Below are 72,089 nucleotides of genomic sequence, written 5' to 3' on the forward strand. Positions count from 1 at the left end.
GGTGAGACAGGTTAGTGACCGCGGCCACTGTCTCCATACACGACTTCAACGTGTAGTGGTTGGCCTCAATATCAGTTTGAGCAGCCATCACTTGCTCAACTGTTAGTGTAGGAAGACTAGGATGAGTAAGAGCAGGGGCACTTGGCCCAGAGGAGCTCGATGGATCATTAAGATCCGGAAAAAGAGAGAGAGGGCGAGACGAAGCCATGTATGGAAAGAGAGAGGAAAGAAGGGAGACGCAGAGAAATGGCAGAAAATAGAAGATGAAGAGAAGAAGGGGAGGAAAGATTGATGGAGGAGAGACAGAAGAAGAGAGTCATTAAGAAGAAGAGAAAAGAGTGATGAAGAAGAAGAAGACAGAATGGAAGAAGACAAAGAGGGAGAGAGAGCCGAGACGAGCTTGCAAATCGAGGAGGCTTACTTTTGTCGGCCAACTGACGCAAAAGTAAGCCCGCGTGTCAAACGCGGTTTTCGAAGGAAGAGAAAGAGGTGGGAGAGTTGTATGCATATATGTATATGAATTGTATATCTATGTATTATATATATTTGTTTACATATTTGGTCACAAGAGTGGCTTGGGTTTAGTGGTTCGGTTGTTGAGAATTAAAAGGCTAAGCCTGAGGTTAGAGGTTCGAGCCCCATAACAACGAGTGTTTCTTTTGTTTTGTTTTGGTTTTTTTTATATATGTGTCTCGTATACCTATATATATAATTGTTTGAATATTTTGTCACAGGAGTGGCGTGGCTTAGTGGTTGAAAAAAAAAAAAACAAGAGGCTAAGTCTGAGGGCAGGGGTTCGAAACCTCGTATCCCCACATCCATGCATTTTGAGTGTTTCCTTTCCTTTTTTTGCGTGTTCGGGAGGAAGATATTCTTAAGACTGCATTTTGAACGCGTTACGGCCGCTATGAACTAGTAGTGATGCCATTCGACCTAACCTATGCATCAGGCGTGTTCATGAGCTTAATGAACAACATATTCACGCCTTACTTAGATCAATTTGTGATAGTTTTCATAGATAATATTATGGTGTATTCCGAGTCTAAAGGAGACCATGAACAACATTTGAGAATAGTACTTCAAACTTTAAAATAAGGCTAGTAAATGTGAATTCTGGATGGTGGAAGTAAAGTTTTTGGGTCACGTGGTATCTGACAAGGGAATATTAGTAGACCCAACTAAAGTAGAAGCATTGTCAGAATGGAAGCAACCTAAGAACACATTTGACTCAAAAGAGGGTAAAGTTTGAATGGAACGAATTTTGTGAAAATTCATTCCAAGAACTTAAGAAAAGATTGACGAGTGCCCCTATTCTCATAGTGCCAGGACGTGACGTTGGGTACAACGTGTATTGTGATGCTTCCAAGGAAGGTCTGGGGTGCGTATTGATGCAGAATGGCAAGGTGGTGGCATATAGATCAAGGCAATTAAAGAACCATGCGAAGAATCATCTCATCCATGACTTGGAGTCAGCAGCTATAGTTCACGCACTCAAAATTTGGAGACATCGTGGGACGGAAGAGTCAATATGGGAACGAGAAGATATGATACGTGCCAATTACCCTCAGTTTTTCGAGTCTAAAGGTATGAGTTAATTTCGAGGACGAAATTTTTTTTTAGGAGGGTAGACTGTGAAAACCCACATTTTATTATTTTTAAAAGAAGATAAAAAAAAAAATTTAATTAATTAATTTTATCCAGAGTCTATCTGAAATATGTATTACTGTAAAAGTTAGTTTTAAATTAATCCAATTCAATCACTAACAAAGAAAAAAAAAATTAATAATAATAATAATAAATAAATAAATAAATAATAATTTTGTGGGTGTTCAATAATTGTTGTGTATAAATTATTTTAATTAGGATTCAATATAATAATTATTCTTACTAAATACCTTAGTTAAAAATCTTAGTGTGTCAACTTTCAGAAACCCAAAAAAAAAAAAATAATAATAAAATAAAATAAAATAAACCTTTGCAGAATTTTGGTGGAGGCTTTCCACATGTTGATTTGCATGTTTGTTTAGGGAAGAAGAGCTAATGATGCTCTTGGAATTGAGAGAAAGAAAACTTAGAATGAAGAGAAAGAGAGAGAGAGAGAGAGAGAGAGAGAGAGAGAGAGAGATTTGTGCAACAAGGATTGTATATATATATGCATGCAAGCCTTCATTGTCTATAGGGTGCATGCAAGCATTCGGTGAGAAAAAAAAAAAAAAAGAAAAGAAAAAGAAGAGAGAAATCCCTGAAACAACCAAGCTTGGTGATAGGAGAGGAAGAAGAGTAGGAGATTAAGGAAGCCAAAATTCTCAACCATTTTGTTACCCTATTACTAAGTAAGAAAACCCTCTCAACCCTCTCATTTCTTTTTATTAGTGAAATTTTCAGATTACTTCCTTGTGATTAAAATGACTACTCATAAATAGAAATTTTTATATATATGTGTAGGAATCTTGTGATTAAAATAGTCTGTTTTGAATATGCTAGCATGTTGCCTGAATTTTTAGACAATTTTATACTCAGAATTTCGAGATGATTTCTTCTACAAAGTTGTTGACAATGATGTATACTTTATCCAGAAATTTTTGGAAACAATTTTTGAGCTTTCTACGAATTTATACAAATTTTTAACTAAATCTGAAACTGTGTTGAGAATAATCTGTCTTGAATCTGCCAGCATGTTACCCGAATTTTTAGACAATTTTATACTCAGAATTTCGAGATGATTTCTTCTACAAAGTTGTTGATAATGATGTTTAGTTTATCCAGAAATTTTTGGAGACAATTTTCGAGCTTTCTACGAATTTATACAAATTTCTAACTAAATCTGAAACTGTGAGACAGATTTTACCATGTATTTGAAAATTTATTTAAAATTCTATACTAAGCCAAATCTGGTAATTTCTAACTAAAATATGAAATTTGAGAAGTCTAGTTTCATAATAAATTTTTAGATTATGGGTTTGATCTATAAATTTAAGCATGGAATTAATGTAAGGAAATGTGACAAATCTGTGTCATAAACACCCTTGGAATTTGTTTAGAATTATTTATAAGTTATATTTTGGAAAATGTTTTCTGAAAAATAACCATAACATGTTTATTGAGTATCCTGTAGATTGATATGAATTTTAGAGTTGTATAAGTAATATATTTATAATTTTATTTGCAAGATATATACTCTGAAAATTTTTCTGGACAGAATGAAATCACCATTTTAATATTATGCTAGTCTAATTTTGTAAATCAAAAATTTGTGCATGTGTGTATTTAGGGTTTAATTCTTGTATCTAAGTTATTATTTCATACCATGGTTTAAATAAATTGTTTATTTAAATTCTGTACTTTTATTTAGTATTGTATGACACATGCAATATTTTATGATTGAGAATTTTAATGAGTTGGTATAACATTACTTGTGATTAAAAATTTGAAATTATTTGTGATTAATATCAAAATTAACTGAAATGATTAACGGCATATACAAAGTTAACAATTGACGGTTAATACCAGTTGTTCGGGGTGAGTCTTGGTTTAAAGACTGTACGGAATTAAGAGTTGACGGTTAACACCGGTTGTTCAGGGTGAGCCCTGGTTTTGAGAATTCTCACGTAAATTGTGTTGCGAAACTCTAAGATGGCACGGGACTTATTTGAACCCTTTTCGGTATTCGGTTTTGGAATAAGGGTGGATGTGCAGGTGGCACACAGGGAGGTTGCTTACCCCTGGCAGACCGTTTCCTTGGGGCAGACCACGGATGCCACTACTTGGGTATATAACTCCGGACGTGGGCATCCCTGGTAGTTACGATTGGTAACACTTAAATATTTGACCAAGGGAGGGTTTCAAATTAACCGTTGCCATGCTTAGTGGTTGGTAAGTTAAATCTCTTTGGTGAGATTTCGAGTGTCACCTAATTTATTAAAATTACTGAAATTATTCTAATGGTTGTAATTTCTGTGTATAATTATATTGTTGTCTCATGTTTAGAATATTATTATTTTTCTCTTAAAAAGAATGGTAGGTTGGTTACGTTTTCTTACTGTGTTGCAAAACTCATGGCATATATTTTGTTGCCCTGGCGTTTCATGCCAGATTATGTCGAAGAAGGGATTGAGGCTGAAATTGGAGCTGCTGCCAATATCGAACCTTGGCTGACTTAGAGTCAAGATTTTATCAAAATAAAATCTTGTTATCCCTTGTATTAGGATTTAACTATGTTGTGACGTTGTGTGTGAACTTGTAGTTTTATTTTGTCGTTGGACTTTGGCTTTGTAAGAACTTAAAAGTTCCTAATTAGTAGTTAAAACTTTATCTAGCAAGTTATTGTTATTTAAATCTTATGATTTACCAAAAAAAAAATTGGGGCGTTACAGTGTTTTCTACGCTCAAGCGGATCGCGCTCGAGCGGGCTTGTTCGCGCTCGAGCGGGTAGTTCTTTTTCTAAAAAGTTCTGGGAGGTGAAAATCTACGCTCGAGCAAACTGGTTCTTTGCGCTCGAGTGGATGTATTTTGCTAATGTTTCTTGGTGCTCAAGCGGCCTTCTTGCGCTCAAGCGTGACCAGATTTTTGTGCTTGAAGCTCGAGCGTTCTATTCTCCGTTCAAGCGGGTCATACGTATATGAGTCATCCGCTGGGTACCTTTAAATCACTTTTATATTTCCTTTCTCTCTCTTACTTTCCCAAAATCGATTTTAAGAGCCTCTCTCTCTAGGATCTCCCTTCTCTCTGGGGTTTGATCTAGTTAGAGTGTCTCCCTATCCTTCGGCATTTGTAAAAAGTGTGTTGATCGTTGAGGGCTATATTTTGATCCAAGAATTTCGAGATTTGGAGCATCTTCGTTTCCTTCGTCTTCTTCATTGAGTTTTATCTTTGAGGTAGGGATTCCTACTCATCTTTATGGGCTTTGACCTAGATTGTAAGTTTTTGTATAAATGGTTTTGGATATTGGAAGTTAGGGTTTCAAATGTGTGATTTTGAAAAGAGGGGTTTTGTTTCCTTTGGACCATAATTGTGTATTTGGGTTTCAAAATGAGTATGTTGATGTTTTTGGTAATATTTGGACCCTTGGGGGTCAAGATTGAGAAAAGTGGGAGAAAGTCATAAATTGTGTAAAAATTAATTGGTATAATTAATTTGGGAAAGTTATGGATTTGTGAAATTGAGTTGAATATAATGCTAGTGGTTTATTATGAGACGGAATAGTGGAGTCAGATTAATAAATCATTCACTTTTGAAAATGCGGATAATTTATTTGTTGGTGCTTTTATTATCCGTTTGGAAATAATTGCCTTGGGCTACCGATGGAGGGTAGTTTTGATTGTTGTAGACAATGCATGATGATTAGGCAAACTAAAACTAATCGATTAGGTGTGTCATCGAATATGGCGGTTGAAAGAATACATTAATTTTATGTATTGATTGAAATTTTATATGATAATTGTTTATATACATTACTTTGTGTGGAAGGAGATGGGGGATGTACTCAACGGTTTATTGGAAGATGGAGGATGGACCTCTAAACCGGAAGTTGTTTGACATTGATATAGCACTACAATGTGTATCATTTGTGAAGTCTAGAAGTGTTTTGCTTGACATTGATACAACACTAAAACGTGTATCATTTGTATTGATTGATTGAACTTGTATATGATAACTGCTTATATACATTGCTTTGTGTGGGAGGAGATGGAGGATGTACTCCACGGTTTATTGGAAGATGGGGGATGGACCTCTAAACTAGAAATTGTTTGACATTGATACATCATTACAATGTGTATCAGGTGTGAATTATAGAAGTGTTTCTATGTTTATTTGATATAGCACTAAAATATATATCATTTAGAAAGTATGGAAATGTTTTGTTTGATTTGATATAGCACTAAAATGAATATCATTTGAGAAGCAAGGGAATGTCTTGTCTGACTGTGATACAACACCAAAATGTGTATCTATTATGAAGTATGAAATGTTAAAATGAGTTATTATCTCTCCTGAAATAGGAATACAGTAGCCAAGAGATGTGATCTCATTCAAAATGATAGAACATGGATATATTAGTCATGGGATTGAATAGTGTTATAAGCTGTTGTGTACGAGTTAAACATTTATCTATTGCTGACATTTTAGTTATCGTTCATACTTTGTTTAGCATATCTCTACTGGGCATTGGCTCATCCTATATGAGATATCATTTTCAGGTTCAAGTGTTATGCCGTCTCCGAGACCTTAGCTTGGAAGGTTGAGAGGGTTGAAGATTCTTGTTTGTTAATTTTGTTGTATTACATGTATATCAAGCCAAGGGCTTAATTTGTAGTCTGAGTTAGTACTCTTCTTTTGTAACCCAAGTGTTGACTTGAAAAGTTGTAAGTCCATAGGGCATTTACTTTTATTATTAACGTGTAATACATTTTGTAAGAATGTTCAGATGATTGTAATATAATATCTCTTTTCTGTACTTTGAATGTATGATATTATGGGTTTATTTTGAGGGCATTACACTGTATCAATAATATGAATTGTTCAATATATAAGGCTCGTTAATTATTTTATCCTTGTAAAAAATTATATTGATCAGATATCGATAGCTACTTAAGTATGATTTTTGAAATAAATTGTTTATATACATGTGATTTGATCAAGTGTTAAAATAAATTATTTTATATAAATTTGATCTAATTACTTAAGTATGATTTTTAAAATAAATTGATTTTATAAATGTGATCCGATTAAGTGTTAAAATAAATTGTTTATATAAATGATCTAATCACTTAAGTATAATTTTTAAAATAAATTGTTTATATAAATGTGATTTAATTTGATGTAAATCTAATTTTATAGGAATAAAGTACTAAACGAGTTCTACACATTAACAGTTCAAATTATCAATGCAGATTCCGTGATGGACCCACGAAGACTTAACAATACCTTTCAATTTAATTTGAAGTCTTTCATTTTTGTTTTTCTCGCCTCAGGATCCAAACGGAGTGTATTTATAATTTGAGAAATACTTGAACTATTAAATAGAGGAGTCCGATTCCACCCAAATGACTTGATCGAACGACTATCCAAACAACCTAGGGGGTGTGGTGGAGTGATAAGGACTCTTCCTCCCTTAACCAAGTGTCGGGGGTTCGATTTTCGCCTTGGATATAGAGCAGCCTTAAATCTTTAGGTCAACTGTTCCACCCTTCGAGGTACCTATAATCAACGAAGGGATTAATCTTCGCGGTCGACGGACGATATCCTGAAAGACCAAAAAAAAAAAAAAAAAAAAAAAAAAAAAAAAAAACACGACGCCTACTATCCGAACAATCTCTTAAATAATCGATATTATACTTATCAATCATAATTATTATTCTTGTCAATCGTGACGTTATTTGACATCCCCCAGACAAGCGGACAATGACCTTTTGAATGATTGATGAATCAACCAACAAGCACAAATTCCAACAATTTTAACGAACGGTGATCAACCAAACTGCACATATTCAAACAATTCGAACGAAAGGTGATTAGACATTGCGGTTATAATTTATCGTAAATGTAAAGAGTTATGTTCAACCACAAATTTCACTCACAGTGAAATCTCCGAAAATATCAAATACTGGGCCCAGACTCCGACACTTTCACCCTCTGATCATCACCCAACGACTTTCCCCAATCAAGACATTATAGGTGTGTGTGCAAAATATACAGATATACAGAGAGAGATATAGAATGAGTTTACGTTAATTTTTAAATAAAAATTAAAAAAAATTATTAATAATTTTTTTAAAAATAAATTTACGTTAGTTTGTAAATAATTTTTTTTTTCAAATAAAATTAATTGAAAAATTTTTTTATTAGTAAAATTTTTAAATTTTTCTTTAAAAATCAATGTAAACTCATTTTTTTAATTTGCGTTTTTTCCTCAAATTTACAAATTGAGATAACCATTTATAAATCAAAAAAATTATCAAATAAGTTTTTATGATAGTTTTTAAATTTTTTATAAATATAAATTGAAAACTGAAAACGAAATGGTTACTAAACATATCTCAGATGGTAAAAATGTCATAACATTAACAAATAATTAAATAAGTTACTAACGTAAGAAATGACTTATCAAAAGATTTTCAGGCTATGTATGGTTTGATTTTTAGAATTTTTTTTTAAATTAAAAATTAATTTGGTTAAGAAATAAAAAATAAAAAATAATTATTATTTAAGGGTAAAAAATAATTATCATTTTAACTTTTGGGCAGGTTATATACATACGTATGATTGTTTCAATTTAATTTGTAAAAAATTATTTCTAACCACTCGAAAGAAAATGATTTATATATACAAAAATTATATAGTTGATTATTATTTGCTATTATAAATTATTATTATATATATTTAATATTGGTCCCAAATTTATAAAATAAAATTTATATATATTAAAAAGATGTGAGTGTGTGATCGTGGTGGGTGTGTGTGTGTCGGATAGAGAGAAGATGAAGAATTTGTGTTTTATTGAAAATATGTTTTCAAAATGCGTTTTTTTATTTTAATTAAAAGCTATATTTTCTTAATTAAAAACGTGGTTTGTAATCATACTTTTATAATTTTATAAATTTTTTATGAAAAAACCACAAAAATGATAAAATCGTGATTTGTAATTACGTTTTACTCTTTTTTAAGAATTTCGTCCGAACTAAACTTATTTCGAAAAGGCTCCGTTATAATTTATCGTAAATGTAAAGAGTTATTTTCAACCATAAATTTCACTCACAGTGAAATCTCCGGAAACATCAAAAACAGGGCCCAGACTCCGACACTTTCACCCTCTGATCATAACCCAACGACTTTCCCCAATCAAAACATTATAGGTGTGTGTGCAAAATATATAGATATACAGAGAGAGAGAGAGAGAGAGAGAGAGATACAGATGTATGAGACGACGAGGTAGAAATATCGGTTTGTCTTTTGGTTCGATTTGATGACAGCGATAGTTCCGTGAATTTAAAGCCACGACCCACCATTAATTTCTCTTCAAAATCAACAAAATTTGTGAGGTTGGTATTTTTTTCCCCTCAATCTGGTGTACTTGTTTGTTGTTTTCATCTTCACACATCAGCTAGAATTGTCGTTTTATCCAGATTTTTGTAGGTCTAATCTGGGTTTCTTCTAGTGTAGTGTTAGATATTTTCTGACTTTTCTTCTGCTTGGATAAGTATGTGGTGTAGGATGAGGATGAATTTTCAAATCATGAATTTTTATGTATATACAGTTGTTTCCAGGGTTTGGGTTTTTGTGTTGGGTCAAGGGTTTCTAGCAATTTCAGATAGTGACATTTGAATCTTATAATCTGTTTTTTTTTTTTTTTTTGGCCCCTTTTGGTTAACAATGAAATTTCGTTGGTGGGATATGATTTTTTTCAACAATATTTGGAAACCCCTCATTTTCTTTACCATTCCCTTCATTTTCTCGCTTTGGATTGGTTTGCTTTTTGTGAAATTTGTCTGTTCTTACATGGAAAATTCAATATATAGCACTAGCAGTTTAGTTTAGCTCTCAAGTGCTTATTTTTATTTATCTGTTGTTTTTTAGGCTTGGATTTTCTGTCTAGTTGTCAAAACCCTCCTTTTCTTTACCATTCCTATCATTTTCTTGCTTTGGATTGATTTGCTTTCTGTGGAATTTGTTTGTTTTTTACATGGAAAATTCAAATCATAGCACTAGCTGTTTAGTTTAAGTCTCAAGTGCTTAATTTATTTATTGTTTTTTTGTTATAAATTGTTGGTTTTTCAGTCTAGTTGTCAAGTGAGTAAAGAAGGTTTGTTGTCTAAAAAGCAGAGATGGTTGAGAAACAGCAGAAAAAATTTCTTACTGTAGCACCCTTTGAGTGTGCTTGGCGCAATGATTTGAGGTTTAGGGAAGCCGGAAGAGGTTGTGTGGCTTTTGAGGCTTTTGCTCACAACGACGTCACTGTCGTGTTTAGAGAGCATGTAGGTAGTCAACATTACCATTACAAGAGGGATAATAGTCCCCACTATACTGTGATTCTTGGTAGTCACAGGAATCGCCGGTTGAAAATTGAGGTTGATGGGAAGACAGTGGTTGATGCGGCTGGGATTGGGCTGTGTTGTTCTTCGGCGTTCCAGAGCTATTGGATCAGTATCTATGATGGGTTGATTAGCATTGGCAAAGGAAGGTACCCTTTTCAGAATCTTGTTTTTGAGTGGCTTGATTCGAATCCTAATTGTAGCGTTCAGTACGTTGGGCTCAGTAGTTGGGACAAACATGTTGGGTATAGAAATGTGAATGTTTTGCCACTAACACAAAACCATATATCATTGTGGAAGCATGTGAATGGTGGTGAATATGAAGGAGATGAGGATGGTGTCGAAGAGATGGAAAATGAAAGTAGACATCATGAAAATTGGGGGCTCCAGAACTTTCTTGAGAGTTGGGAGCTATCCGATATATTCTTCATTGTGGGCGAGGAGGAAAAGACTGTCCCGGCTCATAAGGTAATCTTGGCGGCATCTGGTAATTTTGGTTCGAGTTTGTGCAATCAAGATGTCATCCAGCTTCAGGATGTAAGCTATCCAGTTCTCCGTGCATTTCTGCAATATATCTACACAGGCCATACCAAGGTAATTATTGTGTTTTATGCTCTAATTTTTATGCATTTTGAATTATCTTGATCATTTTTTTTCGTTCTCCAGCTTGATTTAGCATGTTATTAATTGGTTATTGCAACTTAACAGAAACTTCCTGTCTATAATTTTGTGGCCAGTCTTGTTATATTTGTATTACTACATTTTAGAATGAAAATCACTTATGAGTTCAAATATTCTATCCAATTGCATGATTGGAATGAGGATAGCATAATTTGTTTCTTTTTCTGGTCTGAGGTATTTTTATATTCTCCCAACTATGGAAATGAATAGAGCCTTATGGAATCGTCCTACTCCCACCTTTTATCCTCTTCCTCTCCTTTTACCTTTCCAACTCCAAAATTGACTGATACTGGCCAGCCTGAGGTGTGATAATTATTCGTTTGCAATATTTAAAATAGAGACTTATAACAAACCCATTGTTTTATTGATTCTTGAGTTAAGAACAATCCCATTGGTATTGATTTTTGACTTTGGAGATTTTCGAGGTCTTAAATAATTTTATCCTAAATTGCATGCTATTTATCAATTTAACACTGAAACTTGTCTGCTCTTTAAGATATTTGGGAGATTTTGGTTAAAAAGTCACTAACCAGTAACCACTGGTGATTTCATAATCATTGTAACTTCCTAGGCTGAAATAAAGTTTCAACTTCGAGGTGTTTCTGTGATTATAGAACTTTAATTTCTTACAATGCTTATGTCTATATGATGCAGATTTTAGAGTCACAACTCAACTCCCTGAGGGCTCTGAGCTTAAAATATGAAGTGATGCCATTGGTGAAGCAGTGTGAAGAAATTACTGAACGTTTTAAACTGAACAAAAAATTGTTTGACTCAGGCAAGAATGTGGAGATATCATATCCAAGTTCTAAGATCCATTGTGGTACAACCTTTCCCTCAGGACTTCCCCTCAATATGCAGAGGCTTGAACAATTTCTCATAACTGGCGAGTACAGTGATGTGGACATCTATATTGGCGGTCATGGTCTTGTTGCCCAGCCGCATAAAATTATCCTTGGCTTATGGAGTGTCCCCTTTTTAAAGGTGAGCCAACTTCCTAGCTCTTCCTTACATTATGACTCCTCATGCCAATTATATAACATGTATGTGTGTGGAATAGTGAGAATAAAATTCTGATGGCGGATCAGTATAATCTGCTCAACACTCAGCTTTTTTCAGAATTTCACTCTTTTTCCTGGGTTAAAATAAATAATCCAGCTCTACAAGGAAAATAAGTATTGTGTTGGATAACGGACTATTAGTTGGAGTTTGTTTTGGGCAAATAAGTCAACACTTCTGTTTAGTGTATAATGAACTTACATTCAGATCATAATGAGAATCTGCTGCTTTTCATGTATAGAACTAGTGCCACCATAATTCTTATTCATCAAGAAGATTGGGATAAAATATTTTTTGATCGTTCAGGTGAAAACCACAAGCAAAAATTAAGATTGAATCTACATCAGCTCCTATACAATTTTATGTATGAGTGATCCTTTCACTTTACAATGAACATGAGTGTGACTGATGTGGTTGTGGAGTTATGAAAAGTCAACCTTATATGAATATAAAGTGAATGTACTCATACTCATCTCAATACATGTTCATTACACATCGTGAAAGGCTGGAGTAGGGGGACCTCAGTAAATTGAAGTTTTAATTTTTGAATTTATATCTGATAAAGAAAAAATCTAGTTTCCACACTTTCTAAATGTTTTTGTATTTTTTGGGATTCTCTGTATGCAAACCATATATTTGTGTGATGTCCAAAAGCTACGTTGTTGCCATGCAACATATTTTGGCGGATTGCATTAACTTTACATATCCATTGAGTAAGTATGAAAGGACGATGATGGTTGTGTTCTCTTAACAATTTTGATGATTTAATGACATGGCTATTGAACGACATGGTTGCATTGGCAGATGTTCACCAACGGAATGAGTGAGAGCATTTCATCGAAGGCTCTTTTACAGGATGTGCCACTGGAAGCATTTAAGGCTATGCTTGAATTCATGTACTATGGAGAACTCAACAAGGAAGACACCATGGATATTGATACCTTGCTACTCCAGCTTCTTCTATTGGCAGATCAATTTGGTGTTACTCTCCTTCATCAGGAATGCTGCAAAAAACTTTTGGAATGCCTGTCAGAGGTATTTTGTAATCCTTTCTTCAGCACAAAATATAATTGCTCAATTTAGTCATCACTATATCTTTGTGTTTATCATTATGCTAAAGTGCTTTTTTTTTTTGATCGAATAAAGTGCTAGTTGTATGACTAGAAATAAAAGAAAGGAGAAGTGTTGCGGTTTCGGACTTCTGAAAACAAAAGAAGAGAACCCTTTTATGATAATGAATTATGATATATTGATACCTCTCATCTACATATTATATGCAGGGATGGAGTTCTATTGGAAGAGGGTCATACAACAAGAATTTTTCTATTATGCACAAGTTTATTGGACGAGGAAGCAGACACTTTTGGCAAAGTAATTGGTTTGTTGTTTCTATAGCTAACCATTGAACTTTGTTGCAGGACGCAGTGTGCCCAATTCTCCAAGTGATTTCGTCTGTTCCTCCATGTAAACTTATTGAAGAAACATGCGCGAAGAAATTTTCAATGCACTTCGATTATTGTACAACTGCAAGCATTGACTTCGTTTTGTTAGATGAGGCAACATTTAGCAAGATTCTTAAGGTGGGTTCTTTCTTTCAAAGTTGTTTATGACAATGAGATAACAAGAATGAGTGTTTTGCATTTGCTTCAATACATCATATATTGTGAAGTCCAGTGTGGAAGGTCCAAGAATTTCCAATATGGAGATTACTAGTAACAGAAACATGAATAAAGGATTATTCTGTATTAATTACACAGAAAAATATTTTCAACAAAGAAAAAGAAAAAGAAAAAAGAGAGAAAAACGAGAAGATCATTTTTAATTTTCACTTTTAGTAACAAAAAAGAAAAGAAAAAGAAATTCTAGGATGAAGATATATGGTCTTGTGTGGTGGCAAGCTATGATGTACTGAAATATTGTACTATTCAAAACCAATCTTTCAATGGATTTTAGATGGATGGGATGTCTATCAAACAAGTTTAAAGTCTTCTAATGCATAGTCTTTGATACTAAAGTACCTGGCCATATTTTTGACCATATTTTTGAAAGACTACTTTCCAGTGTGTCCATATTAGAACATTTCTTATAATAGTTATGGGCTTTGCAGCATCCAGATTTGACAGTAACGTCTGAAGAAAGAGTTCTTAATGCAATCTTACTATGGTGCATGCAAGCAAAGGAATTTTATGTGTGGGACGTAGTGGATGAGATGATATTAAATTCTGCGCCAGAACTTCTTTTTGGGGAGAGATTTCAGTCTATTAATTACTTGTTACCCTTTGTGCGCTTCCCATTACTTCCATATGCCTTGCTTAAGAAGGTATGTGGCTCAGAATAAAGAGATAATATCTCATAGTAGAGATCTATTCGCCAGATTAAAAATTGGGCTTATTTCTTGTATCCTCATTCTCACTTTCTTATGCTATTGCAGTTGGAAAGGAGTGGCCTTAGTAGAATGATTCCTACTTTTGATTTTTTGGTGAGTAAAATTGTAATTATAAGTTATATGAATTTTCAGCCAAAAATTTCTAGATATGTTGATTATGTAGGGTTATTCTGTTCATTGACTTCTCTTATTGGACTGTAACAGGTGAAAGAGGCCATTTGTTATTTAGAATTTGGATTGGCTAATCCACAAGGTGACCGAAAGTAAGTATTATGTTTTAAATGTCAATCTCTTCTGTACAATCTTGACTTCTGGACTTGTTGAATTGAGAATAAGAAATATAATAACACTCACACTTGATTTACGACATTGGGAGAAGATGCATGTTTTTTTTTTGGTTGCTTAGAACATACAGGATGAGAAGAATTTTGGATCAAGGCACTATTCTAAGTGATGAATCAAATTACAGATTTAGTTTACCATCTATCTTAGTCAACACTAGAAGTTTCTATTTTTCAGTTGAGCCTCATTGCAATAGACGTATCACGATTGACCGTTCTTGTGTAGTATTACGTCCCCAAATCCATCTCTCTTCATATAAAGACACTTTCCACTCAAGCTAACCTGCCTTGTTTTTCTCTCCCTTCCTTTCTCCATGTTTCATTGTAAATAGAATGGAAAAAGGGTGGCAGACAAGGCATTACCATTATCACTCTAAATGCCACGATAATTGTTGTATTACTTTTACCTTCTGGTCCATGTGTATCTATCTAGACCACCTATTTTGAAATTTTATGGCTTTTTGACATCTTCATAATGATTCTATTAGCCTTTTTGTGGCTGAACATGTCATCAAGTTAGGCAGGCAAATATAAAACGAGCCATGTAGGGATGCCTCTTCATTATTGTGGACACAAAATTCTATTGGTATTTCATGAAAGAAAATCTACATTGGCTTTAGGTTGACAATGAGAAGCTAGACAGAATTTGTCTGGCCTGGATTTGACATTGAATGGATTTTGGGTGAAATCCCATAGCTGAAATGGACAGTAAAGTCTATCCTGTTCTTACCAAATTAAATTATATTCTTGTGTTGGTAAATATTTTACTTCCTTGCATCCTATGTATTCAATTATACGATCATGTCTTTGTGAAAGGGCTGGTTAGAGGTTTGCTGGAGAGTGACAAAACATGTGAGACAAAAGAGTCCCAATGGATGACTAGGGAAGAGATAGATCCATCTATCTGAGAAAGAGGAGGCAGTGGAGTACAGGAGCTCAGAGTACATGGTTTAGGACCAACCTCTCTTGAAGAGTGTGATGTAGAAGAAACTAGTGATGTAAAGGAGTACTTCCTTCTATTTATGGAAGGTTAGTCACGTGGCCATAACTAATTGTCCTGTTTTCTTGAGATTTTGTTAAGATTTGTCAGAAAGCAATCAAGTTGTTAGGATTTGTCTTGTTTACTGAGATTTCATAGATAGGTTTAGTGGCATGATATCTCTATGATTAGGATTGGCTATGCCTACGGGGGCATAGTGCCAGGGCGAAACTTCTTCATCTAGCTTCCAAGCCACAAGACGCACAGAGTCCCAGGGTGCTTGCAGAAAACTTTGTGATGTAGGACGACCAGAAAATAAAATATTGTAAATGAAAATAACAAACTACACCGAAAGAAAAGAAAATTGAACCTAGATCTGAATAGTCAATATCTCAATTCAATAGTCAAATCTGAATAACCCCACTACATAATGCCCTGTTTATAGGCACATCTAAGAAAGTCCCAACTAAAAGTTTCCAAAATAAAATAAGACAATAATTAAATCGTTAATAAAATCCTAAATAATATTCTAATATGGTAATAATTCCTAAAATCTAATCTTTCCAAAGACCATTAAATCCTTCTTCATCCAATGCCTTTTTTGTCCTTATCACTTCAACGTGCCTAAATGTTGCCTTAGCTTAGGCATTTGAGTGGCGTGGTATAGCATCAGAAGTACTTGGAGTAATAGATTGCACGGGTATTATTTCTGGTAATAAATCATGCAGTATGACTTCCACTACTAAGAGATGGCTTTGACTCTTGACTCGGGTGTCTGGTTGGAAATGGGAAGTCTCAGGGCTTAGGCATGTAAGAGATGCTTGTAAGTCCTTCAGTTGAGATCAACTGATTTTCAGAAACTAATCTTTCGGAGAGTTATGAAATCTTTGTTTTAAGTGATCAATAATTCATCTTCTATTTGGTTACCGTTCAAAGAAACTGATTTTTGCCAACTACATCAATATGTAGAGATGGTTTTCAAATAATGTGATGTCATGCACAATTGCAACACGAAGCTTCTTTAAAAGTTGAGTCCAAGTTTTGGAGTTCAAGTTATGTACGTTTGCTTGCGTGCAGTAGGAAAGCATGTTAAAATTAGTTTCTTTACTTGAAATCCTTACAAATGAATGATTTATGGCTGACGTAATTTCACTTTATATTGCAAGATTCCAACACAGGCGATCTAGTTTTAGGGAGCTGCAATACATACGTGATGGTGACAGCAACGGAGTTCTGTACTTCATTGGCACATCATTTGGGGAACATCAATGGGTAAATCCTGTTCTCGCAAAGGTAACTTCTCGAAATACTGTTATTTTCTTCATTTGCCAATGGTTTTGCTAAATTATTGATATCTTATCCTGTAAATTGCATGCTTCAGAGAATTTGTGTTAGTACTAGCAGTCCCATTTCAAGACATACCGACCCTAAGGTTTTGGTCTCAAGGACTTACCAGGTATGACCCTATGGTAAATCAAATTCTTGTTAAAGTTCCTATAATTTCTGAGCTCTTTAGGACGGTCATTGAACTGATTTATTGTGCATCAGGGAACATCCTTTGCCGGGCCTAGGATTGAAGATGGAAAGAATTGCACGTGGTGGATTATTGATATTGGCCAAGACCACCAGGTATTGCATTTGTATTTTGTTTGTGGCCTCTTTTTTTTTTTCTTTTTTTTCTTTCTTTATTTGGTGAAAAACTACCTTCCGTCTAGGTCTGGCATTATAATTAATTCCTCATTTTTTTTCTCATGGAAACGAACATTGAACTGACAATTGACACTAGTGAGGATTGTCTATAAAATGTGCTCAGCCTTTTTTCCCCGTTGCCTTCAACTATAGAAATATATTATATGAATAATTGCATGGCTTTTTCCCTCCTATTAGTTTTCTGATGCTAGATAGTTTGATGGATGCAGCTTATGTGCAACTATTATACCTTGAGGCAGGACGGGTCAAGGGCCTACATAAGAAGTTGGAATTTTCAGGTAAATATGATGCTCTGCTGTTGTTTTCTGTTCCTCCATCCCCCTCCCAATCATGGTTTGAATGAAGAAAAAAATGAAGAGTTTATCATGAAATTTTATTGACAATAATTCTAGGGTTCTCTGGATGGGAAGACTTGGACTAACTTGAGAGTGCACGAGAACGACCAGACAATGTGCAAACCGGGTCAGTTTGCTTCGTGGCCAATAATAGGTCCCAATGCTCTGCTTCCCTTCAGATTCTTTAGGGTTATATTGACCGCTCCCACAACCGATGATACTAATCCATGGAACTTTTGCATTTGCTTCTTGGAGCTCTATGGTTACTTCCACTAAGTTGATTGTGTAACGAATGATCAGACTTGTTGTTTGGTCCATTGCAGCGTCATTATGTACAGTCTCTGCTTGTGAGAAATAAAAGTGATGGATGGGCTCAAAACCTTTTGTTTGTAAATTTTATAAAACCTTGTGGTTGATTGCAATTTGCATGTGTCAAGTTTCCTGTACTGCAGTACACAACTTAAAGAAATCTTTTTAACACACATCTAAATTTTGATACTTTGAAAGTCCCCTCTCACACGGTGAGGCAGGGGCTGTGGATTCATCATTTATGGATTTTACAGCCATCCTTTATATGAAGCTTACAGTTTTTTTTTTTTTGCATTTATGTTGTATTGTGGGATGTTAGAGCGTTTTCAACCCTTCACTTTTCTTTTTTCTTTTTTTATATCTAATTTGATTCAAAATTTGAATAAAAGCTTGATTTAATATGAACGATTCCAATCATTTCATCAATTTTTCATTAAAATCTTTTCAAAAAATTTCTTGTTACCTCAAATTTTCTTATTTATCAAATTTGATAAATAAAAAAAAAAAAAAAATCATCTTCAATGTTTTATCTTTTTAAATTTTCATCAAATACAAATTTGATGAATTCTAAATTTGATGAAAAAATATTTTTTCTTGATTTGATAAACAATTAATGCAAGGATATTGGAGATGCTGTTAGATTGCATATCTATGTGCTTGGCTCTGAAGCCTATCCCACAACTCTCTGTCATGGCTTTTATCATGCCGCTAAGAGGCTCATTCTTCACATGATGGCACAACTTAGAACACTTTTAGGACTATGTTTGAATTAAGGATTTGAGAAGTGATATCGTTCCTATTTTCTTTCCTTTTGCATGTCATTCCTCAAATCTTTGATCCGAACAGAGCCTGAGACAATTTTCCAATCAGCAAGATAACATTTAACCTAGCACTGAAAATATTACAATCAAAACAGCAATGGCCTTCCAAATCTGGAGTGCCTTCAATTGTGTACAAATATGGATTGTAAGCTCTAACAACAGTCAATTCACTAGAATTTATAAAATTTCAAGTAACAATAATACTGTTCTACAGAATTAGTCCATAACCAACTTTCATAGTGAGGAAACCAAAAAAGCTGAGCCTATTTACCATTTACCCAATCAGAATTGTTCAATGCTCTAAAAAGTTGTACACTACTTTGCCAAAAGCCTAAATTAGGGGATTCAACCAAAACTAAGAGCAAACAAAGCTATTACCTAGGTCCGAGGCATCCAATTAAAACTATAGCTTGGACAATCCCAAGTACCAAATCGGCAAAGTAATTGAGATAGCATTGCATTCTGTTTGGACAGCACCCACCCAATGCTTTTGATGCCAGTTTGAATCTAGCCAAAAGACCCGGTTATACTTTTGATGCCCCGTTTGAATCTAACTATAATCAATCCGCTACAACCTGGTCCACTGATTTTCAATCTGCTCTCCTTTCTCCATTTCTACCAAGCACATTTGGTGCATGCCTATAGGTACATTCCATATAATCTTTGTTGCAATAAAGTCTCTTATTACCAGTTGATTGAGCGTTGGATGAATGGTAACATTAAATATTGATTTAAGGAAACAAAAACATTGAAAACTAAGCAATAATAATCATCCCAGATGCGTTTAGCTGGCAGTAAAATACTTGTGCAACATAAAGCTCTAAAAATGAAAAGTTATATACTCTTACACCATTTTTCAGGTTTACAAAAACAAGGGTTGTAGACGAAGACATCACTCAAGAAACGGTTACAACGCATGCGTTAACTTCCAAGAGGATGCAATAAGACCAAAGGATTCGATTACCTCCTTATAGAGGGTACAGCACCCCTACCAGGTGGAGCTCCACGACCAGCCGCCTGAGCCTGCACAGTAAACAAGTTTAATAGTCAGGCCACTCGTTAATAGAGAGGTCACAACCTGTTAAGCATGCTATAGATCAAACATCTTGTGATCCAGCAGAGTCTCAAACAAAGTTTTCATTTTTTATGCATGACATGAAAACCAAATGTTCTGAAACTTGATTTTGTACAAAATAATTACATATGCCAAATCATTACACTTTCGTCAAAGACCCATTTTATGATGTTAATGGAAACAATATATATATATATATATATATAGATAAACTTGCTCTAGCCCGCACTGCAACAGCACGACGCCAGCCTACTCCAATTGCTGAGCCCTTACCCTTCATTAAGTGAAAGAAATTAGAAAACTAAAGAAGGTAACCGACATAGGAAAGATAAAGACACATATATGAATAAGTACCTTGATTCTAGACTCCAAACGCTTAAAAATTGGAGCATTCTTAAGCATGTCTGGAATCACCATAAACCTGGTTGGAAATCACATTTGTTCCAAACAAATGTGGTTATAGGCAAACAAACTATTACAAATGAATGTGGTTACTAGCAAACAAACTATCTCAATTAAGATGCAAGACAATACCTAACTTTGCTGCCTCGAATAAAGACATGCTCCAGTTGTGAAACCTTCCCATCCTGTGAAGTATGAAGGAATCAACCAGTATTAGCAACTGATGTGAAAGTGTATAAGGAAAGGGAATAGTCAACAGACATGGATACCAAAAAAGGGTGCACATATGTAATCAATTATCAGGAAGACCAAAAATCAAATTAAAAATGGAATACAATCATATATGATTCAAATCACCATGTACAGCTATCTCAAATTCAATATTAATGACCCTGCAGAGGATCTGGGGGGAAAGGTATATGCAAGTGTATGTTTGCTCGTTACAGTTCAAATCCGAACATATTCCCTGAAAAATTGTCTATTATTTATTTTACTTGTTCTATTTTATTTTAGTTTTAATATGTCGCTCGCTCTCCATATTTCTTGGCACCTGCTTTTGCTAACCAAGAAAACTGTAGTGAGCACTTACAGCTTCAGCACTACAGCTCAACAATGAAACTATCGTCAAAGTCACAACTAGGAGTGAACAATATCCACAAATTATAATGCAGTATCTAGCCACTATATACATGACAAATAAGTATCAGCCAGACACTAACAAATAAATTCTGTCTCTCATAGTTTTCTGATGCACATGATCATTATTGACGCCATGTTGCTTCCCTTCTGTACAATGCAAGACTCGATCCCTATGGAATCATGTAGCATATGCCATGGAGTGATTGCCTGAGAACATAAAGTGCTTCTTGTTTGATCAGGTGTCTACCTATGGATTACCCACTTCAAGCACCCAAACTCTTGGGGTCTGAATGCCTCTATATCTGCTAGTGTCCCATTTCTACACTTTATTATAAATGGCCTTTTTCATGTCACAAAAAATAGTAAAGGTTTTGTATAACCAATCAAATGAAATGGTAAGGTGAACAAAAACTAACCAATCCTTAGGCATATTCTTATTTTTTGTAATGGAGACCAGACAAGAAAGATACTCCGGCCTCCTTTTCTATCTTGTTCTCACTCATCCATCACAATTCAAAACTATTGAGAAATAAAATTTTCTCACAATATAACTACTACCAATAAGGATGAAATAGCCATTGCACCACAATAGTGAGAGACGGGCAAGAAATATAAGAAACAAACCACCAGGAATATGACATAGGGAAAATTTTACTTTACTCTACTAGAAAACTTTACCCCCTGTAGTTTAGATATAGGCTGAGGCCTCCCTTGTGATTTTGGGTTAAAGTGCAACCATTACATTTTCTGTCCATATTCACAGAACTCATGGCTACATGCATGAGTTTGGAAGCCAAGTCAAAAGTCAAATTTCTATGCAAAAAGACACCATCGCCCTTGGCTTCATCTTCTTCCTCCCACCCATTTGATGACCCAAGTCCAGGAAGTTCAATTGATAGTTGAGGCAAGAATGAAAGTTTTCAATATCCTTTTTCTGTGAATCAGTGATATATTTATATGAAGTTGTGAAACAATTATATATGGGAACTCTAAAAAAAGCAAAGTTTGATTGGAAAATGCCAAAATCTGAATCATTATTTGCTTTTCTACATAGTCGATAAAAGATTGCCAACATTTGTGATGTTGGTGGCACTTTCATGAGCAAAGCCAAGGACTTGCGGATGATGTAGTTCACCAAGGTTTAACCTTTTGTGTTACATTTCTATATGATACAAATCTAATATAGGGTTCAGAAATTGGGATTCATAGGGCTTTATGTTAAAGAAACCAAAATGGGATCTTCTAGGCAACTTCTTCACTGACTTGCCGTAGCTTATTATGCATCAACAACTGTTAGTTCAACACCAAAACATTTAAAATTCAAAGTTTAGTGTTTTGGGTTTCAAATATATAATTTTTGTTGCTTTGTGTTTGAATATGCGCAATTGATGTAGTAACAATGGAAAGACCAACAGTTTAACAACTTTTTTTTTTTTTTTTTTTTTTTTTCTAGTGGTGATGAAGAATGGAGTAACAGCTCAGCGAGGAAGGCATGCACTATGAAGAAAACAGGTTCAGCATCAGACAATCAGTATTAAATCTGCTTCATTTAGCAAAGAATAATTAGTCGAAAAAAACAAAGAAGGTATAAATGTATTTTTGTCATTTAACTCTAATGGTGTTGATGTTGCAATTTAATCCAAAACTACATAGGGGCTCTCTGCCTATATCCAAACTGTAAGAGGGTAAGGCAAAATGCTTCAGAAATTAGAGCATCTCCAGTGGGGATGCTAAATTTGTACATTAGTGTGTTAACTGACAAAAAGTGATAAAAGTGGACCCAATTTTGTAGGTCAAGAGTTAGTTGATATAGTAAGTGAATGATTGTTGCAATGGAGATGCTAAATTGTGTGTTAAGTAAGAGTAGGATACACTTGAGTGTGTACAAATGTGTAACACATTTCAGCAGCCTGCCTCTCTCTCTCTCTCTCTCTCTCTCGCGCGCGCGCGCACGCTATGGTTTAGTTGCTACAGTTAGGACTGCATTGATGGATGCCAACTTTAACAAAGGACATAGCATGTGCACCAAAGTAACAAACAACTCAAATTGATGACTATATGTTAACTCATGACTCTAATTCTATGCCTAACAGTTCCACTGGAGATGCCCTTAACCACAAGGGTAAAGTGAATTTTTTCCTACAACATATGACATGATGCAAGAACTTATTTATTATATTTTTTTTATGTGTGCATTTTGGGTAAGAAGTGGGGATAGAAGATGGAGTTAAAATCCTAGCAAACGCTCAGTAGTAACCCCAAGTTATAACTGGACGTAAGACACCACAACACAACATGATGCAGAACTTTTGATTGCCTAGTAATTTTCAAGCCCTGTTCGTTGACTAGAATTCCCTATTTCCTTGGGTCTCAAATAATTAATTATGTTTTTATTAAAACAATGAGCAGACTAGCCTTTATTCAACAACCAAACAGACCATAAACTACTCCGTATGAGATCTCAATGGACAAACTCTTATGGTGTGTTTGGTTGAGCGATTTGAGAAGAGATTTGCAAAGGGAAAGGAAAAGAAAAAAGGTGTATGAAACTAGGTGAAATGTAGGTATACCTTTGTCAAAATGTGAACTATTAGATTAATTCAATCCAACAGTTACAAAATGTCCAAGAGACAAATTATCTTTCAATGGTTGAGATTGTTCACATCCTACGGTGGATATACATTCTTCCCTTCCATCCCTTTCTCTTCAACTAGCTCTCTCTCTCTCTGTCTCATTCAAAATTCAAAATTGAGTTGTCTCCCTCATCTCTCACTCTCAGAGCTCACTCTTCCTCTTCAATCTCGCTGGCAACGGTCACAGCCTCACCCCTATCAGTCACTCATTCCCCCAAAAACCTAATACATAGCAGATCGGCGACTTCGCAGATGGTGGGTTTGTTTGGAGGGGAGGATTTTCAACGTCACGGCCCCATCAGTTTCTCAATGCTCAATAGGTCATTCCTCATGAGGTTCTCCAAAATTTTTTGGCGCTTAACATACCCACCCGCCCTCTGTTTTCAATGAAACCCACCTTAAGTCAATTTCCTATTTTCTTTCTCATCATGGGTGATTAGCAGCCAGATTAGTAGGGTTTTTTTTTTTTTCAAAGTAAAGATAATACTCTCATCTCTTTCTTAATAGATTATTGTGTGTATATATATTGATTATAGATTTTTTTTCCAAAATCAAACTGTGAGGATTTTCCTCTATTTTGGATTTTCCTCTATTTTTTTTTCTAGATGCATGAGTTTTGTTGATTTTTCTTATACATATATATTATCTATGTATATATACACACATATATGAAGAGTTGGTTGAGTTCCACAAAACCCATTTACTTTGATTTAGTAGGAATTTGTAGGACTATTGTATTTAGTTACTTTATTGAATGGCTGTTGTGCTATTATTATCATTTGGTTGTTACTAAAATGTTCGATAACCATTCTATCTTCCTTGCTTATTAAGTGTTTGATAAAATGTTTCAATGGAATTTATATACACACAAAAAAAGAAAAAAACCAAGATTAAACTTCATCTAAAACATACTTTGTCATAAATATAATTTTTGTTTACTGGTGCACACACAATAAATTTGCAATTTATAATTTTACCACAATTTGGCTTTAACACACACCACAAACATTGGTAGTTTTCATCATAAAAATTCATAACTGTCTAATGATGTGCATCCTTCTTTTTTTTTTTTTTTTGTTGATAAATAAACAAACTTTATTAATATGATGTGCATTCTTTTAAGAGTGGGCACTATTAATTTAGCCAAGAAAATGCATTAAAAAAAAAATCAGAACAAGATTGAAACCTTAAACAAATAAATTATGGGTCAGAATCAAAAAAATAAATTATACAAAAACAAATCAAACCTGAACTTAGGCTTTTTGTACAAGAAAAGCAATCGTAAAAAATGACCTGACCTACTTTGGTCAATTGGATAGAGATAAAGTCATTCTCATTCATTTTTTATTTTTGCAATCTCATTGATCATAAGTACCAATTCTCATTCCTTTTCCTTATTGTGATTTAAATTTCTTTTCCAATTTTCAATACGTAGATCTCAACCCAAAATTTTAGAAATTAAGATACTTTGTCAGTGTTGAATTTATCTGTGAATAGAATCAGTAATTAACTTATTTTTTTCCTACAAATTTAGATCCTCTGTTTTTTTTTTTTCATCCCATCATCCCCACCATCACCCCCAAAGCTCTCACTTTCTATCAAATCAAATGAGGGTTAAGGAAAAAATTAGTTTCATGTTAACACCCATTTTTATTTCATGTTAGTCAAATGGGTTGAGGATTGTTAACATTAAATGGGTTATTGTGAACATTAAGGTTAACCTGACTATTAACATTAAGCTGAAAATAAAATAGATGGTCATATTTAATATTTTCATTGTGCCTTTAGACAAAATATTTTTTGGTATTTATTGAATACTTTTGTATTTACTTAAGCTTTATCTGGAACATTATTCAGTGGCGATTTGCAGAATGATGATGAGTTGTGGTGCACAGCGGATGTGAGCAGTGGGTTTTGTTTTGGGGTAATGTTCTTATAATTTTTTTTTATTATTATTATTTTAAGAAGTGCTCTTATTGATTTTGGATTTGATGCTTCTTCATTTCTAAAAGATATATTTTGTTTATGGTGATTCTTTTGGATATATTTATTTATTTTGTGTTAGTTTTTTCAATTGTTTTTGGTATTGATATGTATCTAAGAAGGTTTCAATTGCAGTAAGAGTGCTTCAAAGTAGAAAATCACTTCTAATTTAATTGCTTTATTTACATTTATGGTAATTTGTTTATGAAGCATTGTGTTGTGGTCCTATATGTCTGAATTATTGCTTTAAATTTGCTTAATAGGTTCACATTAGAGAGCTTGAGGAAGAAGTGAAACTTCTTAACAACCTTTTGCATCTGAACATTGTGGTAAGTATTTGATTTGCATTCTTACTAAAGCATTTTAATGTTTCCTTTTGTTGGTCCTCCCTTAGAAAACAATTCAAATATCTTTCTGTGCTTATCCATAAATTCTTCACAAGGTAAGGTATAACTTCCAATTTCTAGTTGTAATACTAACATTGTAATGATTTGAGCACATGCAAGTTTGTTGAAATATAAGTGGTGATCCTCTCCACCATACACAGAACTTTAAACCCAATTAAAATCCATTGGGGTTTCTGTTTTATAATTTGTTGTGGTATTGCTTTGTTTTCACTTATAAATTCAAATGGCTTTGGCCTGGTTTCCTTTTCTTATATACAGTTATGAGCCATTATATTAGTTTTCATTTTTCTTAATAATTAATTATTTTCTTTTATCCACCAATGTCGATAGCTATTATGGCAGTTTGGAAGCTGATTTCAATAATTTCTTACTTCCACGATTCTTTGATTTTGAAGACCAACACATGCTCTACATAGTTGATTTGTGGTGATTCTCTCTCTCTCTCTCTCTCTCTCTCAAGATTTATATTTAATGGGTTCAATAACTTTTTTGTGGTGAGCACCCAAACTTAGATTTTTAGATATATTTTTCATGTGAATGGGTTGTTATTTCGTGCTTTTAATGGTATATTAGTATTAGGATTTTGGGGTTTTTAATACGTTGTTATTGCATTATTGTACAAAGAGGTTTTCATTTGAACCTTTCTCACCTCCCCCCCCCCCAATATTTAATGTACATTTGTAATCTCATCATACACCACAGTTGAGCCCACGTGTGTTTGGATTTTGTTTTAGGTTAAAGATTCATAATGGAATGACTCCCACTCACTTCCACCCCCTATCTCAGTTAAAGCTAAATAAAATTTCGGTTTTGTTTAATTGGTACAAATGTATTCAATTTTCATAGAATTCGAAACTTTACCAATATAAGCTATTTCAGGTTGAGGCATGAGTTATAGATATAAAAGGTAAATTCATGACTTAATTTGTTTTATACTTCTAGAAGTTGAGTTGGAGTTTTTATTTACTTAGATTTCAAATTCATGGCTTCTTTGTGTTAATGATTAGCCTGCTATTTGTTAGCTTTCTATTTGTTAGCCTGCTTTCAATTTGATTTCCAAATTCTATTTTTTTCATAGTGTAATGATTTAACTATGTTTATTGTGGAATCTAACCTCTTTTTGTTCTTGGTATTATTGATTGGTAGGTTATTGATATTGACATAAAACAGTGCATCGTTAGCTTAAATTTCATATTATTAGTTTGGCATCTGCATATATGTGTGGTTTTGATTGATTGCTTGAATTATATGGTTTGATTTTTTGTCTAAAGAAACTAATAAAATGCATAGGAAAACAATGTCCTATTCAATTTAGTTAAATTGATAGTATTGGGTGATAGTAAAATGAATATATACTGTCTTTTGGGTATAAATATGACAGTTTTATGATTTCATCATAAATTTTATCATTTTTACATGAATAATCAAATGAAATTGGGAAGTTTGAACTAAAAAGTTTTGTGGATGGGGCTGTTTTGTTGAGTATTGCTCATTTGGGAATTTAATTTTGTTTTTGCATGTAACCTTTATTATTAAGTGATTTTGAATAGAGCTTTAATAGAGTTAATAACAGTTGTTGATTCACTTCCTTCCTCTCTCAGCTAAATCTCAATTTGCTTTTTAATTTTTTATATTATATGTTTTTTTTCCCCCTTACATTTTGTCTAAATTAAATCTAAACCACAAAAAATAGGAGATTTGTCATGTCATCAAAAAATAAGAATTGTTTTTACCAGATTTGTCATGCTCATCAATTTAGCATGGACTACCATATTTGTTCTTGTATGTGGGAGATTTTTTTTTTCCTGCATGTGGATATTGACCCAAGGGCACAACAAGATGGATGATTTGATACTCATGGATTTTCTTTCTTATGTTCATTTTTATATTAGTTTAAATGCATTTGTAATTTCTGATCTTATTTCTTTTAATGGGATTCAGTGGATAAACAAGAGGATAGTGTACTACTAATGTTTGTTTAAGATCTTAGATTTTCAGGATTTTAGCATTCCCATGCGTAAATCGTGTGTCGCCAATAGTTTGTTTGGATTTTATTGAGTTTCAACTCTTTTTTGGTTAGTGCTTTGATTGGTTATTATTTGGATGCCATATAGGAGTGCTCTAAATCATAAAACAGGGCACCTGATTTTTGCAAATTGGTCATCAGGTCATGGACTGAGTACACACACTAAGGAAAATCATATTAAATTAGAACATATTTATTTGAAGTTGTGTTTGGATCAACCGAGGACGCTGAGCTAGGATAAGTTCTATGGTAATTTCTATTTTTACTTTTTTTCCCAACCATACGCACTATCGATCTAATTTGTCATTACATACATAAATGAGGGATTTTAATCTCTAATTTGTTCATTCTATTTCATGTGATATTTGTTATTTCTTTATGATTTTGGGGTTCTCAAGTAGAGAGTTGAACTAAATATAATATTTACTTGACAATAGGATGGAGTCACTTGCTTTAATTTTAATTTTATTTTTTTTTGAGATTTCTTAGCACTGGCTGGTGTGCATGGTTTACTATATAGATTTTGAATTCTACTTTTCTGGATTGTAGAGCACTGGCTGGTGTGCTTCATTTGGTGTTTTGTAATTTTTTGGTATTGCAAAGCACTGGTTGGTGTGCATTGTTTATTGTTTATTTATAATTTTAATTTTAATTTTTAAAAATTACAGAGCACTAACTGGTGTGTATTATTTGGTATTTATTTTAAATTTTAATTTTTTGGAATTATAGAGCACTGTCTGCTATGCAGTGTTTGTTGTTTAATTTTGAATTTTATTTTTCGAGAATGCATAGCACTGACTGGTGTGCTTCATTTGGTGTTTATTAATTTTTAATTTTATTTTTATTGTAAAGTATTGATAGATTGATAGATGTACAATAGCTTTGGCTGGTATTATTTGATAACGAATGGATAATGAACACGAAATATTTATGATTAAACAACAAATATATATACCCGTGCCTAGGGGTTGTTATCTTTAATTGAGTTTTGTAAAATGTGTGGTACCAACAAAATTATAGAGTGTGGGTTTTAAAAACAATATTTCTTTATATTTCTCAATGTCTAAAGTTTTTGGTATGTTTTTCGATATATTACATTTGTATTCAACTACATTTTGATAAATTACATTTGTATTCAACTACATCGTGTCATTACGCACGAGCATACTTTTTATTTTGTACTTTACATACCTCTTATTCTTCCATTTTTATTCTGTTTATTTACTTGCTCTTCTCATCTTTATTGTAACCCTCTGTTTGAAATTAATTTTTATATTTTATTATCCGATTTGCTACTAAAATTCTTAAAAGTTCTTTAAGAAGAATAATATTTCTTTATATTTTTTCAGTGTCTTTATCAAAAATCAAAAAATGCTACAGACTCTACAAATTTCAACATGATGCGTATAAATTACAATTACATTTTGATACTAACATAATTTACACCGTGCTTTTATGTAGTTCAATTTCTCCAGTTGTCATATTCATGCACAAATGAACTTAAAGTAGGTTGTTAACTACATTATGTTAAGAGGTTGTTAATTTTGTGTCGATTAATTTTTCTTTATGGCAATTATTAAACCTCATTCTGCCTTCTTACAGTTATTGTTGTCAAATTCACATAACTAGATACTTTTAGGTTGAGACACCATTGACCTTCAACCTCTAATTATGGACAACATTACTATTTTTGGTCACGTAAGTTGTTTTCTTTTTAATTTATTTGGAAAAAAAAAATACAGCTTTCTTATAAGTTGAAGTCAATTTTCTTTTCTTTTCATTATTTTTTTTATCTAATTTCCTTATAACAAAATGCTCTTTTCTGATGGATAATATCGACTCCTTTTACTCATTTTCTTACATGTATACATTTTTAATATTTTTTACCTCTAATTCTTTTGTATTTATAGTTTTAATTTCTTTAAGAAAGAAATGCTAAAATTGTTTCGATGGGGATGCAATAAGGTAATTTCAATTTAAAAGAGTTTTGATATTTACATAGATTTTCTTCTACTAATATACTAACTTTTATTTTCATAAATTGCTAGATTGTTGTACATGCTCCTCATTGGGGATACATAGAAGTTGATACAAAGACTTTTTGGAAAGTGATGAGGCGCTTCTACGAATTCTAAGAAAGAACAAGTTTGAAGATCATATTTATTTTTGTGAAAAGCGTACATATGCAGCTACGATATAGATTTTGTAAAGTTTCCTATCTATGTGAATTTTAGTTTTGTAAAGCCTTTTATCTCTGTGCAATTTATAACTAAGTTTAAATGTATGTTGTATAATATTCATTTGAATTATTCACTCGGTCATACAGCCTTTTTTTTCTTTTTTCTTCCTAATATGCTCTTGAATTAGCTTAAAATCAATTTTTTTTTTGGTTGGATTTGAATTTTTGCTTCTTTATATATTTTTAGCAGGAAGGGTGTTGCTTTTAATATATGATTGGATTGTGTACGTATTAATCTTTTAAAATAACTGTTCATTGCACAATTTTTGTCTTTTTTTTTGAATTGCAAAGCACGACTGGTGTGCTTTATTTATTTGTCATTTTTTTCTGTTGTGGAGCACTGAATGGCGTGCTTAAATTGTTATATGTCCTTTTTTTTTTGGTATTGTAGAATATTGGTTGATATGCTTAATTTGTTATTTGACATTTTCTTTGTATTGCAGAGCATTGACTGGTGTGCTTAATTATTTATTTATTTATTTTTTTCTATTGCAGAGCATTGGCTAACATATTTCATTTGATTTTTATTTTAGGTTTCTGTGCTGTGGGACTTACATTTTATTGTTTGTTTAAAATCTTAAAATTATTCCAATTACATTTTCATTCCAATAATATTTTCATCGTGGCTTTAGGCACGAGCATACCCTAGTTTTATTTATATTTCACTACCTTTTCACTTTTTCTTTCCAAATCCTGTTCGAAATCTCCCAACCAAACACAACGTTAATATCCATTCAAGGCATACTTAATAGACACATCAAAATAGACAACAGAATTAATTAATGAATAACAAATACGATTGAGCATGAACACAAATCAAGATAGTTACTTAAAATGCCTATATTCTAGTCAGCACAACACAACTAAACCAAAAAAAATCAAGATTTTGTTTATTTTTCTACTGATTTCTTGGAAATCAAACCAAATCTAGGGTTTTAGAGAATCGTAATGAACAAGAAATCAGAAGAAATCAACAACAGAGTGGAAATCTTGAAGGTGGAATTAGGAATAGGAGAGAAAAAGAGAGTACCTTAGCAGTGAAAGTGATGTTCTCGAGTTGGCAATTCCAGTTGTCTTCGCACTCGATCATGCTACCTCTGTAGAGCTCTCCACTCTTCAGTTCCATGGTCACCACGCGTCCAACTGCCTCGTGTAGAAGCTTCACCGGTATTCCCAAGCTCCTGCTCATGGCTATGCCTTCCTCTCTCTCTCTCTCTCTCTCTCTCTCTCTCTCTCTCTACTCGCACTTCCTAAAACCTCTCGGCAGTCTGGGCTTTTGTTGTCCTCCGCAAAACCCTAACCTCACCAGACCATATGGGAAGTTCCAAGTAATTATATAATGCGGCATACAAGGGCATTTACGGCAACTTAAAATAATTTTGTTTTCAAGTTTTTTTTTTTAATAATAAAAAACAAAAATAATTTCACCCCAAAACGGAAAAATTTCTGAAAATAGTAAAGTGCTATTTTGGCCTCATTGGACAAGTTAAGTTAAAATAATTAATAAAATAAAATATTTAATCATATTATTCGTTTTATTTTTTCGTACGTTTTTTCGTAAAAAATTTAAAATTAATTAAAATATAATATTCCCAAACACCCTTTTTTGGGATAAATTTCTTTAAATTACGATCCATTTGTATTTTTATTTTTTGAACTTTAAAACTCAACAATTAACCACCTTAAAATATTATTTTACAATAACTCGTTCTGTTAGAAATTTATACAAAATCAGGTCATAAAATATATGACATATTTATTGATTTTGTAAGACAATAATATATTATCTAGTAATCCCATTTGCACTTTATTATTAAACTAAGAGAGGTAAAGTGCAGATAAGATCAATAGGTATTAGGGGTGGACAAACCTCAGGTTAGGTCAGACTTTTACACTATATAGTAAGGGGCAAACTTCACTTTATCCCTAGTTTGGGCTATATGTGGTTTATCCCCCTAATAATTCCCTTGTAGTTTGTGGACTGAAGTGTACTATTAGGTCCGTTAACAAATTAATAAAAAAGACTAAAATAGACCTATATTTTTGTCATTTGTTTCAAAAGAAAAGTACTCTGTAATCCCCTATGCTTTATTTCATGTGTGATTTAACCCCTGTACTTTATTTCATGTGCGATATACCCTCTTGAAATTTGAAAATGAACATATAATCCCCTTATATTTGCCACGTGTTTCATAGTTACTATTAAGTTAGACAAAATGTTTAACGGTACACTTCAATCCACAAACCACGTGGGGTTTATGTGGTCATTTTCAAATATTAGGGGGGTAAATCACACATTGCCCAAAACCACAGGGGATGAAGTGACATTTGCCTTATAATAAGAGGATATGTGTCGTCACAAACTCAGTATGGCCCAACATTTAAGCTCATCTAGCCATCTCAAACCTATTCCTAAAAAAAATTCAAATTCAAAGCTCACTTATTTAACCCAATAGATATGAGTTATTATTTTTTATACTTTTATTGTCTTTAATAAATATTAATAGATCCTTTTATTTAATATTTGGATTCGAAATGTTAATAAAATTCAATGGTAAAATAAATTTAATTTTTAACTAATGTAAGCCTTAGAAAGAAGTATATATATTTTTGTCTTCTATATTTTATAACTAAAATAATATAAATTATAATTACTATTTTAATGGGGCGAGGCGGGGCGGGACGGGACGGGTTAGAACTCTTTATCCCAAACCTAACTTGAATATTAAATGGGCACAACATCTTAGCCCAACGCGGCTTTATGGGCAAAATAATTTTCTCAAATCCTAAAAATATCGGATTGGGTTAGGCTGGGCTAGTTGAGCGGGCCAACGGGTCGATGGCCATCTCTAATAGGTATGAGTATTATTGTCCTAAAAAAAATCAATAACGAAAATTTTTGTCCTAAAAAATCTATAGCATGTGACAAACATTCATAGAAACAAAGAAATAAAGAGAAGTTTATGCTCAAATGGTTACAAGTTTCCAGGACAATGCTTGGTTACAGCAAAAGTGGGTCGATACCCAATATAAATGAAAGCCCTAGGCTTGTACAAAATACATTTACAAAATAAAATATAGAATGAGCCTTCAGCTCCTCAGTTGGCATATCATCAGTACCTGAAATTTGTTTTCCACATAGGGTATATAGCGATCCCGGTTGTCCCTTTACTATTCTGTTGTATTCCGGACTCGGTTCCGTGATGTTGGTGGTGGTATACCTTGTTGTCATCCTTTAATTCCGCTTGATTGAGTTTTAGGATGTATTGGGCAGAGTTGTTACAGGTTGGTTAGGCTTTGGTTTCAATTCTTTGTTGCCCAGTTTTTAAGAGGTCCGCTCGAGCGGGTCTTCTTGCGCTCGAGCGGAGATTGCATGCTCCCAGTATTTTGGTGCTCTGCAGAACTTCTGCAAGCATGTTTTTCAAGCTCGAGCGGGTTTCTTTGTGCTCGAGCGGTGGTGCTCGAGCGGGTAGTACTTTTCGGTGTAAGTTCTGGGTGGGAGAAATCTACGCTCGAGCGGACTGGTTTTCACGCTCGAGCGGATGTACTTTATTCTTGTGTCTTGGCGCTTGAGCGGGCCTTATTGCGCTCGAGCAGACCTAGTTTTTTGTTCTTGACGCTCGAGCGTTGTGTTCTCCGCTCGAGCAGGAATGTCGTATATCAGTTGGCAGCTGGGCATTTTAAAATCACTTTTTACATTCTCTCTTTCTCTCTTACTTTCTAAAAAGCCATTTTGAGAGTTCCTCTCTCTAGAAACTCCCTTCTCTCTAGGGTCTGATCTAGTTAGAGTGCTTCCCTTCCCTTTAGCCTTTGTAAGAGTTGGGTTGATCGTCGAGGGCTACGTTTTGATCCGAGTATATTGAGTTTTGGAGCACGTTAAGTATCTTCATCTTCTTTTCTTGAGCTCCGAATTTGAGGTAGGGATTCCTACTCACTCTTATGGTCTTTGACCTAGATTTTGGTTGTTTTGATGAAGTGTTGAAGTTGGGTAATTTTGGGACTTAGGGTTTCAAAATGTTAAAAGAGGATTTGTTATTTTGAGTCTAAAATATGTATTGTGGGTTCAAAATAATGATATCGCTGTTGGTTGTTGATATTTAGACCATTGGGTCAATATTTGGAAACCGGGTGGAAAACCCTAATTTTGGGAAAATTGTGACTTTATGGAATTGAGTTGGAAATAATGAAATTGGTGCATTATATGGTTGAATAGTGGAGTTAGATTTATTAATCGCCTCACTTTTGAAAACATTGATACTTTATCAGTTGGAGCTTTTATTATCTGTTTAGAAATAATTGCTTGGGCTACCGGTGGAGGGTAGTTTTGATTGTTGTAGACAATGCATGATGATTAGGCAAACTAAAACTAATCAATTGGATATGTCATAGAGTATGACGGTTGATAGAATACATTAACGCTATGTATTGATTGATTGTGTATATGACCTTTGTGTATATACGTTGGATGTGTGGGAGGAGATAGGGGATGTACTCCACGGTTTAGGGGAAGATAGTGGATGGACCTCTAAACCGGATGTTGTTGGGAGGAGATAGGGGATGGACTCCACTGATACAGCTCATATGCTTGTCAGATAATGTGTTGATACAGCTCATATGCTTATCTTTGGAAGTGTTGATACAGCTCATATGCTTATCTTCGGAAGTGTTGATATAGCTAATATGCATATCTGTTGAAATGTGGATACAGCTTGTATGCTTATCTGTTGAGATGTTGATACAACTAGTATGTTTATCTATTGTAAAAAATTGGGAAATGTTTAATATGAGTCACTGTCTCATATAAGTGGTTGGCTAGGTTCTGAGCCGTTGATGTAAATTGTGAAATGGAAATCGAAATGAAACATGAACATAGTGGTCATGAAATGGAAATGGATTATGAATTGGTTTATGGAAATTGAACATTTATCAATTGCTAATGTCTTAGTCATTGGTCATACTGTGTTTAGCATATCTCTACTGGGTGTTGGCTCACCCTTTATGGGATATTATTTTCAGGTACAGGTAGTATGCCACCTCCAAGGACATAGCTTGGATGATGATGAGAGTTGAAGATTCTTTCTTTTTGTTTATTTTGTTTGTATTACATGTATATCAAGCCAAGGGCTTATTTTGTATAGAGTTAGTACTCTTCTTTTGTGTAACCAGGTGTTGACTTGGAAAGCTGTAAGCCCTTAGGGCATTTGCTTTTGTTGTTAACATGTAATACAGTTGTAAGAATTACTCGGATGAATAGAAATGGTTGGTTTCTTTTATATCAATGCATGTCTAAAGTGATGGGTTTTATGTATTATTTTGAGGGCGTTACAAGGTAAGCCAATACTCAGTAGAAATAAGTTTAATGCTCTATATGATGCTTAACAAAACCATATGGTGAATACACATGAATGCCATTTACCAAAACATTATATGTTTTCTCTTTCCAAAATGAAATACCATGTTTATAATTCAATTCATAAACCATTACTTCCAAAACAGAAAACAGGGTAGTGGATACACACAATGGGAATCTATAGGTACATGGTTGCCAGTAAGTTATACAAGCACTACCAAAGTCATTTTACCAGTACTAACTGGAAGGATCGGCACCTAATTTCGCAGATTTCTGGACTTTTACCGAGAATACACATGCCAACATAACAAGAACCACAACTACCACCCCTAACCATATTCACCACGGTATTCACCCATTTTTCTCAAAACGATACATTTTCAATATAAGAATATGAAACAAGTGTCAAAATGCAATGCATGAGTAAATGGTTTCAATTAATCTAGTTTTCATGCAATTTCTACAACAATCAATGTTATCCTTCACTGATAGCCTAAAATAGCTGATAGCCTAAAACAGATATCTCTATTCAAAGATAAATTTCAAGCAACAAATATAATTTTCAAAAATTTCAACATAGGAGTAATAATACATGTTAACTCATTCTTCCTAATCAAACATGAATTACATCATTATTCCACAATCCTACCATTTTTCATCTTTGTTCCAAAACTAATCAATCCCAAGGATTTTCAATATTTCAAAAGAACATTTGTTTTATCCAAAAATCCTCTTTCAGGAGAAATTCCATAATTTCCAATATTACATATCAGCATAACCATCCCACAATCTTTTAAAACAACACATCCCAAAACCCCTCTTTCATAATTCATTTCAAACTCAAATCAAGTCCAAATCAAACCCCAAATATCCCAAATTGCTACACTATTCAAGGAGCATATAACAAAGCTAAATATCATGTAAAAACATTAAAGGAATCCCTACCTCAATAGTAAAAAGAGAGACAAATGAAATCCCCGAACTTGATGAATATCAAAATTTGAACTTTTCAAATTAGAAGGATCACCTCCTTGTTCTCTACCTTTTATCCCAAAGCACCAAGGTGGCGAGATTCACGAATTTGGGTAGATCGGAGATTTAAAATATGAAATTTAGAGAGAGAGAACAAAAAAATGGGTCTAGACAACTTTTAGAGAGAGAGAGAGAGAGAGAGAGAAAGTAGAAAAGTGATAAAAAATATTTTTCCCGTAACTTTATATAAATAGACCGTTCGAGCATCAAACACAAAATATTGCTCGAGTAAAGAAACCAAAATCCCAGAAGATTATCCCTGCAAAATAGACCGCTTGAGTGACCAAAAAATCATTCAAGCGAAGAATATAAACTCTCAGTATTTCAGACTACAATCAGATTGCTCGAACGAAGAATAACCCCCTTTCAGAATCCTAGGTTGCAAACACAACATCTGGGAGAAATGAAAGACTGCTCGAGTGACCAATTTACCGCTCGAGTGAACCGAAGAACAAACAGACATAATCTCCTCAAAAAGTACTAAGCCTAAAAAACAAGTTCAAACCCACATTCTCAACTCCCAAACAACAATATTAGACTAGAATAAATATAAACAACAACAAAAGATACTAGACTCCAAACCAAGGAGTATAAAAAGGTTAGGTCTTAACCTGGGCCGCTATTGTTCTACTATTATACAATAGCACAATTGTAGGTAAAATGGCTAACAACTTATGAATATATAAGATACTAAGAGCAACTCTGATACCACTCTTCATTTTTCACTAGCTAAATGATAAAAAATGTAAACTCTTTATTTTACCTAATTAACTTTTCATCTATGTGCTCCAATGTTACTATTTATTTTACATATGTATCTACACAAATTAGCTGAAAGAGCCTTTTAAGACTCTCCCAATGTAGGGCTGCAAACAAATTGAGCTGTTCGCGAGCTGGCTCAACTCGGCTCGTTAAGGGTTCGGCTCGGCTCGACTTGTTTAGTAAACAAGCTAAGCTCGAGTTTGAATAGTAGGCTTGTTTAGTAAACGAGTTGAGTTTGAACTCGAATAAGTTCGGCTTATTTATCTTTATTTAAATTATATAATAAATATATAATATACAAATAATAGCATAAATACATTATTTATGTATTAAATAATATAAATAATATATATTTTTTATTTAAATAATATAAGTAAAAATCTTATCGAGTCGAGCCGAACTCAAATTTTATTAACATCAATGAGTCGACCTATCGAGTCGAGCTTGAACTCAATAGTCGAGCTCGATAAGTAAACGAGTTGAGTTCGAAAGTTTAGCTCGGCTCGGCTTGATTTATTTAGAACCCTATCCAAGTGTAATTGGTCCAAAAGAATCTTGTTGAAAGAGTTATTGCAGTAGTTAACTCGTTGGAGAGAGTAAAAAATTAGGGTAAACTGCTAATAGGTCATAATAGTTGGATTTAATTCTCATCAAATCCTATTGAAAATAAGTCCTAATAAAATTGTCATTAAAAATAATTTTTTTGTAGCGATTTTTTATGTCACTAAAAATTGACAATTAGTGATTTTTTTTGTCACGATTTTTATAAATTGTCACTAAAACTTACAATTAGTGACGTTTTTCTGTGACAAATTTTTTCAAACTGTCGCTGAAAGTTAAAAATTAGTAACTTTTTTTGTGATGATTTTTTTGCACTATCGCTAAAATTTATAATTAATGACACTTTTTTGTGATAAAATTTTCAAATCGTCACTAAAAATTAACAATTAGTGACGATTTTTTATAATGTTTGATGAAAAATGCCATTAATTCTCACAGCACCTATTGGACAATAAGTCCACCTATTGGGACTTATACGTAAGTTCCCCTTTGTGAGATATATACTATATATTATAGCAAAAATAGCTCGTTGGAGATGCTCTAATAAGATACTTCAATGTCTACCATAATTAACATCTTATATATATATATATATATATATAAACAATTTGGTTTGGTTCCAAATCGAAACCATAATCATAAAATCATCAATCGAATTGTAAAATATGATTCACTTATTTTAAGAATAAGGACCAAACCATACATTCAAAAAATAAAATCAAACCAAATAGTGTGATTTGGTCTAGATTAGACCGCTTTGTACTTTTTTAATTTTTTTACTCAATTCTATCCAACTCTCAATACGTCTAATTTAAATTCATAAGGATAACAAATATGAATTTACAAATAAGGACAACACATATTAAATCCTATTTTTTTTTTACTTCTCATGGTACACCATAATCAATTATTCCTATTCAACTCTCTGTATCTTCTTCTCCAAGAGATCAAAGTTATTTATTCTTCTTATTCTTCTTCTTCTTCCCTCCAAAACTCCAATACATCCTGCCAAAACTCACTATCATCATCAACATCAGCTTGCTTGGTTCTATTTTTCCAAAAATACTTTTCAGAAAATTCTACTTCCTTATTTTTCGTGTTTTTTTTTTGTTTTTATTGATTTTTAAAAATATTTTATTTTTTACTTTTTAGACACACTTAACATAAATACACCTAAAAAGTAAAAAAATTGTAAAAAAAATATTTTAAAAATTCACTAAATACCAAAAATATATATAAAAAAAATAATAATTCAGTACATTTTTTGTATTTTTATGTATTTATTAATTTTTTAAAATATTTTTTCACAATTTTTTTACTTTTTAAATATATCTAAGAAAGGTGCATCTAAAAAAGTAAAAAAAAAATGTTTAAAATTTTAAAAATATTCACTAAAAACAAAAAAATACGAAAACCAAAAAACTCAGTTTTAAAAAAACTTAATCCAGAAAACTCAAACCAAACACACTGATTATTTTTTGTTATTTTGAAACCCTAAATCCTTGAAGAAAGTTTGAACAAAATTAAATAATGGATGAAAATAATAATCAAAATCAGCTTATTTGGTTCCATTTTTTCAAAAATAATTTTCAGAAAATTCTACTTTCTTATTTTCCGTGTTTTTTTGTTTTTACTGAATTTTTTTAATATTGTAAGCATTTTTTTTAGACACACCTAACATAAATACACATAAAAAGTATAATTTTTGTGAAAAAATCTTTTAAAAATGGGGTTTTTTTTTTTTAAGGTCCCTCGTATTAAGACTTTATAGTAAAAAGGACATCTAATATTTTCATAATGTCTAAGGTCCCTCAACATTGATCTAGAGAAATTTTAGTCCAGAGAAATTCTGGTCCAGGGAAATTCTCTGAGTTGAAGATGTTGAGAATAGATTGATGACAATTCTGGGAAGGAAATGATTGCCTGTTTCTGTATCTAAATAGAGATGTGCAATTCTTCATTAATCTTTTTCATGTTAATAGAATAACCCAAAATTTTCTACCTGAGTTACGCGATCGTGCTTGGTCATTTGAAGTTGAAGATGACGATGGCATTGACCTTGCTGACTGAGAGGAATTGCTAGAAGGCATTGCCTCAACAACAAGATCAGGATCCCGCTCTAAAAAAAAAATCCCAATTACCAACGAAAATCAAACACAAGATTCTAAATTCCAATCCCAAAATCCCAGTTACATGACATATACTTCTAACCCTGAGAAAATTCAACCAAAAATAACATAGACAGATAAATATCTGGTACATATATCAACTATGAATAATCCATAAAACTAAATATAGGAAACCAAAGGATAACTAAATAATCAGTAGAAGAAACGATTCCCAAAATTTCAAAAAAGATGTTCACAATCTTGACCAATTTTCTAGAAACTGAAAGACCAGCCATACATCCACCACTATAAAACACTTGAAGACCAGTTGAAATTTACTAGATGCAACTCAAACTCCAAGAGACTGATAAAAATAAGTATAACTAACATAAGCAGAAATATACATTTATAGACACATATATTTGTGTATAAACATGCACTTTAAAAGAATCCCACAACCAAACCATTAAAACCCAACATAGACACAGGATCGAACAAGATCCATTAGAGCATCTCCAATCCTTAACTTAATACCAGAGAAATTTTCAATCCAAATCAGAGAATTTCTCTGGACCAACCCAAAGAAATTTCAGTTCAAACCAGAGAATTTCTGTGGACCAACCTAGAGAAATTTCAGTTCAAAGTAGAGGCTTGATCAAAACGTTACATGCTAAACTATACAGGAGATGAACTTAGCAGAGGAACAAATACAGTCCTCAGATGCACTTCTGGAGATGAGTCAGGGACACTGGGAGGGTCCAAAGAAAATTGGGTTGGTCCAGAGAAATTCTTTAGTTTGGACTCAATTTTCTCTGGGTTGAACTAGTGCTCTGGTTCAGAGAAAATTGTGTTGGTCCAGAGAAAATTGTGTTGGTCCCAACTCTTCATCCGCTTAATAACTAGTATGGTCACAACTCACAAGTATCTTCTGGAGTTAGCATTTACACATCCATGCTCAGTAATTGTCTTTCCAAATCTTTTGCCTTCTTTTTATATTATTCTTTTTTCCAATGACTCTTAATCCTGTCAAGTTTGATGCCATCCAGCAACAAACAACTACAATTTCCATTACTAATAGTAATGACAATACTTAATAATAGTAATGGTAAATAAACAAAAATAGCAAAAATAAACAAAAAATTAATACAATAGAATAAACAGTCAAAACACCACCAACAAAGACAGTATAATATGAATCCTTGACAAAATTACCTCAAACATCACAAGAGTAGGTTCTATAACACGCCCAGCTACAGAGGCATTAGCTGCTATGACTGATGCACCTTGATAATCTTCCAGGAAAGCATTTTCTGAGTTTGTCGAGTCCTCCAACTTTTCTTCTCTAGGCTTATGTAAGGAACAGTTAGCGAAAACAATGCTATCAGTAGATGAATCCTCTCCTACTTGCCATTTTTTGGTTCCAATATCAGAGTCAACACGAGAATGTAATCCCACAGCAACATATTCAGAACTAGTTTCGATACTAGTGGAACCATCTGTTGATTCCTGGTTGATATCATGATGCACATGCTCTATTAGACTAGCCTCACCAGCATCTGATGGAGCTGTATGTTTTGCAAGAGCTTTTTCGGTCTTATTCATGCCAAGGGACAAGAATGGAGAATCAACTATAGACGAAATTTCAGTAGCTAGACAGATGCAACAAGAAAATGTGAAGATATGAACTCAGATCGGCTTCACCGCGCCTCGCCGTTAGCTGGCCGTTCGTCGTCATTCTCCTCAGTGGCGACAGCCTTTTCGAGCTCGCAGCGAACGCTTCAATGGAGAGCCGATCGGAGGAGGAGAGAGACGACACCACCAATCGGAGGAAGTGCTGCTCTGCAGCAGAGGAGGATAGACAAAGAGTTAAATTTCTTTGATATATGTTTAGGGACCTTAGACATCAAAAAATAATTTTGTGGATCTCTTCCATTACGAAAAGTGGGAGAGGGACCCTAGACTAATTTTCCCTTTAAAAATTCACTAAATGCAAAAATACAAAAAAAAAAAATGAGAATTTAGTATTTTTTTTTTGTATTTTTATATAAATCTGTTTATATAAATCTGTTTATCATCTGTGCATCACCTTCTTCCTTGCTTCTACCCCATTTGGTATCAGAGCCAAGTTATGTTATTATCTATTGCTTACTGCTTTGCCACTTCTGATCAGTCAATTCTATTTTCTTTCTGATTAATCTGGTTTTCAGTCTTCTTAATCTATCCAAAATTCTATCTGTGTTTTCTACTTTGTAACTAGCCACCCAACCTTCGTCCCTGTCCTAGGTAAGTCCTTTGCTTAGGCAGTGTTGGACTTTAGGGATCCTTTGAACTGGGTATGTGTGAAAACCTAGTCTGTGAAAACATGAAAAATTTAGACAATGTATTAAGATATCTGTAAACCCGTTTAATTCAAAGAAAAATGAATCGATTATTTAGAAGTAACTTTTCAGTCAGTTTTAGGTCGTCAATAACTTTGCCCTCTTTACCTAATCAAGGATTAGTAATTAATGAAGAAGATGTAGAAATACAAAATGATAAAATTGATTTAAATTGGAATATACCAAAATTATCAATTAAAGAAATTTATAGAACTACTTTTCTGCAAGACACATTCAAAGTTAATCTGCATGTTAAAACAACAGAACAAGTTTATGCATTAGAAAAACCTAGAGAAACATGTCGTTTACTTGATGCTAATACTATTAGAAGACATTTAAAATCTGGTCATAATTTTATTCATTTAGGATTAGTTCAAGTTGGAATAAATCCATTAACTCCACAAGGTAAAAATACTTCTGTTTTATTATGTTTACAAGATGCTCGTTTTATTGATTACAATGATAGTTTAATGGGAATGGTAGAAACTGGTCTTCATAAAGGACCCATACATTTTAATTGTTTTCGTAATTTTACTCTTAGTCTGCGAGATCCTCATATTTTAGATGCTTTAACATTAAACATCCAATTACATGGTTCATTTACTAATATGGAAAAAAAAAACCCATAATATTGCTTTAATTTATCGTGTTCATTATAAATGCATTAAAACCAATTTAAATGTTCAAGCTTTACATAAAAGTCCAAAAGATAAAACTTTGTTAATCCAAACTAATAACAATGATACTAATATCAATGTTCCTCAAATGATTGAATGGAAAAATATCACTCTCCCTGATCAATGGATAACTGTTAATGAAAATTATAAACATAACCAACAACAATCCACTAGTCAAGATATCCAAGATATTCAACAATTCACTGATGGTTCAATACGTATTAAATTTAATCGTAGTCAATCTTCTAGGCATAGTACATCCAGTGTCCCCACTGAAATTGAAACTGAAGATGGAATATTTAACACTCTTCTATTTCGAAACAATAGCCAAATCAATCTTGGTCAAACTTCTCAAAATAAACTCAAAGGAATTGATAATTCTACAACTTCTCAGTTTAACAAACCTGTTTATTCACATCCTACTCATTTACCAGAAAATGATAATGAATCTCACGATTCACCTACTCAAACTGATTTCGAAGTTATACCTCTTGTTAATTCTCAACTAATGACAATTGACATGGATAGGCCCACAAGGCATACGGCCCACAGTAAACCACCCCAAACCCATCGCTTGGGACCAATGGCATAAGCCGGTTGGCAAAGCCCAGGACAGCTGGAGGCCATCTAGACATGGAGGGCCAATGGCATTTGGGCACATGGTAGGTGGGACACGGGCCACATCAGCAGACAAAGATCTGCAGAGTTATTATCACAACACATTACCATTAATGCATCCCATCACAGCATTTATTACGACAGCACCCCCCCGCCGGAACAGAGCCTCCATCACCCTGAACAAGGTAAGCTACGACACAGGCTTTCGGCGAAGAAAAGCACGTCACAAGAGACAGGAAAAATGATAACTAAAGAATATAAGCAAGGATAGGAGGACAAGAATAAGGTTAAGCTATCTCTCTCTCTCGATCTCTCTCTACACAGTTTTTCTCCTACTCTACTAATTCTCACACTGGAGGGTTCACTGGGGGACTACCCCGTTCCCCTCTGGGCTTGCATGCAGGTCACTTGACGGAGTCATCACCCTGAGCCAGAGTCTAAAGAGCCTGGACCGGTCCGACCCATCCACCCGGGAAGCAGAAACTTATAACCCTATCAGTTGGCGCCGTCTGTGGGAAATTAGTGGTTTATTCGTGCGCTAGTTGTGTTCACTACCGCCGGAGCCCTCCCTTCTCACCATCACCTTCCCCTCTTGCCCGTCCAGGTGTATGGTCACGACTAGGTCCATGGCTTCTCACCACAACGCCGCCGATCACCAAACAGATCCTTCCCACCCAACCAACCCACCACAATACATCATCGAACTCACCAACAGCATCAACCGCATGGCCGAACAAAACCAGGCCCTGATCAATGCGTTACTCCAAAGAAACCCCCCCGTTCCACCTCCAAACATTCCACCCAACCAAGGAACAACCCCAGGCCATACTGCTCCACAACCCCCTCCGCCTAACCCAGAAGGTTCGCAGCTCCTTCCTCCCCAACATGAAAACCTACCACCTCCACCTCCACGCCCGCCAGTCGCAGCACTGACCCCTGAGGGGGAAGCTAGCAGTGTCCAGCCTCCATTGGCCGACCATGGCGACAATATTCCCCTCTGGGACGCTGAAATCCGAGCTATGAAACTCCAACTATAAGGCGTCATGCAGAACATTCAGCACAAGCCCTCAGCCACCACCAACTCGCCTTTTGTTGCCTCCATCCGCGACAAACCATTGCCTGCCAAGTTCAAGATGCCTACCATTGACTCCTTCGATGGCACGACGGACCCAGTCGACCATCTGGAAACCTACCGCACCCTCATGGTCCTCCAAGCCTTCCCTGACGAGATCATGTGCCGAGCTTTTCCAGTGACACTAAAGGGATCAGCTCGGCTGTGGTTTAGCCAGCTACCGGCGGACTCCGTCTCCACCTTTCAACACATCAATGACTCCTTCCTGAGCCATTTTATTGGAGCCCAGCGTCAGAGGCGCCCAGCCACCCAGCTCCTTAACATTCGTCAGACCGAGGGGGAGTCACTCCGCAGTTTTGTCACCCGCTTCAACACCGAAGCCCTTCAAGTAGCGGAGAATGTCGACAAGGTCATCCTCACCGCCTTTATGGCCGGCCTGCGGTCGTCTGATTTCCTTTTCTCCCTCTCCAAAAACCCTCCAACCACCATGGCAGCTCTATTGTCCAAAGCCCAGAGATACATGAATGCTGAAGATTCCCTGGCCGCTCGGCAAGAGCCGACTCCTAAAAATCCGACTCCCAGAGAAAAGAGGAAAGACTCCGAGCCCAGAATCGCCCAGTATAATAGCCAAACACCCCACTATAATGACCTCCCCCCCTGAACTGACCGGTCGACTCCGACCCGACCGCCCGGTCGGTTCGAGCGGTACACCCCTCTCAACTCCCCCATAGAGCACGTCCTCAATCAGATCCAGCGGGACTACCCCCTCAAATGGCCCCTACCGTCTCGAAACCCTTCCACCCGGAAAGATCAGTCCAAATACTGCCGCTTCCACCAAGACCATGGCCATACCACCGACGAGTGCATTAACCTCAAAGACCAGATCGAGACCTTCATCCGCCAGGGCCGCCTCAGCCGATTCACAGACCCCCGTCCCCCACAGAGACAAAGAACTGACCATCCCAGGAACAATCGCCGACGCACACCACCACGCAATCAAGCCCCACCAAACGAAGGCCACGATCGCCCCCCACCATAGCCTCGGCCTCCGGGCAATCCCCCTCCACCAGTCGGAGAAATCAGAGTCATTTCGGGGGGCCTTGCTTGCGGGGGGCCATCCCGCTCGGCTCAGAAGGCAGAACTCAGAAAAATCAGGCAAGGCTCAGACAAAGCAGTGGCGACGGTGGACCGACCTCCCAAACAGTCGAAACAATGGATCGAACCCATCACCTTCACCGATACCGACTGTGCAGGAGTCCGTTACCCACATGATGACCCCCTTGTCATTTCCGCCATCCTCTCCAACTACAAAGTCAGACGAGTCCTCATAGACAACGGCAGCTCCTCAGACATCATCTTCCTCAATTGCTTCCGCCAACTCAAGATTGGGGAAGAGAGCTTGTCCCCTCTCCAAACCCCTCTGGTCGGCTTCACCGGCGACCGAGTGACCTCCATCGGCTCCATCGATCTGCCTATCACCATCGGCGAGCACCCGCGGCAGACCACTAAGCTGCTCACCTTCCTTGTGGTCGACTGCCCCTCCGCTTACAACATTATCCTTGGCCGCACAGCCCTAAATGCCTTCCAAGCCATCACTTCCACATATCATCTGGCCATGAAATTTTCCACCGATCTCGGCGTCGGAACTGTCAAAGGCGAACAAACCATGGCCAGGGAGTGTTATGTCGCCTCGCTCAAAGAAGTCAAGCTAAAAGAGGCCATGATCATCGAAGGGCTTGACGTCCGAGACGAAGATGAGCTGGTCAGAGGTGAACCTGTAGAGGAACTTGTTGAAGTCAACATCGACCCCACCAACCCAATCAGAACCGCCAGGATCGGCAGCCAATTACCCGCCCAGGCCAAGGCCGACCTTACTGCTCTCTTAACCGAGCACAGAGATGTCTTCGCCTGGACCCACTCTGACATGCCAGGCATCGACCCCTCCTTCATAACCCATCGCCTCAGCATCGAACCCCATTTTCGACCCCACCGCCAGAAACAACGCATTTTCCATCCGGAGCGCAACACCCTTATAGCCGCCGAAGTTGACAAACTCCTCGAGGCCCAATTCATCAAAAACGTGGACTATCCTCGATGGCTATCCAATGTGGTCCTCGTCCGCAAACACAATGGCAGGTGGCGACTTTGTGTCGACTACTCTGACCTGAACCGAGCTTGTCCCAAAGACAGCTACCCCCTTCCCCGCATAGATCTGCTGGTCGACGCCACAGCCGGTCATCAAATGCTCAGCTTCATGGATGCCTTCTCTGGATACAACCAAATCTTGATGCACACATCTGACCAGGAGCACACATCATTTATTACCGACCGAGGTACCTACCACTACTGTGTAATGCCGTTCGAATTGAAGAATGCTGGGGCCACTTATCAGCGGCTGGTTAACACCGTTTTCCATCACCAAATAGGCCGGAATATGGAAGTCTACGTCGACGACATGCTAGTCAAAAGCAAGTACTCCTCCGATCACCTTACTGATTTACGTGAGACCTTCGCCACCTTGCGCAAATACCAGATGAAGCTCAACCCAGAGAAGTGCGCCTTCGGCGTAGGGTCTAGCAAATTTTTGGGCTTTATGGTCAGTCAGCGCGGCATCGAGGCTAACCCTGAGAAGATCAAGGCTTTAGTCGAGATGCAGTCGCCGAGGACGATCAAAGAAGTTCAGAGGCTTACCGGCCGAGTGGCGGCCCTTAACCGCTTCATATCCCGCGCGACAGATAAGTGCTTGCCCTTCTTCAAAGTTCTTCGGCAGACTTTTGAATGGACAGCTGAATCCGAGGAGGCCTTCCAAAAGTTAAAACAATGCATGGCCAACCCCCCCTTCTCTCCCAGGCAATCACGGGCGAACCCCTCTTTCTCTACCTAGCAGTATTATCAGGAACCGCAGTCAGTGCAGCTCTCCTTCGAGAAGATGGCTCGGTCCAACGACCGGTCTATTACATTAGCCGAGCTCTCAGGGGCGCGGAGCAGAACTACCCCTTGCTGGAAAAACTGTCCCTGGCCTTGGTCATTGCCTCTAAACGACTCCGCCCATACTTCCAAGCCCACTCCATAGTGGTCCTCACCGACCAGCCCCTGAAGAAAGTCATGCAGCAGCCAGAACTCTCAGGCAGACTGATGCAGTGGTCCGTAGAACTCAGCCAGTTTGACATCTCTTATCGCCCTCGGACAGCAATCAAGGGGCAGGCTGTAGCTGACTTCATCATGGAGTTCACCAGACCAACCCCAACTACCACACCTCCGCCCCTATCAGCTCCAACAGAGCCAGAAGATCCTCATTCTTGGACTCTCAATGTTGACGGGTCGTCCCGAAGAGAAGGAAGCGGTGCCGGCCTCATGCTCACCTCTCCTGAGGGCGGCCACTTCAAATGTGCCCTCCGTTTCCTGTTTGAAGCAACCAACAATGAAGCCGAGTACGAGGTACTAATAGCAGGACTCCACCTTGCCAAGGACATAGGGGTCAGCCACCTCCGAGTTTTCAGCGACTCCCAACTCGTCGTCGGTCAGATGACGGGGGACTTTGACACCAAGGATGATACGATGCGAGCTTACAGAGACCTGGCACTCCCCCTTGCTCGCCTCTTCACTACCTTCCACATCAGGCATATTCCTCGGGCAGAAAACTCCAAAGCATATGAGATGGATCAATTGGCTTCGGCTGACCATCCCACCCTCAGCCATGATGTCCGCGTTGAATATCTACACCACCCGGCCGTTTCACCCGATCTACAAGCCATACAGTGCATTCAAAATGAACCTATCCCTTGGGCGTCCGACATCCTCCTATTCTTGACCACAGGAGCACTCCCAGATGACCAGCTGCAGGCTTCCAAAGTCCGATCCCGCGCCTCCAATTACGTCCTTATCGACGATATATTGTACAAACGCGGCTTCTCCCGGCCATATCTACGGTGCCTCAATCCAGCGCAAGCAACTTACGTAATGCAGGAGATCCATGAGGGGATTTGTGGCAATCACTCAGGAGGCAGGTCCCTTGCCCAGAAGATACTCCGTACTGGGTACTTTTGGCCAACTCTCAATCAGGATGCGACCGACTTCGTGCTCAAATGCGATAAATGTCAACGCTTCGCCAACATCCCTCACGCCCCTCCCACAGAGTTGATCACACTCTACAGCCCTTATCCGTTTGCCAAGTGGGGGATCGACCTGGTCGGTCCGCTTCCCACCGGTCGAGGTCAGACCAAGTTCGTAATCGTTGCTATTGATTACTTCACCAAATGGGTCGAGGCTGAACCCCTTGCCACAATCACCGAGCGAAACACCACCAGGTTTATCTGGCAATCGATCATTTGCCGATTTGGCATCCCTCAAGCCATCATCTCTGACAATGGCAAACAATTCGATAACGCGAAGTACAGAAAATTTTGTGCAGATCTCCAGATCCAACCGTGCTTCTCCTCCCCCGGTCACCCCCAAGCAAACGGCCAAGTTGAGGTCACCAACCGTTCCCTCCTGAAAATCATCAAAACCAAGCTCGAAGCTGCTAAAGGCCTTTGGGCTGAGGAACTGCCAAATGTACTCTGGGCTTACCGAACCACTGCTCGCACTCCCACTGGTGAAACCCCTTTTCGCTTAACATATGGCGCTGAGGCGGTTATTCCGGTAGAAGTCGGTTTGCCCACTCCTAGGATTTTACATCCGGATCTGGCCGCAGCCGACGAACTCCACCGAACAGACCTGGACCTCGTCGAAGAGCTCAGAGAGACCGCTGCCATCAGATCGGCTTTGTACCAGCAGAAAATGAGAACACACTACAACCGCCGAGTTCGACCACGAGAGTTCTCCGTAGGGGACCTTGTCTTGCGAGAAGTGACTCTTGCCACAAAGAATCCAACCGAGGGCAAACTGGCAGCCAAATGGGAGGGGCCCTACGTTGTGAAAGCCCGACCACGACCAGACACTTACCGACTTCAAGACATGGAAGGCCGAGACCTGCCCCATCCTTGGAATGCAGAACATTTGAAGCGTTACTACCAATAAGTTCATATTTTGTATTGTCAACATTGTTGTATTCCCCTTTCCATACATAATGTAAATCCCGACTGATGGCCTCGGTTTTCGTAATTCAATTGTTTCTATGTGGCCCCAATAACTTTTCCACTTGCAGCACTTCAAAAGCCTCGGCCGGACCGAGCACTTCAAAAGCCTCAGCCAAACGGAGCACTTCAAAAGCCTCGGCCAGACCGAGCACTTCAAAAGCCTCGGCCAAACCGAGCCCTTCAAAAGCCTCAGCCGGACTGAGCACTTCAAAAGCCTCAGCCAATCGGAGCACTTCAAAAGCCTCGGCCAGACCGAGCACTTCAAAAGCCTCGGCTAGACCGAGCCCTTCAAAAGCCTCGGCCAGACCGAGCACTTCAAAAGCCTCGGCCAGACCGAGCCCTTCAAAAGCCTCAGCCGGACTGAGCACTTCAAAAGCCTCAGCCAATCGGAGCACTTCAAAAGCCTCGGCCAGACCGAGCACTTCAAAAGCCTCGGCCAGACCGAGCCCTTCAAAAGCCTCGGCCAGACCGAGCACTTCAAAAGCCTCGGTCAGACCGAGCCCTTCAAAAGCCTCCGCCGGACTGAGCACTTCAAAAGCCTCAGCCAATCGGAGCACTTCAAAAGCCTCGGCCAGACCGAGCACTTCAAAAGCCTCGGCCAGACCGAGCACTTCAAGAGCCCTTCAAAAGCCTCGGCCGGACTGAGCCCTTCAAAAGCCTCGGCCAGACCGAGCACTTCAAAAGCCTCCGCCAGACCGAGCCCTTCAAAAGCCTCAGCCGGACCGAGCACTTCAAAAGCCTCGGCCAGACCGAGCACTTCAAAAGCCTCGGCCAGACCGAGCACTTCGAAGGCCTCTGCCAAACCAAGCACTTCGAAGGCCTCTGCCAGACCAAGCACTTCGAAGGTCCCTGCCAGACTGAGCACTTCAAAAGCCTCAGCCTGACTGAACACTTCAACGCCCAGCAGCACCACATTTTCAACACTTAGTCACATTCTGAAGCTTCTTCACAGTTCTAGGATGCCAGACTTAGCACTTCAAAAGCCTCAGCCTGACTGAACACTTCAACGCCCAGCAGCACCACATTTTCAACACTTAGTCACATTCTGAAGCTTCTTCACAGTTTTAGGATCACGTCTTGCCAACTCGTTAGTTACAATACAACCGAGTTAAATCCTCCATATACTCTCACGTATTTCATCTAATGATCAGATTATTTGCCAACTAGTTAGTTACAATTTACAACCTGCCTCCTACTCCACTTTTTCCATTATCTTTTCAATTTTCATACAACTCCAATCGCACTCCGCAAAATAAACATTTCATTCATGATGTTTAACTTTCACATTACACGATCTTTTTATTGACCCAATCTTTTTGACCAGTTTTAATCACAACATTTCACTCACATTGGCAGCATAAGCAAAATACACAAAATTCAACTGGCTATACATTCATCCATTACAATTAAATAATCTTTGTACACAACTTCATTACAGTTAAATTCTCCATACCTTCATTTATTCCTTTACAATGTGTTTACAACCAAAAAAAAAAAAAAAACAAACAAACCACAGAGCACGTCCAGATCTTCTTCTCCTTGGCTACTCTTCCTCGCTGGATGCTAGATCCTCTTCTTCAACGCCTTCGTCCAGGGGGGTCTGGGCCACATCATCCTCGCCTATTGTCACACTACTCAGGTCCAAGTTTGGGAACAGCTCCTCAGCTCTACGCTTGAACATTTTCCAACCGCTGTCCCAGAACTCGGCCATTTCGTGCTTATAGAAGTCGGACTGCTGGAAGCTTTCAATCACCTCTGATTCCGTCCTACCCCCAGCAGTCTTCCTTGATGGGCCCACCCCCCCAGGCTCTTGACCAGCCAGACTCCTGGCGACGGCCGCATCCACCACCATCTGGAATTCGGGGGACCCTTTATATTGCTCCACTGCCGCGACGCATAGATCAGGGTAGGCCGCCTTTTCAGACGCCGCCTTCGCCCTCTCCTCGTCCAGCTCCCTTTGCAGGGCCCCCCTTTCAGCAGCCGCCGTCGCCCTCTCCTCTTCCATCCCCTTCCTCAGACTCTCCAGCTCCGCCGCCACCTTCGCTTTCTCCATCTCCCATTCCCTCAGAAGCCTCCCCTTGTCCTCATCTGCTCTGGCGCGCTCCTCCCCCAGCTCCTTCAACAGGTCTCCAATTCTGGAGTCCGCTTCATCCTTTTGCCTGACCAGCTCTTCATTGCTGGTCATAGCCTTTTCGCGCCGCTCGACTGCCACGGCGCAGGCCCTCTTAGACTCTTCTAACTTTTTCTGTTCACCAGCCAGTTGGAACTCCAGCGACACAACCTTACGGCGTGTGTCCTCCAGTTCCAACTTGACTGCTGACAGATCGGCATAGGCAGTCTCCCAGTCGGCACTGTCCTTCCTCAATTTGGCCAACTGGGTCCTGGCCTCCTCAGCCTTCAACTTGGCGGCCCCAGCTTTCCTAAGAAGAGCCCCCGCCAAGGTGGTTACCTCTATTTGGGCGGAGCATAACCCCCTCAGCAGGTCGGCCTCACTATACCCAGATGCCGCGCGCAGAGCTCCCTCATCCACAATCTTCAGCAGGCGGTCGGCTCCCGCCCTGGCTGGACCTTCTTCTCCCTCCAACCTTCCAGCTACCGCGTGCGCATGATAAATCGCCGTAGCCACACGAACCCCTCCTTCCTGGGGGTCAGGCCTCCTCTGGACCTGTTCCCTCCCGCTCGGCGCCGCCTCACCCAGCCCAGCCTCCACTTGTACTGGTGGAGCCATCTCCACAACCTCCACCGTTGGGATGATCTCCACCACCTCTGGGGCGTCCTTTGCCGCAGGGACCTCCGCATCCGTTGGGGCGACCTTCGCCCTCTTAGCCCCAGACTCCTCTGCAGCCTCCTCTGGGGCTCCCCTCTTCTTCTTCTCCTTCTTTTTCTTCAGAGCCGCCACTGCCTCTCTGGCCTTTTCTTTTACAGGGTCTACAGGCGGCGGCCGCGGCTCAAAGCTGCTTAAGTCTTTTTCCCCCAACGACCTGGGGCGCGGTCGAATCCTCTCCCGCGAGATCGGTTCAGGCGGTCGGTCCCTCTACGCCTCTATCAACTTCGCAGCCTTGGCCATAACGGCTCGATCCTCTACCTCCTGTGCTCTTCTCCTCTCCTCCAACTCCGCCCGGCCGAGGTCTCCACCTTTCGGCTGCGGTCCCAGCCCCGCCTCAAACAGTGTAGACGGCTGGACAAGATCGTCCCATCTGGCTTTCTCTCTCTCTTTCCACTCCCTCACTCTCTTCACCCTCTCTTCCGCCACCGCCCCCAACCTAGACTCCATCGACCGAGTTGGCACCTTCTAGATGGTGCGCACCCCCATCCCCCCATTAACTGACACGAAGAACCACCGTGGCCGCCACCCCTTGATCGACGTAGGCAGCCCTGCCACCAACCCCCTACTCATCACCGCCTGTAGGGTGACCCAAGTCTCTTGCTGCCCCGACGCTTTGTAACATGAGAAGAACTCGTCGATCGTCATGGCCTCCCCTCCATTCGCCTTAGGCCACGCACTCGCACAAGCCATCAGAATCTTCCACGCATTGGGCATCAACTGCCCCGGCGTTACCTCCAGGCGATTTAGCACGTCAACCACCACTTGAGGCAATGGCAGCCTCAGCCCCCCTTTCAGCGCCTCCTCGTACAGGGAAAACTCCCCTGGCTTCACCATAGACGGCCTTTCCTCTGGTGTTGGCAGCCGTAAATCTACCTCCGCCGGAATCTGGTACAGCTCCCTAATCGCCTCCAAATCCGCCACCGTGAGTGTGGATTTGTCCGCCTTAGTGTGCCACTGCTCGGACTCCACCTGGTTTAGTGGCTTTGGGGCCAATATCAAGGCCGACGCCTCCGTCCTGTACTGCGCTGCTAACTCCTCCCCATCATCATCCCCCAACGGGTCCACCCTCACATTAACTACTTCTTCTTGTGCCATTTCTAGAGCTTGCTCACAAAACATTTCTGACGCAGACGCAAGGAAGTTGAGAGAATGCTACACAGATATGTCGCACGCCGTGAAGGAGTTAACACTTGGATATTTTGAGTTTTTGTACAAAGGTAGGTGAAACGCATTATACCCAAAACCTACGGTTTTACCCGTATTCCATGGATCCACATTAATTTTCGCCCGTTTCAAAACCTTTCAAATCAACTGCCAAAACCGCCTTTTCAAAACCCCCCGTGACCTATCGTTTCATTTTCTGCTCCAACGCTTCATTTCCCCCCACGATACTGCCACGTGTGTGGCCACGATGCACTGTCCCCTCCCCTTACCCTATCCTTTCCATTTTCACATCAGCACATTTTTGAGCCCCGCGCCGTCCTGGTCGACACGCCTCACGGTCGACCCCTCCCGCTCGGCCACCCTCGCGGTCGACACGCCTCACGGTCGACCCCTCCCGCTCAGCCACCCTCGCGGTCGGCACGCCTCACGGTCGACCCCTCCTACCCGGCCACCCTCACAGTCAGTTCCTCCCGCCCAGTCACCCTTGCGGTCGGCACACCTTCCAGTCGGCCTCTCTACTCGTTTCACACTTCTCTTCCTTCTTACTATTCCCATCGTTGGTCTAAAGCTGCACTCGGAAATGGGGGACTACTGACATGGATAGGCCCACAAGGCATACGGCCCACAGTAAACCACCCCAAACCCATCGCTTGGGACCAATGGCATAACCCGGTTGGCAAAGCCCAGGACAGCTGGAGGCCATCTAGACATGGAGGGCCAATGGCATTTGGGCACATGGCAGGTGGGACACGGGCCACATCAGCAGACAAAGATCTGCAGAGTTATTATCACAACACATCACCATTAATGCATCCCATCACAACATTTATTACGACAGCACCCCCCCGCCGGAACAGAGCCTCCATCACCCTGAACAAGGTAAGCTACGGCACAGGCTTTCGGCGAAGAAAAGCACGTCACAAGAGACAGGAAAAATGATAACTAAAGAATATAAGCAAGGATAGGAGGACAAGAATAAGGTTAAGCTATCTCTCTCTCTCGATCTCTCTCTACACAGTTTTTCTCCTACTCTACTAATTCTCACACTGGAGGGTTCACTGGGGGACTACCCCGTTCCCCTCTGGGCTTGCATGCAGGTCACTTGACGGAGTCATCACCCTGAGCCAGAGTCTGAAGAGCCTGGACCGGTCCGACCCATCCACCCGGGAAGCAGAAACTTATAACCCTATCAACAATCAAAAAAGATTTTACTCCTAATCTTGATAAACTCCTTATTGATTTTAGATCTAAAGAAAATAGGACTCAAAGACATGCTTATCGTGCTAAATATGATTCTACTCAACAATCACGCATAACTAGAAAATGGTATGATTTTATGATTGAATATAGTATGGAATTACCTTCCTTTGACTATTATGACAATTATTACAAAAAAGTTAATACAATCACAAAACATAAATGGAAAACTTCCCCTAATACTACTGTTAGTTCTAGTCGTCCTCCTTTAGTCAATCTTATTATTGATCATCAAGGCACTGATATCCTAGCCTCTCCTTTTAAGTTGCCTGGTACTGACCCTGAAATTAAAAAGGTTATTGAACAGAATAATTACACGAATCAATATTTAAAAACAATTAGTACACAATTAGACAAAATTGAAACTCATTTAGATTCAACTACTATTACCTCAAATAAACAATCTCTAGATCAACCTTTGCTTAATCTTCCTAGTAACCGATCTAAAAGCACTAGTTTAGTTACCAATGATACTTCTACTGTCAAAGCTATAGAACAATTACTTACTAAACTCCATACATCTGAAAAAGGTTCACCCTCTAATGAAAAGGTCTTACTGTATTAAATAAACAACCTATTGATACTGTTTCTAATCAATCTGAAATTGATACTACTGATAATGAAATAAATCAATTAGCCCAGCAATTTCAATCCTCTACTCTTAATAAAATTCATTATCCTAAAGTTAATCCTCAAACTACTAAAAACTGGTATTCTCGACCTACTCCTCCTGATCTCCAATATGAAGAAACTAATCTTTCTAATCAATTTTATGTTGCTGCTAAAAAATTATACGAATGGACTATTGATGGTCTCAGTGAAGATCAAATCCTTCAAAAATTAAATCATTTATCTATGGTTACTAATAGCTATCTTAGTAATTACCATGAATATACTCAAGCTGAAATTATTTTGTTAATTACTTTTGGTTTTACTGGTATGCTCAAATCTTGGTGGGAAAAATACCTCACCGACTATCAACGTGAATCCATTTTATACGCCAATCAAAAAGATGAACATGATCTCCCAATCTTTGATAAAACAATTGGTTATTACAAACCTGATGGTATTAATACTTTAATCTATACCATAGTCCGACATTTCATAGGTACCCCTACTAATAAAAATTCTCGCATATATGATCAACTTAGTAATCTTACCTTTCTAACCTTAAGTGATTTTAGATGGTATAAAGATGTATTTACTTCTCGAGTTATGTTGAGAGAAGACTGTACTAAATCTTTTTGGAAAGAAAAATTTATTAATGGCTTACCTAGTTTATTTGCTCATAAAATTATAGATGTTCTTAGTCAACCTATTGGTGTTATAGAATATGATAATTTAACTTATGGTGATATAATTAGCACTATCCAAAAAGAAGGATTAAAAATGTGTATTGATCTTAAACTTAGTCAAAAAGCTAATAAAGATAAACATAAAGCTAAATATGAATTAGGCAATTTCTGTGAACAATATGGATTATCTCCTGTAGCACCCTCTCGAAGGAAACCACATAAATACTCTAAACATAAGCATAAATCATCATACAAATATTTTAATAAATACAAAAAGAATTATTTACCTTCAAAGTCAAATGATAAATTCTATATAAAACCTAAAAAGAAATATTACAAATCTAAATCACATCCAAAATCTAAATCTAATAAAGATATTACTTGTTATAACTGTGGCCAAAAAGGCCATTATTCTAATACTTGTAAAGAAAAACAAAAATTAAAAAATAAAGTTAACCAACTCCAAATTGATGATAAATCCAAAATTCAATTATTTGAAATCTTTCAATTAAATCAATCTGTTACCGATTCCTCTTCTGATAATCATCCTACTTCTTCTGATTACCATTCACCTAGTGAAGAATATGATAATAATATTGCATTAAGATGTAATGATGTTTGTTGCAAACCAGTTAAATAAATCACTGTTCTTACTAAACAAAATCAACAAGAATCTGCTCTTATTGAGTTAATTAGTCGATTAGACGACCCTGAATTAAAAAAGAAATACATTAATAAACTGAAATCCTTATTAACTAATTGTGATCCCAAACCTAAGTTTGATAAACCCATAATTAGTTTATCCAAAACTTTAGAAAGATTTAAAAATAAACAAAAAGAAATTACTCTCCAAGATTTACAACATGAAATCAATCAGATTAAACAAACTATTAAAGATTTACAAAATAAAGATAAAAAATTAGAAGATGAAATTATTACACTAAAACTTAATCACAGTTTAGATAATTTTCACAATAATAATGAATCCCCTCATGAATCTTCTAATAATTCTGAACAAGATTCTGATCATACAAATCCTGAGAACCTATTATTTGATAATTGATCACACCAATCTCACAATCTTGAAGAGAAAAGATTAAATCTAATTAATAAAATTTATATGCAAAAATGGTATTCAAAAATTAAAATTACTATTAATAATTTAGAATTAGAATTAATTGCTTTAATCGATACTGGTGCTGATTTAAATTGTATTCAGGAAGGTTTACTTCCTACTAAATATTATGAAAAATGACATGAGAAATTAACCTCTACTAATGGTAGTAAAATGCATATTAAATATAAATTACCAAAAGTTCATGTTTGTCAAGATAATATTTGCTTCAAAACTTCCTTTGTTTTAGTTAAAAATATAACTGATAAACTCATTTTAGGTACACCATTTATATATTTATTATATCCATTTACTACATCTAGTAAAGGAATAACTATTCATGTTTTAGGTCAACCTGTTACATTTAAATTCTTATCTCCACCGGAAATGCTAGAATTAAATCAATTAAAAGATTGTTCAATTTCCCACAAAATTAATCGATTAACTAGACAATTAAATTTTCTTAAAGAAGAAATTAATTACAAAAGAATTGATCAACAATTAACTGATCCAATTATTATTTCTCAAATTAATGATTTTAAATTAAAATTAGAATCAACTGTTTGCTCTACATTACCTACTGCATTTTGGCATAGGAAAAAACATGTCGTTACATTACCATATATTAAGAATTTTAATGAAAACCATAATCCCACTAAATCTAGACCTATTCAAATGAATCATGAATTACTTGAAATGTGTAAAAAAGAAATAAATGAATTATTAAAAAATAGAATAATTAGTTCAAGTAAATCTCCATGGTCTTGTCCTGCTTTTTATGTTTATAAAAATGCTGAATTAAAAAGAGGTGTCCCTGGATTAGTCATCAATTATAAACCATTAAATGCTGTTTTAGAATGGATTAGATATCCTATTGATACCAAATGGGGCGGAAGCAAGGAAGAAGGTGATGCACAGATGATAAATAGATTTATATAAACAGATTTATATGCCAAATCAAAATAAAAATTTAATTTCAAACTTTTAATTTCAAATACAGAAAATAACTTACAATTACAATCTTTACAAATGCAAGGATCTTGATTAGAAAAAAGAAGAGTTGATTTTCATAACAATTTCAACAATGCGGTGAGGAGTGAACTTATCCCACCATTTAACAGAATGTTGACAGATAATTATATCATCAAAAATTCCATAATGCCTTTTAAATATCCATGGAATTTTATATTTAGATATGAAAATGAGCGAGAGTGGAAATTTCCTTTGATGAGGAGTGAATGGGAAAACAGTAGCAAAATAGTTGATTTGTTCTATCAGAATATTAGGGAAGATATCTGAAATGGCACCATAATGAGTCCACCATCTCAGAAACCAAGAAGGTAATTCTGATTTAAACTTTTGATCAAATTGAATGAACCAGGAGTGACTGAAGGTTTCATTTTGGTACAAGAAGATCTTGAAACAAGAATTAATGTAATCATGGTAACTGTATGGAATAGGGTGACCAGGTAACTCACAAAGCTGATAAGGAGGACCCCATTCAGCTAAGGAAACAATGTTATGAATATAAATAGAATGATACAGAACCTTGCTAGCATAGGTTCGATCATAAATGGGTTTGATCAGAACTGATTGGTGATTGATCAGGATATCTTTATAATAGGTAATTGTTTTGTCTGGATGTACGGGAACAAAATGTAATCCAGGGCCAAAGAATGATTTCGCAAGTTCATTAATAGTTTGATTTTTGGGGTGATAAGGCTCTTTGAAAAAGAGATTAGTGGTAGTTGATTTAACATAATCAGATCGAGCAGACCTGATTGGATTAACATGAAATGGAGTAATTGAAACTGCTTGGCTAGGAGAGGCAAAAGGATCAGTAGCCAAAGCAGATGAGTAATTAGGTCTGGGGATGTTACCAAGAACTTGGTAACGGTTAATCATTTCAATAGGGTGATATTGCGTTACTAGTTCCAAAGGAGGAATGAAAGGAGGTTTATCAGAAGAAGGGACTAAAGCCTTACCAGAAGGAGGCCTTGGGCGAGACATCTGTTTGAGCAAGAAACAAGGGTTAGCAACCACTAAGAAGGTCAAGATAATTTTGATGATGATTCAAACAGTTGTAATTATGAGCAAGTAAATTTCTACGAGCTTGAATTTGATGGTAATTAATATACTAAGCACGTTTAGTAGTTTTTCGGGGCATAGTATATCCAGTGTCCCTACTGAAATTGAAACTGAAGATGAAATATTTAATACTCTTCTATTTCAAAACAATAGCCAAATCAATCTTGGTCAAACTTCTCAAAATAAACTCAAAGGAATTGATAATTCTACAACTTCTCAGTTTAACAAACCTGTTTATTCACATCCTACTCATTTACCAGAAAATGATAATGAATCTCACGATTCACTTACTCAAACTGATTTCGAAATTATACCTCCTGTTAATCCTCAACTAATGACAATCAAAAAAGATTTTACTCCTAATCTTGATAAACTCCTTATTGATTTTAGATATAAAGAAAATAGGACAAATGGGGCCGAAGCAAGGAAGAAGGTGATGCACAGATGATAAACAGATTTATATAAACAGATTTATACACCAAATCAAAATAGAAATTTAATTTCAAATACAGAAAATAACTTACAATTACAATCGTTACAAATGCAAGGATCTTGATTAGAAAATAGAAGAGTTGATTTTCACTCAGAGCTCTCAGGTTTTACAAATCGAAAATCCTTTCTGAATGAATACATTTGATTACAATATATAGAAAAGAAAAATTAACTATGCAGCATGTGAATTGGATGATTGATCGAAGGCAGCTGGCAGCATTAGAGACTGAACAGAGCTGTCGGTTGCTTTCGGCTGATTGATAGAACAATTGAGCAGCTTTAACAAAAGTTGATTGATGAACAGTAAAAGTGAACAGTAACTTTTACTATTCATGCTTTCGGTGGAACATGTGATTAAAGGAATCAATATAAATACAAATTGACAGCTTTTCTCAAAAGAGTATTGATTGAAGCTAATTTGTATCTATATGGAATCCAATTGTTGATTAGGCATATGGATCCTGAGCATCTTGGAACTCTGGTCCATATGGGTCTTTATTAGTTGATCCTTGAGAACTGTCTGAGCTTTCGTCTGAACTGGACTTTTGGGCCGGTGCAGGAGGTTCATCCTCAGACGGTTCATCTTTTAATTGGGCTTGGGCTTGATCCATCAGGAGACGGGCCATTTGAAGCAATTGATCACTGGCTGAGCCAGGTTTAACGTTGGGCTTGGATGGAGCAGCCTTTGATTTATCTGATTTGGGCTTTGATTGAGTCTTGGGCTGAGTTGATACTACAGGAGCTTTGGACTTAGCCTTGGACGTTGATTTATCAGTTGATGATGTAAATTTTGACTTGGATGGTTTAGGCTTGGAACCACTAGATGAGGGGCTTCCAAGGTTGATTGGAGGAAGACTGGGACTTCCTTGAGAAATGGCAGCAGTTGGGATCTGCTGGGCTTTAATCATTGCAGGAGTAGGAGCACATTGATTAATTGGGAATTCAGTTTGAACAATTTCAACAATGTGGTGAGGAGTGAACTTATCCCACAATTTAACAGAATGTTGACGGATAATTATATCATCAGAAATTCCATAATGCCATTTAAATATCCATGAAATTTTATATTTAGATATGAAAATGAGCAAGAGTGGAAATTTCCTTTGATGAGGAGTGAATGGGAAAACAGTAGCAAAATAGTTGATTTGTTCTATCAGAATATCAGGGAAGATATCTGAAATGGCACCATAATGAGTCCACCATCTCAGAAACCAAGAAGGTAATTCTGATTTGAACTTTTGATCAAATTGAATGAAGCAAGAGTGACTGAAGGTTTCATTTTGGTACAAGAAGATCTTGAACCAAGCATCAATGTAATCATGGTAACTGTATGGAATAGGGTGACCAGGTAACTCACGAAGCTGATAAGGAGGACCCCATTCAGCTAAGGAAACAATGTTATAAATATAAATAGAATGATACAGAACCTTTGTAACGCCCTCAAAATAAACCCCAAAAACAGACATCCATGATATAAGAAATAGATATCACATTTCATAAATCAGAGTATTCTTACAGAATGTATTACATGTTGACAACAAAAGTAAATGCCCTAAGGGCTTACAACTTTCCAAGTCAACACTTGGTTATAAAAAGGAGAGTACTAACTCTACACAAAATAAGCCCTTGGCTTGATTTACATGTAATACAAAAAGTAATCAAAAAGGGTCTCTCAGCCACTAAGGCTGCCAAGCTACGTCCTTGGAGGTGGCATGTCACCTGCACCTGAAAATGATGTCCCAAATAGGGTGAGCCAACGCCCAGTAGAGATATGCTAAACATAATATGAGCAATAACTAAAACATTAGCATTTGATAAATGTTTAACTCATATAAACCAACATACTGTACAATCCCATTTCATTATCCTTTACTTATCCAATTCTCAACTTATAAACACGACTCAGAACTTGGCCAAACAACTTAGATGAGACTACACCTCATGCTAACAATACTTCAAACTGCCATTTTACGGAAATTGCATTTGCGGGATTCGGCACCCATGTATAATTATTTTCTTATGGCCATTTTACGAAAATTTCATCCGCGGGACTCGGCACCCATGTATAGATATTTTCGAATTGCCATTTTACGGAAATTTCATCCGCGGGATTCGGCACCCATGTATAATTATTTTTGAATTGCCATTTTATGGAAATTACGCCCGCGGGATTCGGCACCCATGTATAATTATTTTCGAATTTGCCATTTTACGAAAATTTCATCCGCGAGATTCGGCACCCATGTATTCAAATACTCATCATATACAATGACCAATCAATACACATATTCGTTGTATTATTCCAACCGTTATACTCAATGACATACTCAAATTGATTAGTTTTAATTCACCTAATCATCATGTAGTGTCTACAACAATCAAGACTATCCTCCACCGATAGCCCAAAGCAGTTATTTCTAAACAGATAATAAATGCACCAACAGATAAATTATTAATAATTCTCAAAGGTGAATGATTATTAAATCCAAATCCACTATTCTACTACATAAAGAGCCAATTTCATTATTCCCAACTCAATTTCATATTCCCATAATAAATGTCATTAATTACACTAATGACCCAAATATACCCAAACATGGCATTTTTCCCCTTTCCTCAACATTGACCCAAAGGTCCAAATATTATCAACAACATCAATAACCTCCCTTTTTAGACCCAAAACACATAGGTTTAAATCGAAAGAACAAAACCCCTCTATACAATATAACGCATCTCAAACCCTAACTTCCTAAAACCAAACCATTTATACAAAAAACTCAACATTTAGGTTAAAGCCCATAAAGGTGAGTAGTTATCCCTACCTCAAATTCGGAGACCAAATGGAGAAGTTGAAGAAAACTCGAAGTGCTCCGAACCAAGAGATTTTCGGATCAAAGTGAAGCTCACACCAAGCACAACCTTTTTTACAAAGGGACTAGGCTAGATACACACTAGAACTAGATCAAACCTTAGAGAGAAGGTGAAATGTAGTGAGAGAAGCTCTCAAAATGGGTTTTTGAAAAGTAAGAGAGAGAAAGAAAGTGTGAAAAGTGATTTAAAATCACCCAGCTGCCATCTGATATACGACTAGTCCGCTCGAGCGGAGAATAGGACACTCGAGCTTCAAGCACAAAAAACTGAACCCCCTCGAGCGCAAGAATACCCGCTCGAGCGTCAAGACACAACTGCAAAACACATCCGCTCGAGCGCAAAGGGAAACCCCCTCGAGCGTAGATTACACTCGTCCAGTACTTTTACAGACAAAGAACACCCGCTCGAGCGCAAGGATACCCGCTCGAGCGCGACCCGCTCGAGGGTAAGGAAATCCGCTCGAGCGTGAAAAACACATCTGCAGAACTTTTGCAGACGGACAAACTACTGAAGGTGTGCAAACTCCGCTCGAGCGCGAAGGGATCCGCTCGAGCGGACCACCAAAAATTTGGGCAACAAGAAATGGGACTAAAATTTAACCAACCTGTTCGAAACACGCCCAAGACATTTCTAAACTCTAATCCAAAGCATTAAAGGACGAAAATGAAATACAGACAACCACAAATATCAACGAAACTGAGTCCGGAATACAGTAAATAAGGAAGGAAAGACCGGGATCGCTATAACAACCTTGTTAGCATAGGTTCGATCATAAATGGGTTTGATCAGAACTGATTGGTGATTGATCAGGATATCTTTATAATAGGTAATTGTTTTGTCTGGATGTACGGGAACAAAATGTAATCCAGGGCCAATGAATGATTTAGCAAGTTCATTAATAGTTTGACTTTTGGGGTGGTAAGGTTCTTTGAAAAAAAGATTAGTGGTAGTTGATTTAACATAATCAGATTGAGCAGACCTGATTGGATTAACAGGAAATGGAGTAATTGAAACTGCTTGGCTAGGAGAGGCAAAAGGATTAGTGGCCAAAGCAGAAGAGTAATTAGGTCTGGGGATGTTACCAAGAACTTGGTAACGGTTAATCAATTCAATAGGGTGATATTGGGTTACTAGTTCCAAATAAGGAATGAAAGGAGGTTTATCAGAAGAAGGAACTAAAGCCTTACCAGAAGGAGGCCTTAGGCGAGACATCTGTTTGAGCAAGAAACAAGGGTTAGCAACCACTAAGAAGGTCAAGATAATTTTGATGATGATTCAAACAGTTGTAATTGTGAGCAAGTAAATTTCTACGAGCTTGAATCTAATGGTAATTAATATACTGAGCACATTTAGTAGTTTTTCGGGCTAATTTGAGGAGGTGAATACGATAAGTAAGTTATTTGATCAGGGTTTTAAAATGGGTAATTCGGGATTTATGGTAAGAGATAAAAGGAGTGGCCATCCCTATCCCCCTTGTAAAAATTCCCGGGTAAGAAAATCAAGAAGGGAATTTTGACAACCCGGTAAATATTCAATATCAAAATAAAAAATACTTAAAATAGATTGCCAACGAGCAAAAATTTGCTTACTAGCAAGATTTTTAACATCTTTTTCTAAAACATATTTAGCAGATTTGCAATCAACACGAAGTAAAAACTTTTGATTTAAAATATCATCTTGAAATTTACTAATACATAAAACAGTAGATAAAATCTCTTTTTTAATAGTACTATAGTGTAATTGTGTTGTATTCCAGACACCAGAGTGATAACGAACAATTTGTTCAGATGATTGAGGAGTGACTTTCTGAAGAATAATGCCACCATAACCAATATTAGAAGCATCAGTTCGAATAATTTTGAAGGAGTTCTCAGTAGGAATACCAAGACAAGGAAGAGACTTAACATATTGTTTAACTTGTTTAACAATAGCAGTATGAATAGAAGACTGAGGAGAATTATCCTTTAACCGATCAAACAGAGGTTAACAAGTTTTCCTAAGGTCTTTATAGAATTCAGCAATGTAATTAAGGGAACCTAAAAACCTTTGTAATTGGGTTTTATCAAGAATTTCATCAGGAAACTTGGACGCAAACTCAATAAAGCGACAAATAGGCAGAATTGTATTGTGGTGAATATCATATCCTAAAAATCAAACTTTAGTTTGAAATAATTTAATTTTAGGAGCAGAGACAACTAGACCATGACTTTTAATAGTGTAAAAGAATGCAGTTAAATGTTTCTAATGTTCATGAATTGACTTAGAGAAAATTAATATATCATCAATGTAAATGATAGAAAAATGACTAAATGGGTTAAATATATCATTCATTATATTTTGAAATTCACTATGAGCATTTTTTAATCCAAATGGCAGTACATTCCATTCATAGTGACCAAATGGTGTAGTAAAAACAGTTTTATATCTGTCTTTAGGGTGAATTTGAATTTGCCCAAAACTACTTTTTAAATCAAATTTACTAAAAATAACAGCTTGACTAAGTCGTTTAATCAAATCTTTTTTATTACGAATAGGATATCTAATCCATTCTAAAACAACATTTAATGGTTTATAATTGATGACTAATCGAGGGACACCTCTTTTTAATTCAGCATTTTTATTAACATAAAAAGCAGGACAAGACCGTGGAGATTTACTTGGACTAATTATTCTATTTTTTAATAATTCATTTATTTCTTTTTTACACATTTCAAGTAATTCATGATTCATTTGAATAGGTATAGATTTAGTGGGAATATGGTTTTCATTAAAATTCTTAATATATGGTAAGGAGACGGGCCATTTGAAGCAATTGATCACTGGCTGAGCCAGGTTTAACCTTGGGCTTGGATGGAGCAGCCTTTGATTTATCTGATTTGGGCTTTGATTGAGTCTTGGGCTGAGTTAATACTGTAGGAGCTTTGGACTTAGCCTTGGACGTTGATTTATCAGTTGATGATGTAAATTTTGACTTGGATGATTTGGGCTTGGAACCACTAGATGAGGGGCTTCCAAGGTTGATTGGAGAAAGACTGGGACTTCCTTGAGAAATGGCAACAGTTGGGATCTGCTGGGCTTTAATCATTGCAGGAGTAGGAGAACATTGATTAATTGGGAATTCAGTTTGAACAATTTCGGTCTAGTTCTCCCTGCTTCTAAAATTAAATTATTTCAAACTAAAGTTCGATTTTTAGGATATGATATTCACCACAATACAATTCTGCCTATTAGTCGCTCTATTGAGTTTGCGTCCTCAGTGAAGATCAAATTCTTCAAAAATTAAATCATTTATCTATGGTTACTAATAGCTATTTTAGTAGTTACCTTGAATATACTCAAGCTGAAATTGTTTTGTTAATTACTTCTGATTTTACTGGTATGCTCAAATCTTGGTGGGAAAAATACCTTACTGACGATCAACGTGAATCCATTTTATACGCCAATCAAAAAGATGAACATGATCTCCCAATCTTTGATGAAACAATTGGTTATTATAAACCTGATGGTATTAATACTTCAATCTATACCATAGTCCGACATTTCATAGGTACCCCTACTAATATATATTCTCGCATACATGATCAACTTAGTAATCTTACCTTTCCAACCTTAAGTGATTTTATGTAATAACCCTCACGCTGTCCTAACCATACTCGTATGCATTCATATGATTCTGTCCTGCTAAGCTTGCATTTCAAGTCTTGTCCTTGTTTGGTTAAGTGTTACAGCATGCTTTGTACCTTACTCGGTGCGGGTTTAGCCGAGGTCACCCTGAGCCTAGGTCAGTTTTGAACCTCTTGCATCCAAGACCATCTTGGAATTTACTTTTGGTTGACTCCACCTTCGCTCTAACATGTTGGCCGAGATGTCACTATCTAGGCCGAGGTGTTTGTCGCCGAGGCCGAGATGTGTATTATCTAGGTCGAGATGTTACCCTTGAACCTAAGTGACCTTACTCCTGGATTGGTACGACCTAGACCGAGGTGTGGCACAGCTGGGACAAGTGTTGTCCTTTATAGCCGATGTCCTTGCCCCTTGCTTGTCGAAGTCTTGTTGTTAGCCGATGTCGTTACTTGTTGGAGTGCTCCTGCCGCCTAGCTTGTTGAGTACACTTTGTCATAGTCTTGTCTTTTCACTCAGTCACCTTTTTGAGTAGAACAAACCAGCCGCTGCCACGTACCCCTGCAGAGGGTTAAGTCAGCCGACAGACCCAGAAAATATACATTTTTGTGTTATATCTTTGCCTTGTAGAGAGAGAGAAGCTCTAGGAAGAAGAAGAAGTTTTAGAGTGAGAGAGTGGGCTTTCGAGCTTGATTCCTAGAGATCAAACCGTTAGATTAGATTCTTGATTTACTCTTGTCGTTCTTTATGTTTATCTAGCTGCATTGCATGATCGAACCTGTTCTGCACGTCATGCATTGATTTAAAGTTAGTTTTAGAAAGAGAAAATAGTGTTCATGTGTTCTTGAAGAAAAAGTCTTGTTTGATCCGAAAGTTTGCATTAAGATTCATGTTTTTGTGTTTGTTTTCACAAGATCCTTGAATATGGGTACCCAGGTCCATGTTTTGAATTCATAGCATGAAATCTCAGATTTTGTAATAGCAAATTATGATCTTTGCATTCATCTTCCTCATGTTCATGTTCTTCACGTTCGTCATGTTCTTTAAGAGAGGGAAACCCAGATTTTCCCGACTTCATTTCCTTGAGTGTGGCCATCGAGGCCACACCTCGGCAAGGAGGTGTGGGACCTCGGCCTAGACTTGGTAGTTGCCCAGCATGTTTTCCCGAGATAAGGAACTGTGTTTTGTTTTGATTTGACTTAGTTTTTGAAGAATGCCGAGGTCATTTGCATGCATGCAAGACTTGTTTTGAGTAGTGCATTCAATAGACTTTGCCACGTGTTTGTAGGACTTGGACTTGCCTTGACCCCGACGTTCGAAGAACTAGGTGAGTGGTATTTTTAATAAAGTTATGTTATTAAGTTTTGATAAAGTTTTGCCTTGCTTGTTTTGGAAAAGTATTTGTTAAGCATGAATGACTATCCCTATTTTGTGTATCAAGTATTAGCTTTAGTTTGACAATCTTGAAAGTCCGTACGTGCTAGGGGACTATAAGCATTTGTAGCACAATCTTGAAAGGTCCGCACGTACTAAGGGACTATAAGCATTTGTAGCACAATCTTTGAAAGTCCGTACGTGCTAGGGGACTATAAGCATTTGTAGCGCAATCTTTGAAGGTCCGTACGTGCTAGGGGACTATAAGCATGTGTAGCATAATCTTTGAAGGTCCATACGTGTTAGGGGACTATAAGCATTTGTAGCACAATCTTGAAAAGTCCGTACGTGCTAGAGGACTATAAGCATTTGCAACACAACCTTTGTTAATGTCATCCCTTGGAAACTTGAAAGCCTTGGAAGACTTTAATTGTTGAGATTTGAAAGATTTGTTAGATAAACTTGATTTGCCCTTGGATTTTGTACAAGATGTGATGTGCCTTGATTTGATAAAGATTTCGGACATCATTCATGTAAACCCCTTTATTATTTATACCATTCACTGAGTATCCAAGCTCACCCCTCTCTATATATATATGTAGGTGACGAGCAGGATGGCGGTGACGCCTAGATGTACTTGCCACTTGTTTTGGATTTTGCACTTTTGCAGCATCTTGAAGATTATGCTTCTTAGTTGTATTTCATTGTATTTTGTATTTGATGGCTGAGAAGCCTTTTGGTCAAGATGTATTTTTGTACTTCATTTTGTTGTATTAAAGCTATGTAATGATGTATGCCATTCCATTTAACTTATGCACTGCTCTTATGGATTACTTAGCTCTGAATTTATTGCTTCCGCATTTGTAAGCCCCATATGTATACTCTGTTTGTGTGTGAATTTTGTAAGTTGGCCTTCGGTAATCTCGGATTACTAGCCATCACGACACCATTCTACTAGGGGCGGAATGGGGTCGTGACAGATTGGTATCAGAGCACAAGTTTCTTATAGTACGTCATTCACACACTTGAGTCCTAAAGAGCATAGGATTTCCCTTAGAAAAATGTTAGGATCGCATCATATTACTTGCTATTTGATAAGGTGTGCATCATCTTGGCAAGACCCTTTGTTATTTGCATACATGATTCTTGGTCCAGTTTGTTTTAAAGTTACATTTTGCATACGCATAGCATCATGAGGAGAGGTAGACCACCAGTTGGCCGAGATCAATCAGAGGATAGACTGGACAGACTAGAAAGACTGGTTGAAGGCTTAACCCGTGAGTTGAGACAAATGAGGCAACAGAATGCTAGTGCTACATCTACCCAGGCCGAGCAGACGAATGGCCGACATGCAGTTCCGTCTCCATCTCCCCCAGTGCCTCAAGTGCCTCCGCAGCCAGCCTTGTATGGGGACAGCACGATCGCCTTGATTAGGGAGTTTAAGAAGAAGAAACCGCCAAGATTCTCAAGGGGTATAGAGCCAATGAAGGCCGAGGCGTGGGTTTTGGAAATGGAGAAGCTGTTCGAGATCTTTTCCAGCACCGACGCTCAGAAGGTTACATTGGCAGCATTAACATTAGACGATGACGCTCGAAGGTGGTGGATGATGATCTGGGAAGCTAATCCTGGTTTAACTTGGGCCAGATTTTTGGAGCTGTTTTACAACAAGCATTTTCCCCTTAGCGTTCGAGATTGCAAGACCACCGAGTTTCAAGCTCTGACGCAAGGCAATATGACAGTGGCAGAATACGACCGTGCTTTCACTGAATTGGCGAGATACGCGCCTCATATAGTCAGTGATGAATATAGGAAGGCCAGGAAGTTTGAAAGTGGACTACGTGGACCGATCTAGGATCGAGTCAACATGCTCAATATGCCGACTTATGCCGAGGTGTTAGACAAGGCCATTTTGGCGGAAGCCAACTTAAACCGATATCAAAATTCAGGAGAGAGTTAGAGGAAGAGACAGAACTATGAAGGTCGTCGGATGCCGTTTAATGCCAAGAAGAAGGCGAATGTGGGCAGTTCCAGCAACTCAAATCGGGATGGTAATGCTAAGCCAACGTGTTCGAGTTCTGGGAAGCTGCATCTCGGGGTTTGCCGTTGGGCAACGGGAGCCTGCTTTGAATGTGGTGAGACAAGCCACCGCGTGAAAGACTGTCCAAAGGTAAGGACTGATGATGGTAAGAAAAATGGGAGCACCTCGGGCTCTGCACACGGAAGCAACGTCGGAAGGACACAGATGAGGCAGGGCAGAGTTTTTGCTCTAGTGCCAGGAGACACCCAGAATACTGAAATGGTAGTGTCAGGTACACTCTCAATCTGCTCTCAAGTTGCATACATCTTGATTGATTCGGGCTCTACACATTCATTTGTATCTGTTAAATTTGCCGAGAAGTTGAACAGACCGCTAGAACCCCTTGATTATGTGTTATCTGTATCTACTCCATCTGGGGGAACAAAGATTGTTGCATCCGTATATAGGGCGTGTGTTGTAGTGATTGAGGGTGTAGAGTTATTAGTTGATTTGATGCCATTAAGCATGACTCACTTCGATGTCATATTGGGAATGGATTGGTTAGTAGCGAATCATGCATCCATTAATTGTGTTACTAAGAGCGTCACATTGAAGACCCCAAACCAAGCCGAGGTCATTTTCCAGGGTAAGGGAGTAGTAGCCTCACCTTACTTAATCTCATCCATGAAAGCCTATAAGTTGATCCAAAAAGGGTGTCAGGGTTATTTGTGCAGTACACTAAGTGATTTAAATGGAAGTGTTGAGTTAGCCGACATACCAGTTGTTAAGGAATTCCCCGACGTCTTTCCAAATGAGTTGCCTGGCCACTTAGGCGATAGAGAAATAGAGTTTACTATGGACATCATGTCGGGAACGCAACCTATCTCCAAAACACCCTATAGGATGGCCCCAGCTGAACTTAGAGAACTGAAACTGCAATTACAAGAATTGTTGGATAAAGGATTCATTAGGCCGAGCACTTCACCATGGGGAGCACCCGTTCTATTTGTTAAGAAAAAGGATGGCACACTTCGCCTTTGCATTGATTACAGAGAACTTAATAAGGTAACCATTAAGAACAAGTACCCGTTGCCTAAGATTGATGATTTGCTGGATCAACTACAAGGAGCACGAGTCTTTTCCAAGATTGACCTTAGGTCGGGCTACCATCAACTGAAAGTTAAAGCCGAGGACATTGAGAAGACTGCTTTTCGGACAAGGTATGGCCACTACGAATTTTTGGTAATGCCTTTCGGAGTGACCAATGCCCCTGCAGCATTCATGGACTTGATGAACAGAGTCTTTAAGTCGTATCTAGATAAGTTCGTAGTTGTTTTTATTGACGACATATTGATCTATTCCAAGAGTACCATTGAGCACGAGAATCATCTGAGACTCGCCCTGCAAATCTTGAGAGACAAGAAGTTGTACGCCAAGTTGAGCAAGTGCGAGTTTTGGCCTTTCAGCATTTCATTTTTAGGGCATGTGATTAATAAAGAGGGTATATCAGTTGATCCCAGTAAGATTGAAGCCATTGTGAATTGGCCGACGCCGACCAACGTGTCCGAGGTTCGTAGTTTTCTAGGCTTGGCAGGTTATTACAGAAAGTTTGTGAAGGACTTCTCAAGGATTACAGTACCATTGACACAACTAACTAAGAAGGGAACAGCATATGAATGGACCGATGATAGAGAATCAGCCTTCCAAGAGTTGAAGACGAGATTAGTTACGGCACCAATTCTTGTACTCCCATCAGGTAATGAGGAATTTCAGATTTTCAGTGATGCTTCACATAAGGGTTTGGGTTGTGTATTAATGCAAGGGGGCAAACTCATAGTATATGCATCTCGTCAGTTGAAACTTCATGAAAAGAACTATCCAACCCATGATCTAGAGCTAGCAGCCGTGGTGTTTGCTTTGAAGATTTGGCGTCACTATTTGTATGGAGCCTCTTGCCAAGTTTTTACAGATCACAAGAGCTTGAAGTACTTGTTCATTCAAAAGGAACTGAATTTGAGGCAGAGAAGATGGCTTGAATTATTGAAGGATTACGACATGCAGATTCAGTATCACCCAGGTAAAGCAAACTCGGTAGCCGACGCATTGAGTAGAAAGTCAGTGGGAAGTTTGGCATGCCTAGCCATGATTTCAGTGGAGCCGACTACTATTGGGGAAGTAAAGGCAAGGCAAATGGAGGATGAATTCCTGAAGAAGGTAGCCGACGAGATTATCACCAAGCCGAGGTCAGGTTACACCCTTGACAATGGAGTGCTTAAGTTT

General features: G+C 37.3%; 3 protein-coding genes and 1 long non-coding RNA gene across 9 annotated transcripts; 3 read left to right on the top strand and 1 right to left on the bottom strand.

Annotated features, from left to right (window-relative positions):
• Positions 1-8,444: 8,444 nt before the first annotated feature.
• LOC114261903 (BTB/POZ domain-containing protein) lies at positions 8,445-18,001 on the top strand. 2 transcript variants are annotated; one of them, XM_082873358.1, is made up of 13 exons: positions 8,445-9,038; positions 9,775-10,622; positions 11,364-11,693; positions 12,573-12,803; positions 13,187-13,348; positions 13,876-14,088; positions 14,200-14,247; positions 14,359-14,417; positions 16,641-16,767; positions 16,856-16,930; positions 17,023-17,103; positions 17,394-17,462; positions 17,577-18,001. In XM_082873358.1, exons 2-13 carry the CDS (start codon positions 9,822-9,824, stop codon positions 17,793-17,795), a joined length of 2,415 nt encoding a protein of 804 aa, XP_082729484.1. In that variant the 5' UTR covers positions 8,445-9,038; positions 9,775-9,821; the 3' UTR covers positions 17,796-18,001. The 2 variants fall into 2 exon arrangements, with proteins under 2 accessions (XP_082729484.1, XP_082729485.1); XM_082873359.1 differs by lacking the exon at positions 8,445-9,038 and adding an exon at positions 9,169-9,196.
• A 1,355-nt stretch (positions 18,002-19,356) lies between these two features.
• Positions 19,357-31,354, bottom strand: LOC114261905 (small nuclear ribonucleoprotein SmD3b-like). Of its 2 annotated transcripts, XM_082873360.1 has the most exons (5): positions 31,084-31,354; positions 20,259-20,311; positions 20,079-20,145; positions 19,942-19,998; positions 19,471-19,672 (listed from the first exon to the last, which is right to left on the bottom strand). In XM_082873360.1, the coding sequence occupies exons 1-5, from the start codon at positions 31,240-31,242 to the stop codon at positions 19,610-19,612; spliced, it is 399 nt and encodes a 132-aa protein (XP_082729486.1). In that variant the 5' UTR covers positions 31,243-31,354; the 3' UTR covers positions 19,471-19,609. The 2 variants fall into 2 exon arrangements, with proteins under 2 accessions (XP_028058029.2, XP_082729486.1); XM_028202228.2 differs by lacking the exon at positions 19,942-19,998 and having other exon boundaries at positions 19,357-19,672; positions 31,084-31,310.
• On the top strand, positions 23,480-30,112 carry LOC114261904 (uncharacterized). Of its 4 annotated transcripts, none has more exons than XR_014331991.1 (7): positions 23,505-23,733; positions 25,256-25,322; positions 25,645-25,710; positions 26,119-26,214; positions 27,903-28,063; positions 29,725-29,779; positions 29,863-30,112. It is a non-coding gene; the product is annotated as an uncharacterized LOC114261904 (long non-coding RNA). The 4 variants fall into 4 exon arrangements; XR_014331990.1 differs by having other exon boundaries at positions 27,956-28,063; XR_003629146.2 differs by lacking the exon at positions 27,903-28,063 and having other exon boundaries at positions 23,480-23,718.
• Positions 31,355-47,833: 16,479 nt separating the features above from the next.
• LOC145793180 (uncharacterized) lies at positions 47,834-51,050 on the top strand. Its single transcript, XM_082875932.1, has 2 exons — positions 47,834-48,618; positions 51,014-51,050. Exons 1-2 carry the CDS (start codon positions 47,834-47,836, stop codon positions 51,048-51,050), a joined length of 822 nt encoding a protein of 273 aa, XP_082732058.1.
• The last annotated feature ends 21,039 nt before the right edge of the window (positions 51,051-72,089 follow it).

The sequence above is a fragment of the Camellia sinensis genome, chromosome 6 (genome assembly GCF_055761805.1).
Source record: "Camellia sinensis isolate YWXY chromosome 6, ASM5576180v1, whole genome shotgun sequence".
In the NCBI taxonomy this organism is placed as follows: domain Eukaryota; kingdom Viridiplantae; phylum Streptophyta; class Magnoliopsida; order Ericales; family Theaceae; genus Camellia; species Camellia sinensis.

Bases quoted from the DNA above. Each gene is read 5' to 3' on its own strand.
- LOC114261903 (XM_082873358.1), top strand. From the start codon at position 9,822: ATGGTTGAGAAACAGCAGAAAAAATTTCTTACTGTAGCACCCTTTGAG. The intron at 16,931-17,022 runs GTATGACCCTAT...ATTGTGCATCAG, and splicing joins TGGTCTCAAGGACTTACCAG to GGAACATCCTTTGCCGGGCC. The intron at 17,104-17,393 runs GTATTGCATTTG...TGATGGATGCAG, and splicing joins ATATTGGCCAAGACCACCAG to CTTATGTGCAACTATTATAC.
- LOC114261905 (XM_082873360.1), bottom strand. From the start codon at position 31,242: ATGAGCAGGAGCTTGGGAATACCGGTGAAGCTTCTACACGAGGCAGTT. The intron at 20,312-31,083 runs GTACTCTCTTTT...CATACTTCACAG, and splicing joins ACATCACTTTCACTGCTAAG to GATGGGAAGGTTTCACAACT. The intron at 19,673-19,941 runs GCAAGTTTATCT...TTTACTGTGCAG, and splicing joins CTGTTGCAGTGCGGGCTAGA to GCTCAGGCGGCTGGTCGTGG.
- LOC145793180 (XM_082875932.1), top strand. From the start codon at position 47,834: ATGGAGTTCACCAGACCAACCCCAACTACCACACCTCCGCCCCTATCA. The intron at 48,619-51,013 runs GTCCCTTGCCCA...CTTTTTGACCAG, and splicing joins GGCAATCACTCAGGAGGCAG to TTTTAATCACAACATTTCAC.